This window comes from Cupressus sempervirens, chromosome 8 (genome assembly GCF_028749045.1).
Source record: "Cupressus sempervirens isolate cs-2001-9-10 chromosome 8, ASM2874904v1, whole genome shotgun sequence".
In the NCBI taxonomy this organism is placed as follows: Eukaryota; Viridiplantae; Streptophyta; class Pinopsida; order Cupressales; family Cupressaceae; genus Cupressus; species Cupressus sempervirens.
The window spans coordinates 5,858,152-5,930,240 of record NC_143125.1 but is presented as its reverse complement, the minus strand read 5'-3'; the positions used below and the strand labels follow the sequence as shown (position 1 = coordinate 5,930,240).

At 36.6% G+C, this 72,089-nt stretch overlaps 1 protein-coding gene across 1 annotated transcript; it reads left to right on the top strand.

The window, feature by feature from the left end:
• Window positions 1-27,406: 27,406 nt before the first annotated feature.
• Window positions 27,407-51,256, top strand: LOC149541285 (protein GAMETE CELL DEFECTIVE 1, mitochondrial-like). The gene is made up of 3 exons (XM_089796583.1): window positions 27,407-28,157; window positions 50,424-50,613; window positions 50,774-51,256. Exons 1-3 carry the CDS (start codon window positions 27,427-27,429, stop codon window positions 50,987-50,989), a joined length of 1,137 nt encoding a protein of 378 aa, XP_089652709.1. The 5' UTR covers window positions 27,407-27,426; the 3' UTR covers window positions 50,990-51,256.
• The last annotated feature ends 20,833 nt before the right edge of the window (window positions 51,257-72,089 follow it).

Here is a 72,089-nt window from a genome sequence, read left to right as displayed (position 1 = left end):
ATGATGATGATGATGCAGAGGATGAAGAAGAATCAGAAAAAGAAGTAGATCTAGTGAAGAAGAAAGGCAAGGTGATCATTGTTGACACCTAAAAACCTTTAGAAAATAAAGTATTTTTATTTTCTGAAAAAGTCCTGATGACATCATCATTTATTAATTAATTATTTAATTAATTAATTAATTAATTTTTATGCCATTAAATCCCTTTATCTTAATTAAAAATATTTAATTAAGGAATCCCTCCCAAAAATGTTTAAATCTTATTTAAACATTATTTCCTTATTTATTAATTATTTAATTAATAAATTGACCCAAAAACCCAAAATAAATAAAAATTTATTTTTTGCCCAAAACTTGGCCAATTTCCTTAAGACCACTAACCTCTTCCAAAATCTTCTAATCTTTCTTTAATTTTAATTAAAGGCTAATCCCATCATTTCCTACCCCTAATCCCAACTCAAAATATTTAATTAAGATTAAATATTAATCCTCATGTTTATTAAAAAAGTTTTAATAAATATCTCCTCAACCCAAACCCTTGAAATAAATAAAACTTTATTTATTTCTTAAAAATCTAATTTATCCTCATCCTAAGAAGTTCTAGACTCTTCTAGAAAGTCTTCATCCTCGTCCTAGGAAATTCTAAACTATTCTAGAAAGTCTTTATCCTCATCCAAAGTCTAGACTCTTCTAGAAGATGTCTTTAAACCTAATCCTAATCCCCTCCTAACCTTGTCACATTCCCTAAACATGGGTTAAGAATTACTAACCCAAGCCAAAGTTAACAAATATCTCCTCCTTCACCCACCCTCATTAAATGCCATCCACTTTCCTATCCCTAAGCTAATCCTAATCCATCCTCTAATCATTTGCACAAGCCTAAGCAAGCTTAAAACCCTCCTAATCAAGTCCAAGTCAAAATTGCTCTCATCACCCTCAAAATATCTCAACCATAAAACTTTATGAAGCCCACTAGGCCATAAATGACTCTTCCAAGCCCTTTTATTGCTCTTACAAGTCATTATGAGGGTCTTTATGAAGATTTTATCCCTTGAGCCTCTTTTGTTGACTCATCCTTCCCCTTTCCTCCATCCTCTCACCATGTGACATGTGTCACTCCTTGATTGGCTATAAGGAAGCACAATCCATGTGCTCTCCTCTCATGCAATCTGAGCCTTCTATAAGCTTTTTCACATCCTTGCATCCTAGCCCTTGATCCCTCAAGCCCTTTGCCTATTTAAGGAATCCTCTCCCAAGTCATTTTAACACAATCCATGAAGTAAAGTCATAATGCCATTTTAAGAAGCCATTTTACATCAAAACCATACACTCACACCCAAATTCCAACTCCATTTGAAGCCCTTTTTGAAGCATAAGCTTGAGCATACATCCTATCTATTTAGACAAAGCTACTCAACAAGAGAGCTTCTCATTGAGAGAGCCCATTAATGACTCATATTCTCAATTGAGAGCTCATCTTAGTCTATCTTGAAGTTTATGAATTTTGTTTAGTTTGTAGAAGCTTTATTTAAATTTGGTTTCTATTAGCATACTAACATTGCTCATATACATTTTGGCACGCCCGGTGGGACCCCGCATGGGTCATCTTCATTAGCTTTTTTAGTCAAGTTTTGTATGTCATTTGTTGATTTTGACTAATTTTGCTTGTTTTTGTGATTGGTAAGATTGTATAAATTGGTTTTGTAGGTCCACATGAGCATGGAGAAGACAAAGGAACTCATAGTCTATCTCATAGTATTTGCAGATTTTTCAAGCTTATAGGTGGACAAAGCACTTGGAATTCTTCTTCCTCTTCTTGTCTATATTCTTCTTATTCCATCTACTTCTTCTTCTTCTTCTTGTGGGAGATCTTGGCCATTTTTTTTTTAAGGAAGCAAAATCATACACACTTCTTTTTAGTGCTTAAAATGAACCCCCAAATCATACTTAAATCCATTAAAAAATTAAAAATTTGCAAAAAAGAAAAAATCTTTTAACAAGTGAAACTAAACCAATCTAATCATTTGCATCCTTGCAACATCAAGGTTTTAGATGCATTCATGCAAAGTTAGGAACACTTCATTTTTGAGAATTTAAAAAGAACTTCAAGTTTCCATTTCAAAAGGTTCAAAATCAACACTAAGTGCACACTAAAATCTAAATCAAACTCAAAGCATCAATCAAAGATAAAATGAACCTCATTTGCAAATATGTTAAAGTTCTTTTAAAAATCTCATGAAAACTAAGAGTCCTAAATGGTTGCCAGAATTGTCCTAAAAAGCTTTGTTATTTGTTCCAAACAAATGTCTTGTTGCAAAATCTTGAATGTTTCTTAGGTTTTTCATGCATCAAAACAATCTAGGAATATCATTTTTGGGCTTAAAACATGCAAACTAGAACACAAAATCTTGAACGAAAAGCAAAGTCCAAAGAGTCATTTTAACTTTCGAGTCCAAAACAATCTTGAATGATCTAAGGTTAAAACAAAACACTTCAAAGTTCTTAAAACAACACACAAAATCTCAATCTTGAATGCTCAAAGGAAAAAACTTGAATGTTTAATCACTTGTCTTTGAATGCATGTTGCTAAACACACTCTTGAATGCCATGGATTAAAATCAAATTTTCCTTGAATGCATGATTAAAATAACAAATCCAATCTTGAATGCCAAGGATCAATTAACCATTGCAATATCAAACACTTCATTTGGAGCTTCTAAAATTGAACAAAACAAATCTCTTTTCCACATGCAATTTAGGTAAAGTTTGATTTTTGGATATTTAAGAGACTTTGTTAAGTTAAATACAAATTTGCAAAAATCAATTTGAGTAGTTCCTTGGACTCACCTCTTTTCTAATCACCCATCAATTCAACCATTGGTTGCAATCTCAGCACCATTTATGGGGATGGGTCTACTTGAAAAAGGTGTTAAATGTTCCACAATCTAACTCACTCACTTGGTCTTTGAACGTTTGCTTTAACTTTATCAAAAAATTTAAATGACCAAAACTCTAGATTAAATCAATCACACTTCAAATTTTGGGCACTAAAAATTGAACAAATCTTGACGTGGAGGGTCTCCGGGCGCGCGCTTGAAATCGAATCTCACACACCTTTGTTTTGGGCTTAAAATAAACTCACACTCAATCTTGAATGCCTTAAAGAAAAATCAATCGATACTTGACGTGGAGGGCCTCTGGGCGCACGAGTTTACCTTCTTGTTGACCCTAACTCTTATTCTTGTTCGCATTCTTTGATCAATTTTATTTTTGTCGATGCTTCAAAGTTGGAATAAACATTGTATCTTAAACATGAGTGCTTGCAAAGTCTAGATCAGAAAACTTAAGCGTCAGTTGGTAAAAGAACAAGCGTGTTTTTTAGCCCAAGATCATCCAAGTCTTCTCTCCCCTTGTCATCTTTTAAGGCCATCTTGGGTGCATAAGATTAGGATCCAAAATCTTGTCTTAGCTTTTTAGGAGGCCTGCTTGGGGATTTCATCACCCCTTGGGACGACCTCAACTCCAGCGTTCTGGCAGAGTATAAAGATCGGGAGGTGAATCCAAAGACACCTCTCTTGGGTTACCAAGAAGGAATAGATTGAGGAATTGGTGCTAACCAAGATGGGTAAATGGAAGTATTCCCCTAATCAGATAGCTCCTCAAATCCCTAATGATCTATTAGATAGATTGAAGCCAAGATGGAACTCAGCCATGCAGAAAGCAAGAGATATCTATGAACAAACCCTGAGGCAGTTGTTACCAAGCATTGCCAATGTTGAGATAAAAGAGTCTATGAGGAAAAATGAAGACAAGATGACTCTTAGATTCAATACTTGTTTAATTTTGTTAAAAGATATAGAGCATATAGTCAAGAATGCTACAAGAATGTGGAAGAATGTTTATCACTTGCATAAACAAAGTGACTTTCCAGTAGAAGTCAAGGATGATGACAATGATGATGAGGAACAAGTAACAAACTTTGAGACAATGCAGTTTGACAATGAAGAAATTGAAGAAGATAAAGAGGAAGAAGCTACCAAGGAAGACAAAGAAGACAATGAGGAGACTGATCCTATGAAGATAACAGAAATAGTCATTTCCTCACTTCCTCGTTCTATAAGCAAATTAGTAGCTACATCAAGTTCGGAGATAGCTTCAGCAAGTTTGATTGTGACCACAACATATACATCAAATGTTCGATCACTCTTTTCTCCCTCAGAAGTGTCTACCACTTCATCTACCAAGTTGTAGCCTACCTTGTCTTCAGTTCCTGAGTCAACAACATCAGCAGTGAGTGGAACATGTTCTACAATTTTGTGTTCTTCAATAGTAAGTACAGTTTCAAGTTCTACAATTTTGGATTCTATAGTTTTGTCTTCTACAGCTTTGGATACATCTGTAAGTATATCAGTTTTGGATTTAGTAAGCATTCCAGGCAGTATTCCATCTATTGGTACTATATCAGTTTTTACTGCTAGTCCTGCTATCTCTACTATTGTTTCCATTCTAGATTCTAAGGCAATTGAACCTAAGGCTCAACCATGTATAAGAATTTTGAGTGGAAAGGAGATAGAGGAGGATATTGATCTAGATGAGGAGATTGAGAGTCCAATGTTGGATTTTGATAATGCCACTGCAGATCAAATGCAATTAGCTAGTCAACTCCTCCATAAGAAAGCAAAGCAAAAGAAATTGAGAGAGGAAAGAGATAGAGAATATAAAATCATAGAAAGTGTCAAGAATATCTTGACTGAGGTGATAGGTGTTGAAGTTGATCCTTCTCAACATGTATAGTTTCAATTAGAAGAGGCAATTCAGAAGTTCAATGAGGACTCCAATGGTCAAGAAAAAATGATGGAGAAAGCATAAAAGAAATTTGATAACAAGGTGCTTGAGCACAATGCTCAAAAAATTTCTATTCAACAAGTGGAGCTTTCAATTTTGGCCAATCTTGAAAACTCTTACACAAATGTAACATTACTTTTTGGAAAATTATGCAATGTTACCAAGTTCATGACAATGATGTCGAAAATGTTTTCAAGGTTTATACTAATGCTTTGTATGATGGATATTTTGACGATGATCAACCCATCTTTTGTCAGAATTTTCAAAGAAGATCCTTGCACAAGATTATCAATCCATTGTTTGAAGAGGACATGGAAGTTTCAGATTTAGCTAAACTAGATGCAAATGGTGACACACTGTCATATTGCTATAATAAATCAGATTGTTCTTCTTCCATTTGTGATAGTGAATATTCTAATGGGGTTGCATCTTGTGAGCTCGAAGATGAGATGCTTGATGGAATTGTCTTTGAAAATAGACCATCACTTCATAGTAAGTTTCATGACGATTCATATGAGGTAAGAACTAATCAACATTTTAGTTGTGACAATGATGGTGAGGTGTTAGATGAAATGGTTATTGAAAATCCACCTTCACCTTGCATGGAGTTTTATGACGAATGCTTTAATGTGACTGATCCATTTGTTGATTGTAAAGAATCAATGGAGAGCCCTGGATTATTTTCAGTCATTGACAAGGAGAGTATTGGTGAGTATAAATATGGATACTCATTTGAATGTCAACTAGTTGTACATGGAGGTACACATTTCCAAGGTGTGTCTGATCTTTTTCCCAAATTTGATAGCATGCATAATTCATCTATTGAAGAGAGTTATCAATTTGATCCTGGTTTATTTGAGCATGCTAACCCCTATTTTCATAGTGAACATTAAGTTAAGGATGTCCCTAGTTTGCACTATGAAAGTCAGGAAAGTTATTTTGTTTTACCAGCTAAGCTAATTGAGAATTTCTATGTGTTGGGTGAAACAAGGGATAATGAAACCTTCAATTTACCTCAAGGAGATGTAAATGAAAATCATGTTTTTGATAGAGGTAAGAAGTTCGAAGAAGTTTCAGTGGCTCGGGGTCACCATCTTGTACTTTTAGAATAGGTTTCCTTGTTTTTAGTAGTTGTTTGAGAGATTTTTCTCAGAGTATTCTGCTTCCTCCAGAGATTTGATTTCTTTCCATGCCTGCAAGGGGCATGCATCCCCAGAAAAAGCCACTGATGGCACTCAAAATTGCATTTCCATTTTGAGTGCCCATTCCAAGTTTTGAGCCCTATAAGTGCCTTTCATGCATATGTACTCGGCTGTTGTCTTAAGGCCTATAAGGTGTTTTATGTTTCTAACACCCTTAATTCAGCCTATCTATGTGTTCTATGAAGATAAATTGACATTTTGAGTCATTTGGTGAAGTTTCATTTTGAGAAATCTTCAGTTCTACATTTTTTGCCAATGTGTCAAACAACGACAAAGGGCCTAGTTTGCCTTTGAATATTTTTCATCGAGTTATGTTTCATGATTCACAACTTTGAGGATGTTTAGTATGCATATCAAAACCTATATTCCAAGTTTCAAGTTGTTTCAACATGTTTTGACTATGGTTTGAATGTCTCAAAGTTGGTCAGGTGCCTTTGTTGTAAATCTACATATTGTTCACAATTTCAGGTAGCCCTATTTGACAAGTTATAACTTTTGACTAGTTGACCCAAATAAGAAATTTTCTTTGCATCATATTCTAGGGGTCAAAGACTTTCTATGCTCCTATTTTGAGCTTATGACGAATCCGTTTGATCAATTTTCAAACGTGATTTTGTTTGCAATTTATAAAGTCCCACTGGTAATAAAAAATGTAGATTGATTGGGAGCCCTGTTCAGGATGTCATATTTTTGAGTCTGTGATTGGTGGGACCAAATGGATTGTACCACTGTGTTCTATTATGAAAATACTACAAGTGTGTCCATTTTCAAGTCTTGATGAATCTGTCTACACACTTCACCAGGGTCCTTCCATTTGTAAAAATCATTATCTTGTCAATGTTTCCAGCCCTACAAATCTAGGTAGCCAACTTCAGATGCTCGCCAAATTTTCCTAGTCATTTATCATGAGCCCAAATTGGAGATTTGTACTCTCTATATTAGTGTCTACTAATGCCCTAGTTTTTGGAACCTCAAATGTCTATTTTCCTAGTTTTCAAGGCTCAAACCAAACACACTCCAATTTTATGACATGTTTATTTGCAGATGATTATAAGTGGGCATGTTCGGAGGTTGATATCTTTTGACCCTGATGTCGTCATGCGACAAGATTTTGTAGGCCTGTTGAATGTGTTAAAGAGATAAGATGTTCAAAGTTTCACAGCCAGACCAGGTGTTTTCATCAATTTTTAAAGCTAGGCAATAGGCCTCCTGACACAAATTTCAAGTGATGCAGAAATGATTTAAATTAAGTTTTCAATGGTGAATTCATGGTCAAGTTTGATTCCAGACAGTTCAAGAAGGTCAATGCATCACTTTGCAATATCAATTGTTCAAAAATAATTTTTTTTTAGCAAGACCCATTTTAAGGGTCAAGAATATGTTTTCTTTCACTTTGTTAAAGGTGTGAAATTCCAATGTTGTGTGTGAGTTTCAAGTACCTATTATAAATTCTGGACCAGCTTGTTATTTTATGCAAGTTGGGAAAATATTTCCTCACTTAGTGAGTGGCAACTTGAATTTATATCTCTACACTAGTGCAATTGTGAAGTTGAGGGTATTGTGAAGGTTGCAATAGTTGGAATGTAGATTTGAAAAAGTCATCTTAGGCCTTTGGGAATAGTTGTAAAGAAAGTGGGTGATGCTTTGCAAGAGTTACTAAATCAAGACAAGATTTGAATCTGTTGTTGTTCACAACATTTAAGAGGTTTGCAAGCATCACATTTAAGGTATTTTCCTCTTTCTTGAGATTTCTTTTTAGGAAAGCAAGTTATATGAAAGGTTTCTCCATCAAGTGATATTTTGGCACTAAGTAGGAGAAGTGTTTAATGCATCTCAACATATTCTATGAAAGGTAGTTTCAGAAAATGTATTTACATCTTGGAATATGTTAGAGATTTAAGTTGGCAGATGAGTTTTCAGATCTACTGCAAGTTATAAATTCTAAAAGATATTTTGGTGAGTTGTAAGTTTGCAAGAGATGGCAGATTTCTTTTCACCTAGTATGTAGTTCATTGACCAAAATCATAGATCCTTTTCTACCAAGAGATACATGCCATTATGTTTTAATGGCATCTATGGTTTCCCAAATGTCATTCCTAATGAAATTAGAATTTTTTTGCCTAAATTTAATGGGAACCATACTATTTTAGCTAGTCAACATGTTCAAGTTTTCAATGATTCGATGGGTGACTATGAGATTGCTCGTGAGGATGTGCACGTGAAATTATTTGTTCAAACTTTAGAAGGTGATGCTAGAGACTAGTTTTCATTTTTACCAGCATGTTCTATTTCATCTTGGAGTGAGTTGCATTCACCCTTTATGGAGCAATTTAGAGAAAGGATAAGCATATTTGGTTCATATGGTAAATTTTTAAGGATTCATATTGAGGATGGTGAATTTGTTCCTCAATTTAATATCAGATTTGTAAGAACCTTGAATGAGATACCTGAGAAATGTAGACAGGTTGATCAAGTATGCCTAATAGTTTACCTTGTGCATTTGACAAGAAAATGAGTTATCAGTTAAGGGATAAAGAACCTCAAACTTTATATCAGGCTTTTATGACTACTATGGATATTGAGAATAGTTTGAAGTATAGACTTACTAGGAGTCATTTCTCTAAGGTTGCTTGCTTGCATAATGAAGTCAAAAATAAAGAGCAGTATCATGTTGAGTTTTCAAATACAGATCAATGTATACGTTCCCCTACTATTGTAGATAATCTTATTGAAAATTCATAATTAAAAACATGTGATGTTGAAGTTGAAGTCTCTTTGTTTTGAAGGAGAAATGATCTTGTTCTTGTCGAACAGAGTGCATATGTTTGCAGTACTTTAGCAGTAGATGTTAAGGTTGATTCACATGGTAGGTTATACGTAGAAGATTTAATTTTAGTTATTTCTTCTCCAATTGATGATTGTCTTTGTGTTGAGAATGTAACTAATCGTGAAGTTTCAAGGCATTCATCTCAGTTTTATGTTGGTGAAGAAGCTAAAAGTTGTGTTTCAAGTGATGTGAACAATGTTGCTAATATGGTATATGATCATGAGGTGTCATATGAAGAAGATGATGAGAGTGGTTACTCAAATAAAAGTGAGGAAAATGATATTACATGTTCATCTTCATATGAGGCTGATGTTGATTGGGAGGAAGAAAGCAATGAGGAAAGTAAGTGTCCTTATTTAAGTGAAAGTATAATTTCTTCTTCTAAATTTGAGAATGAAAGTGAAATTCCATCTTTGAGTTGTATAAACCAGCATGTAGTTGAAATTTTTGAAGAGGAATTATTTACACAATATGAGGACAAAGAGATTATTTACAAAGATTAATTACCTAGTTGTGTAGATAAATGCCATGGGGTTGTGTGTAACTGTAATCATCAGCATATAAATAATTCTACAGTTAGTGCAACAACACCTAGTGATAAAATACGAAATGATTGATGGGTAAGTCATTTGAATCATCTTAATGAAGATGATGTGAGTAATATTGATTTATATTCAGCATGCTTCATTGATGAAGTGGATGTTATGTCTTCAAGTAATGATGATGATGATGATGATTTTTCCTCTTCACATGCTGAAAGTTTTCATGACAATGATGTTGGAAATGTTTTCAAGGTTTATACTAATGCTTTATATGATGGAGATTTTGATGATGATCAACCCATCTTTTGTCAGAATGTTCAAAGGGATCCTCACATGGGATTATCAATCCATTGTTTGAAGAGGACATGGAAGTTTCATATTTAGTTGAGTTAGATGAAAATGGTGACACACTATCATATTGCTATAACAAATCAGATTATTCTTCTTCCATTTGTGATAGTGAATATTCTAATGATGTTGCATCTTGTGAGCTCGAAGATGAGATGCTTGATGGAGTTGTCTTTGAAAATAAACAAGCACTTCATAGTAAGTTTCATGATGATTCATATGAGGTAAGAACTAATCCGCATTTTAGTTGTGATGATAATGGCGAGGTGTTAGATGAAATGGTTATTGAAAATCTGCCTGCAACTTGCATGGACTTTTATGATGAATGCTTTAATGTGACTGACCCATTTGCTGATTGTGAAGAATCAGTAGATAGCCCTGGATTATTTTTAGTCATTGACAAGGATAGTATTGATGAGTATAAATATGAATACTCATTTGAATGTCAACTCGTTGTACATGGAGGTACACATTTCCAAGGTGTGTCTGATCTTTTTCCCAAATTTGATAGCATGCACAATTCATCTGTTGAAGAGAGTTATGAGTTTAATCTTGGTATATTTGAGCATGTTGACCCCTATTTTCATAGTGAATATTATGTTAAGGATGTCCCTAGTTTGCACTATGAAAGTCAAGAAAGTTATTTTGTTTTGCCAGCTGAGCTAATTGAGAATTTCTATGTGTTGGGTGAAACAAAGGATAATGAAACTTCCAGTTTACCTCAAGGAGATGTGAATGAAAATCATGTTTTTAATAGAGGTAAGAAGTTTGAAGAAGTTTCAGGGCATGGGGTCACCATCTTGTACTTTTAGAATAGGTTTCCTTGTTTTCAGTAGTTGTTTGAGATATTTTTGTTGGAGTGGTTTGCTTCCTCCAGAGATCTGATTTCTTGCCATAGTTACAAGGGGCATGCATCCCTAAACAAAGCCACTGATGGCACTCAAAATTACATTTCCATTTTGAGTGTCCATTCCAAGTTTTGAGCCCTATAAGTGCCTTTCATGCATATGTACCTAGCTATTGTCTTAAGGCCTATAAGGTGTTTTATGTTTCTAACACCCTTCATTCAACCTGGCTATGTGTTCTATGAAGATAAATTGACATTCTAAGTCATTCGGTGAAGTTTCATTTTGAGCAGTCTTTGTATATGCTACTTTAGTATGTTAGAAACACCAAATTAAAACAATCAAAAGCATTTGCATACTAATTTAACATAACTTCATGAGAGATAAAGTGAAGTCCTCAAATGAGAATATGAGCCATGGATAGGCTCTCTCAATGAGGATGATCACTTGATGTAGAGGTGTGTCTAATAGCTAAGATGGCTTGATTATGTATGTATGCTCAAATGCTCAAATGGGCTTCAATGGAGGATTTTTGATAGATTTTGGTGAATGGATTTGATGTAAAAATGGCTTCTCAAAATGGCATTATGGCTTTACTTTTTAGATTGTTAAAATGGCTTGGGAGAGGATTCCTTAAATAGGCAAAGGGCTTGAGGGATCAAGGGCTAGGATGCAAGGATGGGAGAAAGCTTATGGAAGGTTTAGATTGAATGAGAGGAGAGCACATGGATTGTGCTTCCTTATAGCCAATCAGGGAGTGACACATGTCACAGGGTCATTGGTTAGAGCAAGAGGGGTTGAGGGGTCAACAAAGGAGGCTCAAAGCTCATAAAGACCCTCATAATGGCTTGTAAAAGAAATGAATGGGCTTGTAAGAGTCATTTATGGCTTTGTGGGCTTTATATAGTTTTATGGTTGGGATATTTGTGAGAGAGTTGAGATATTTTGACTTGGGTTGGATTAAGAAAGTCTTAAGCTTGACTTAGGAATGTGCAAATGATTAAGGCTTGGATTAGGCTTGGGTTAAGATTAGATTAGGCTTGTTAGAGATGGGCAAGTGGATGGCATTTAATGAGGGTGGGTGAAGGAGGAGATATTTGTTGGCTTTGGCTTGGGTTAGCAAGTCTTAACCCATGTTTAGGGAATGTGACAAGGTTGGGGGGGGGGATTAGGATTAGGGTCAAAGATAAGGATTGACATCTTCTAGAAGAGTCTAGGCTTTGGATGAGGATGAAGACTTTCTAGAAGAGTCTAGAACTTCCTAGGATAAGGATAAATAAGGTTTTTAGGAAATAAATAAAGTTCTATTTATTTCAAGGGTTTGGGTTGAAGAGATATTTATTAAAATATTTTTAATAAACATGAGGATTAATATTTAATCTTAATTAAATATTTTGAGTTGGGATTAGGGGTAGGAAATGATGGGATTAGCCTTTAATCAAAATTAAAGAAGGATTAGAAGATTTTGGAAGAGGTTAGTGGTCTTAAGGAAATTAGCCAAGTTTTGGGCAAAAAATAAATAAATAAATAATTTTGAGATTTTTGGTCAATTTATTAATTAAATAATTAATAAATAAGGAAATAATGTTTAAATAAGATTTAAACATTTTTGGGAGGGATTCCTTAATTAAATATTTTTAATTAAGATAAAGGGATTTAATGGCATAAAAATAAATAAATTAATTAAATAATTAATTAATTAATTAATGATGATGTCATCAGAGATTTTTTTAGAAAATAAAAATACTTTATTTTCTGAAAGATTTTTAGGTGTCTACAGTCTTTAGTTGTGCATTTTTTGCCTAGGTGTCAAACAATGATAGAGGGCCCAGTTTGCCTTCCAATATATTTCACTTGGTTATGTTTCATGATTCACCACTTTGAGGATGTTTACTATCATATCAAATAACCTATATTCCAAGTTTCAAGTCATTTTGACATGTTTTGACTAGGTTTTGTATGTCTCAAAGTTGGTTAGTTGCCTTCGTTATAAATCTACATATTGTTCATACTTTTGGGTAGCCCTCTAAGTTATAACTTTTGACCAGTTGACCCATATAAGAATTTTTTTTTTCCATCATATTCTAGGGGTCGAAGAATTTCTATGCTCCTATTTTGAGCTTATGACGAATCCATTTGATCATTTTTCAAACGTGATTCCGTTTGTAATTTATAAAGTTTCATTGGTAATCAAAAGTGCAGATTGATCGGGTGCCTTGTTCGGGATGTCATATCTTTGAGTCTATGATTGGTGGGACCAAATGGATTATATCACTGTGTTCTATACTAAAAATACTACAAGTCTACCAGTTTTCAAGTCTTGATGAATCCATCTGCACACTTTACCAAGGTCATTCCATTTGTAAAAATCGTTATCTTGTCAATGTTTCCAGTCCTGCAAATCTAGGTAGCTAACTTCAGATGCTCACCAAATTTTCTTAGCCATTCATCATGAGCCCAAATTGGAGATTTGTACTCTCTATATCAGTGTCTACCAATGCCCTAGTTTTTGGAATCTCAAATGTCTGTTTGCCCAGTTTTCAAGGTTCAAACCAAACGCACTTTCCAATTTTCTGACATGTTTATTTGCAAATGATTATAGGTGGGCATGTTCAGAGGTTAATATCTTTTGACCCTAATGTCATCATGCGATGATATTTTTCAAGCCTATTGAATGTCTCAGAGAGATAAGATGTTCAAAGTTTCACAGCCCGACCAGGTGTTTCATCAATTTTTAAAGCTAGGCAACATGCCTCCTAACACAAATTTCAAGTGATGTGGAAATGATTTAAATTAAGTTTTTAGTGGTGAATTCATGGTCAAGTTTGATTCCAGACAGTTCAAGAAGGTCAATGAATCACTTTGCAATATTAGTTGTTCAAAAATGAATTATTTTTTAGCCGGACCCATTTTGGGCCCAGTTGATTATCATCAAATTACTGAGACAATATTATGGGAATAATGTGCTGACAAGATGAAATGGGTAGGAAATATGATTTTTTAGACTGGGGAATTTCAATTTTTTTAAATTCATTACCGAACGTGTGAAGAAGAATTAATCAAAGTTGGGGTTTTTTCTTTACATCTTGGTTATAACCAATTGAGGTTTAAATGTACTTACAACCCAATTTCTTTTAAAAAAATTCTTTTCACAATTGATTGTGCACATTTAATAGGAAGATATTTCCATGAGGAAGCTCGCTGCAAGGAAACATGAGTATTAATACGAACAACCTACAGTAAGGGAAAAAGGCACTGCTTGTAGAGGAAGTAGCATCCTACGTTTTGAGGATCATCCACACAAAGAAATAGGGAAGAGAGATGACATAGAGGCCCATGTCCAAAGATAGAGGGAGTTGTAGCATTTTTTAGTGCTATGGCTTGCAAGTCCATGAACAAAGAATGAGCTTGTAGCAGGGGACAACATAGAAGAAAGAGCACAAAGTTTTATAACATAAAAGGGGAACTAGGCACCCACATTTTGAATTGGAGGTCCACGTAGGAAAAGCCATCTTTTCAAAAATGGTCCATTTCCCAAAATGAAAAGGGGGGTCTACAAATCACAATATTATGAAGATGCTAAAGAGAGAGAGGCAGACCATGCCATGTGAGGAATTTCTCCTGGCTGAAGATGTCATTTTTCCATAGCCCACGACAAAAGAGGGCAAAGACAAGGTCCATGCAAATGGAAGAATGTGGAGAGTGCTCCACCAGAGAAGCGAGGAGTGACTTTCATTATTTCATGAAAGAGGCAATCCATGATGAAGTTGGATTTGCATCTCACAATGAGAGGAGGTAAAGGAAGCAATCGACAGGGGCATCCAAGAGCAGACAAAGGGGTAGCGTCTACAATCTTCACACTATGCGGAGAATGTGGTGCCCACGGTGGGGAAGGCACTGCATTAAGAGGAAGACAACATCAAGGAAGGAGGCCTCACCATCAGAGCTCTGTGGTTGAAGGAAAGAGCTTGTAGCAGGCGACAGGTCAAGTATTAATCCCACATTGGGAACTTGGAAAAATGTTTAACTAACCTGTCCTACAGGGGCTAAGTGTCTTAAAGACACGTTGCATATGATAGCCGCAACTTGTACATGGAGGGGCCTGCTATGGCCACGGTCAACCAAATTTTGAAAGTGTCATGTGGCACAGTCTCACCGTCTATCGCATGATCAGAGAACAAGTTTTGAAGATGTGTGACCCTACAATGACTTTGTGAGATCGCAGAAGATAAAATGGGAGGCCCCAATGTTAGCGATGGATTACCTTGACATTGTAGGATCGCAAGGTAATTTCAAAATGTCTACAATGCTCTGAAATGTGAAGTTTTTCATATGGTTGGAGCACCAAGATCGAGGTGTAAGATAATACGATGGGGCCCATGTCGTAGGGTTGTGAAACAAAATTTTTAGCCATGAGATGTTACGAATTTGCCTTTGTCATAAGGTTAGGAGGTCATTTTCATTAGTCTACAATGCTACGGGAAGTTTGGATTAATATGTTAATAAATATTAATAATGCCAATCATGGGATCGAAGAAAGAAAATTTAAATGGTAAGATAATACGATGAATTCGTAATTTTCAAATGTTATAAAGATAAATGTGGGGCTTGCCGAATATGATGGCTAATAGAAATTTGACAAGTGGCACTATGGCAAGGGGAGTAAGTAAATATAATATAAAAACAAAAAATAGACATGTTTCAAATGCACAGAGATTTGAATGTATTTAAATTTTCATATAGTTCAACTATATGAAACTTTTAAATCTTTCAAATTTTAAAGCTCAGTTCATGGCATGGGAGCCTAAATTTTTGATTGGTCATAGGGGCATGTTTTGTATCCGAAATGTATAGTGTAATATACAATTGGAATCGGAAAAGAGTGAATTTTCCATTTTCGCTATTAGATTTTGTGCAGGTGTCAACTAGTAGTAGCTACAGGCAAATTTGTGATTTTGGGGGCTTCATAGTAAAAATTGCATATTTAAAGTTATAGATGAAATTGCAATCAGATATAGCTTGAATTTCATCATTTTTTATGTCATTAGCAATTTTGAGGATGATTTGATTGTTTTTTATGTAGTTGGGAGCAATTATGTTTTTTGGCAACAACACAATTGAATTGCCTGGAAAAAGCAGAAGTGACAAGCAAAGATTAGATATTCAAGATTCAATATAGTTTGTGATGAATTCTTCATATTTCTCCATAGGATATTTTGCAGATTATGTAGGTGAGATATATCAGATATTTTGGCATCATTTATGATTTTAATTGCAGGTAGTTGAAGGAAGTTCAATTTTAGCAATTTCAGATTGAAGATCATTTCTAGGGAGACAGATGTCAATTTCAGATTATAGACCAAGAAATATCTTCTCCTATATATCTTCTTTCTCTACTCTTTGTAAGGGTTCTAATTCTTTGGAAAATTTTCTGAGGATTGTGAGACTAGTCTGGTTCTAATTTCCTAAGATTTTTCTCATAGCTGTGATACCATTTTCTCAGTGTTCTATTATGAACAATATATTGTATTTCTTTTGAAGCATTTCATATTATACAGTCATTCATTTTGTATTTTCTGAATGTTAATGTACAAATGGTGTATTGGTTTCAAAGAAATTAATGCAAGAGTTTAACCTTCTTAGTTTTATTCTAATTCTCATCTCCTTCTTCTATTATCTATAATGTTTTGTGTTTGAGAACGAATAGCTTGAACTCAGTTGCAATCCCTTAAGGTTGTATGTCAGGATAAATTTGCTATTGGAACAAAGATCCATGTAAATGCTTGTTTACATTGATAGGGTTGTAGGTTACACCAGAAGGATTTTATCATAAGTATGAGTCAAATAGATAGATCAAATGTCTAAATATATGAGTATACTTCAGGTATCCATCTATATGTGAATTTTTAGTTGATGCCCAATGGATAAGGGACTGGTCAGCTTGAAGGTTACATGTTCTTTGTTGTTGCATACCCAAGTTATGCTGAGATACATATCTTAATTGAATATCTTTCCCTTTATGTTTAAGAATTAAAAGAGTTTCCCTCACTTGGTTTATCAGATTCATGTGCTCTGTCATTAGCTATTTCACCCATGATGATTGCATAAACATAGAAGATTGAGGGATTTTATCTATTTTCCAGATTCAGTAGTATGCCTTTACACTGGTACCATATAAAGAATCTGAGGTCCACCCACCTAGGTCTTACATAGCCTAAAGAAGAAGAAGGAATTATCCTTATAGTTGGCCCAAGGCTGCATTCAAGTGCATCCATCATAGGAATTTGCTAACCTTAGATGTATTGGTCTGGTTTCTCGGTTATTTTCAAAACTGTCAAATCATGAGCCAACAGACACAATGCAAAAGTACATTGTTTACTTAGAAACATTGATCCAGGATAGCAACTTCTCAATTGCAGATCACATGATAGAACTCTCTGCAAAAGTCCAAATTGCTCTACACGTGAAAAGTTTTCCAAGAAAATTGGAATAAGACTCTAGCACTAATACTTAAGGTACATTTTGAGTTTCTTTCTTACATTGGTGTCTCTATGTAAATAAGTTTTGAATAAATCTTTGCAATTATTGTCAAAAAGGGGGAGAAGCATAATATACATGATGGAGAAACATAATGTATATAGACTATGCAGGAAATGGAGAAGATAATTGAAGACTAGTTTTCTTGTCTTTTGTCTTTTTGTCTTCCTAGCTTTTGGATTTTGGACAGGCTTTCTGTAGTCTGTTTTAGTTTGTTTGTTTTCTGGCCTTTCTGTGGGCCTTTGTTTTGGGCTGGGCCTTTGAGCTTTTTTTCAGTTGTTGGACCTCTGTTTTGGCTGGGCTTCTTTTGCTTATTATCAGCCTTATTTTTGTAAAACTTATGGGTTTCAGGATCCCTTAAAACCTGTTTATCTTATCAAAAACATAATGTATATAGACAACAAGTATATATACTTAGTATGTATATTGTATGGGGTAGAATCATGCAAAGAAAAGGAAAGGAAAGTATATACTTACAAAGACAAGTTTTGAAAAATCTCAAAAACACTATACCAGTACCGAGCCAATATCACAGTACAATGTATATAAGTTTTAGCTAATAAGTGTTTTTGTCACTAATGCCAAAGGGGGAGATTGTTGACATTGAGATTCTATATGGTTACTGAGCTCATTGAATAGACTACAATGTTTTCCATGTAATTTAGTAGCCACCAAGCTTTATAGTTCCTACCAAACATTTTAGTGGTTATCGAGTAAATTCAAGTAGTGTGAAGTATTATAGTTCTTACTGAGCAGTTCAGTGGTTACCAAGCTTCGTAGTTTCTACCAAGCTATCAGTTCATGTGAAGCAAAGTTAACCAAGTGATGAGATGATTAGTGTTTACCAAGTGCAGTCATGGTAAATGAGTAACTCAGTTTCTACCAAGTTACACAGTATCTACCGAGTCACCAGTGGAGACCAAGTTCGACACTACTTTGAGATGATTAGTATGGACCAAGCCTCCACTCCTACTGAATGCATGATGATGTTGAGTAATGATAGTGGACATCGTGTATCAGAACTTCACCAAGTCAGTCTTCAAAACCCAAGTGTCTTCATTTGAGCCGACTTTGTAATATTGGTGTTAACTTGTATATTGGCTGACTTTGTATTTTTGTAAATTGGATTGATATATATATATATATATATATATATATATATATATATATATATATGTATATATGTATATGTATATGTATATGTATATGTATATGTATATGTATATGTATGTATGTATGTATGTATGTATGTATGCATGTATGTATGTATGTATGTATGTATATATATGTGTGTATATATATATATTGATTGTATCATATCCATATGAATGAACATATGCATACATATGAATATATAGATATATAGAGAGAGAGTTATGAGAAGCATGCAAATGTGAATCAACAACTAGTGTATTGTGAGGCCATATCAACAAAGGAGCAGCAAAGTCATGTCTATCACATAAAGGTGATCAGTACTTCAAATAATCTCTATTAGCAAATCAGTTGTGAGTCAAAGATCCACTATTTCATCATAATAGGTGAATCAACATTCAAAATCCTCTAACAAGGTAGACTTAATAGTCTTTTGTTAAATCTCTTCACCGAGTGCATACTTCATTGTATGTTTGTAAAACCTCTAACAAGGTGGACCTAGTAGTCCTAATTGCTCCTAACATGAAATATCATCATAAGTGATCATTGTAAGCCTTAACAGGCCAACTTTATGCTGCAATATTGAAGTTTTGTGGGTATCATCCCCACCCCAGTTTTACTTTCTATTTAAAAGGTTTCTGGGTCACCAAATTATTGTGTTCATGTGCCATGAATGTTTATATTTTCAGTCTCTCATGCATGCAGTTAGATTTGATTTCATTAATTAAATGATTACTAGATTATTGCAGTTATATATGAATAGGATAAAGTTTTATGGTTACTAATTCACCCTTCCCCTCTCAGTAACTTGGCATAGTCTTGAATATTTCCAACAGTTGAGACTACATCTAGGCATATAGTTGAACTATGCTCCTATGTCAAAGTTTAAGTGACCCAAGATCTTGGGGAGTCTAATTGAGTGTATCTTGTCTCCTCTTTGTTTCATGACATGAAATTCTTTCTTTATGTTTTGTCTGGTCATTGCATTGTTGACTGGTAGGTGAAGAGTAGTGGGATGAAGTGGCTTTGTATGTGGACCTTGGCTCATAAGTGGTCGACATAGGAAACATCAAGGTGTTACTTAACAAGTGATAACTTAATAAAATAAAATGAAACATAATACAAGACTTATTAAGATCACTTTATTGTTTGCAGATGTTGAGATAGTATGTCCTTGTCTTATAATTTGAGGATGTTGATATAACACAACACCTTTCCATTTATATATGTTAACATAGTACAATACATTGTCATCTACAAATGTGAATATAGTACCTTTTATCCTTGTCATCTATTGACATTTATATGACTCAGTAGAGCATCCTTGATGAGTGAAGGATCACTCAAAACTATGTGAGATGCTACAAGATGTAATGACACTCCATCCTTGAGCCTTGATTCCTTACCTTGTCTTGTTCTAAATAGTGATCTTTACCTACTTGTATATTGTTATTTGCATTGTGATTGCATTCAAATCAATATAATAATCCCTAAATTTTGTATATGTTTGGCATGTGCATTATCCATTGTGTGTGTGTGTGTGTGTGTGTGTTTTCCTTATCTTAATGGTGAAGTGACTATCTCCATTGATACAATGGGATGGGCCTAAGGGTACCATGTATTTGGGTGACATTGAAATTCACCTTTGGGGACTAATGTAACATTTCTTAATTTCAAAGACAAAGCAAAGCATAACATGTTGATTCTTTTCCCTTTGTTCTCATGCTTTTAGCAATTTTGGTTATGCAATGATATGATTGGTAGATTATACTATATTTTGATGTTTATAGATGTATCAAGTGTGTACAACTTTGAAATATATTATCTTGTACTCCCCAATGTGGATCTAGTTGGCTATCTACCATACATTAGTATCATTATACTATATTTTGATGTTTATAGATGTATCAAGTGTGTACAAATTTGAAATATATTATCTTGTACTCCCCAATGTGGATCTAGTTGGCTATCTACCATACATTAGTATCAACTTAGACATTTGATTAGTTTTATTTAAATTCTAGCAAGAAGTTATGTATCAACATCTTTACTTGTATATACACCTACACTAATTTCCACTTGTAGATTTAGCAAACATGACCCACTATTTTGAGACATTTTGTCTCAAAAGTTTATCATTCACTAATCAACATTTATGCTTACCAATTGACACATGTACAAATAAATACCTTTTTCTACTTTCAAATTTGCACATAGTTTGGTTTTCCAATTAGACTTGAATGTATAGTGATTTGCTGATGTTTATCTAGGATGGATCTTTGATAATTCTCTACTATTTTATTGATGGTTAGAAGGTAATTGACTTGTATGTATAATCATCCACTTGTATGTATAATCATCTAGGAACATTTACCTTAGGTTTAAAATGGATCTTTGTTAGATGGATTATGAGTATGGGTTAGTCTCCTCTATGTTTACCCATGGGTTATTGTGACACAAGGAGGGTTGAAATCCAAGGCCAAATGAACACCTAACTATCCAATCACTTTGTTGAGTAAACACAGTAGATAAACACCTAACTATATAATTACCTTGCTGAGTAAACACAATAGAAGCAAACAATAAAGAGAACAACATCAAGGAGATATTGAACAACAAATACTTTATTGATTCATCAAGTTATCAACATACATGCCCAATTGTAAGGCCTTCTAGGTTATTACTAGATATAAAGATACAACTTCAAAATACACGATCCAACTCTTAACTCGCTGTTTCCAAAAACATATGCTATGAACTCTCTAAATTATCTCATAACCTAAACCTAACATCCCTATCTAATCTTGCCAAAAAGAATTACAAAAGTTTCGGGATCATTACATAATAGAAGGCCGACCTTAAAATGGGTTGCACTCATCCTAGGACACAATCCCTATAATAAATCTACAGTCCAAATTAGATACACAAGTTGGGTCAATCTAGGAACCAATCATAGACAAACTCAGTAAAAAAAGGAACTAAGCATCAAAAAACATTAGCTTCACTTGATGCACAAAGGAATGCTCGACCAACACTAGATAGCTCGACACATACAAGAACGCTCAATGACCACTAAATAGCTTGACACATACATTAACTCGAAAATGACTACAACTTGACAATCATTGGAACTCGGCATTAATTGGCATCATGAATAAAGATGAGTACGATTACAAGGAAAACCAACATGCTCCTACATCATATTGTCAACTTAGCTTCTTGTGATTCATGTATGTTTTCTGAATCCATATGAGGAAGTCTCATGAATGTGTGTATTCCATTCCAAGTGTGTTTTTGGATTGTTATGAAACTCTTGTGAGTGATTAAATCTTCCAATTATGCACAATTGTAAGATGATCATTGTTTGTCTTTATCTTGCTTATTCATTTTGGTTATTGGAAGCACTTATGTATGTGCTGCTAATTACATGTTTAAAAAATAATTGTCTATTGCATATTTGACCCTATCTTTTGAGGGTACTTTGGCAAGGCATTAGATTGTTTTCCTTAATAGTAGGATACGTGGCTCATTTTTCCCTTTTAAATTCATATATTTGTTCATCTTCCTCTTCAAGATTATTGTTACATCTTTTCCTAACATTTGGATTCAAAATGCATATATATATTTTTCCCCATTCTTTTATCATTTAGCCCATTATCTGTATTTTTGGATTCAAAATGCATACTCTTAAATTGTTCCTCATTCTTTTATCATTGTGGACCATTGTCTATATTTTTGGATTCTACAACTCATATTCTTTCACGTTATCACTGCAATCAATGAAGATAATATTCTTTATAGTACAATCTTAGTCATGTGTCTTCTCCTTTGAGATATCCTCATAAGAACCATGACAGAATACACTAATGTTAAGTAATAAATAAAAAGAGTCAACATATAAGATTTGTTAGTTAAATGATAAACAATGTCCATTGCTTCTACCAAAAAGTTCTAATCTAAACAAAGACCTTTATGGATATTGCTTTACTTTTACACACATTTTTCCCTTGTACATTAGTATTATTGTAATTTTTTACGTTACTTAATTTGGTCATGGGGTGTATGGAGTTATCTTTTATTTTACTATATTCCAATCTACTTGTAAATATTTTCATATTTTATTGAGAAAAAATACCTATCATTCTTTATTCTCATTACTTTAATGCTCTTTTTGGTTTAGTTATCAACATGAGCCTTAGCTTCTTAAATACATTGAAAACATCACATTTTTTTGTCTAATAAAGAACACCCATGTTTTAATAGAGAAAATATAAATTAAACATGATACAAAGATTTTTAAAATAAGAAAATAATATTGATAAACAAATCATCATGAATTAAATGCAAATTCTTTTCAACATTAATAATACAAGTTAGAAAGCCCATTCCATGTATGATAAATGTTGGCATATAACAATCCAAGAGAAATAAAAAATCATGCAACCACACCTTTGTTCGCAAACTTATTTTCCTAAGTAAATCATCGTTATTTGTCTCAAGAGCCATGAAAGTATTTTGCCATCATTCATGGTTCTAACATCTAGCTTGAAAATTGTCCCATTATGGACTTCTCTTTCCCTGCTCCTCAAATTAGCTAACAAATATCTTTGCTTAACACAATCTTCATGCTTATGTCATTCTTCCAATAAAAAGAGCTCTAGCTAAATTGAGAATATGCATGACTCTAAATAGACACAACCTTACCATCTCTAAACATCAATTTACCTTTTCATGACCATAATTGTATCCAATAAATGTACCATTTCCATTATAAACTAATGATACATATATAAAGAACTACTTCTTCCGAGGGTCATATAAAATTCAACTCCTAAATCAATTATTCATGCAACACATTGACTTATCAAAAATGACAATAAAATTTGTGTTTGATTATTGAGACAAAATCATGCCATGTGGACTATATTGTAGATGTAATATTGTACTATGCTCTAATATTATCTTTTATTTTAGATCTAATAAAAGATTCTGAAATACAAATATTTGTTATAAAATTGAAATGATAATAAAATAAATTACAAAAATTTCAATGTAATCCTTAATCTCCTGCTCTCATGTATATTATTTTTATTTATAATTTCAATATGTCACATTATATTTATTAAATTAACTTTAAATCTAATTGTACACCACACTATAAATATCTATCTTTCTATACTTTCTATATCTCTCTCATACAAAACTCAACTAATCTAATATTATATTCTTTTTGGCTTTCTTGCATCGTGACTATTTGATCCAAAATGTTGATGATAAAAAACTATTACACAATCATACCTGAAAGAAAGAATTCATTGATATGGATTATGAAAACCTAATATTGCTAATGTTGTATTCTTTTAAACTTATCAATTTTTCACAACCATTAGCCTGTCCCTTAATCACGCTTAAAATTTAACGAGATCTCTAATTTTTTCATCTAGACCAATGTGACCTATCAATGAAAATTTAATAGAGTACCAATAGATAGATTATGGTGAATATAGCTACATGGTATATAATATAATTCTATAGAGTAGGAAATATTCTAGCAAACCCTCTTAATTACACTAATCTAAAGCATTATGAAACCCTATTAACAAGATTTTTTTGCGAGCTGGAGTTCCTGCCTTTTGGAATCCAAAAATGTTTATGTGGATTCAAGATGATAGTAACATAACATGAGTTTAGCATAGTTGTTGCAAACATACAAAGATATCTTTCTTCTTTGTTGCTTTGAAGTGCACTATGCATATAGTTTCCCCTTACTCACTGAGTTTGCAATTTGAAGAACACTATTGAATATTGTATAGTGAAATATTTGTAAGAGGTGTGATGGAGTTGCAAATGTTTAAAACATAGCCTCATTATCATGATAGATGTTTTTCATGGATTTAAGCAACATTAAAAAGTGAAAACATAAGCAAAATATGAAATCCATGAAAGAGTTATAATAAGTCCAACAATTTAAAAGGATATTATCTAAATTATGAAATTTAATATTAGAAAGAAATAATGATATATCTAGAATATATTACAAAACAATGTTTAAGAAAGATAAATTAAATATTAAATTTTATAAATATTTCAACATAAATAAAATTATAATATATAAAATTGTAATAAAATAGAATGTCAAATAGTAAATTATAAAAAAAACCATTAAAAGTAAAATACTTTTTTATATTTAAAGTAAAATCAAATTGAAATTGCAAAAAGAAAATTTATCTTTTATTTTGATTATGTCATTTACTAATAAATGATAAAATCTTATCAATCAAAACAAGAGAAAAAATTGCTAAATCCCCTTCCACAAAATCTTATTGCTCATACTCATAAGATTCCAATTCCTCTCTTAGATTATTCTCACATCTAGTGCTCGTCATAAATTAGCCAATGAGCGACCGAGAATGATGTCAAATTAAAAATATGGCATGAGAAATCCTACATTTTTATTAGTCCACATTGCAATCACTCCTTGCATTATTTCTCTAATTGAAAGGAAATACACTATCTCAAATTTATCTTAACAAAGGCAACAATAGAATGGAGTTAAATTTGTTTGTATTAATGATGAACGAACACCCTTTCTTAATGTCTAAATGGAGGATGCATTTATTTATATTTTAATTATTGGATAACTAACCTTTCTTTGGTGTAGTGTGAGTTGTCCCATCATGCATTTATTTATATAATTAATTCAATGTTATCCACATCTTTTTCTTGCTTTTTCTAATTTGAAAAATAGAATTTAAACCTACAAAATTAGCTAGCCACCAATCAAAAATGGAAATTTCTTTGTTCTAATTGTTTAATATTTGCTTTAAACTTTAGCTTTTGAAAATTAGATATGTCCTTCCAAATTAATAGGGATCAAATGAAAACATTAGTTCTGTCTTAACAAAAGAGACGCAATGCATCATAGTTCCTGCCTAACGCATAATGGTTGTAGAGGTGTAGATGAGTGAGAATCTAAATTAACATTATGAATGCATTAATTTTTGCCTAGAAATGCACTTGTGATTTGATAGGATTGCTCATATTTTGTTGTTAAATTCTCGTCCTAGAAATGCACTTGTGATCTGATAGGATGACTCATATTTTGTTGTTAAGTTCTCATGTTATATTATTATATCTTTAGGCATTTAAGCCCAAGAATAAGAGGCCAAACTCCCCAATATGGCACCAATAACTTAATATCATACTACAATCAATACATATGCTTTAGACAAATTTGCACCTTCTAAGTTGACAAGTTAAATTATGTGCAATGAGGAAAGATATCCATACCAATATTTGAATTATAGAACTTGAAGAAGTGATGAAGCATTTGAAGTATCACATTCTATGTTTAAACATACCATGCATGCTACTAGACAACCATAAGTAGTTGGAATAACTCCCCAACTATGTATTATTCTCATCTTGATTATCAAATGGAACTCACACTATTTTTAATCATTAGCACTGAACAAAAACTAGGATAGAGATATAGATAGAGATAAATAACAGTATACAACAATAACAACATAAACATATATGCAGAGGAAAAAAGGATAGATAATATAGAGGAGGAAGAGGAAGAGAGAAAATAGTAAGATAGAGTGATACCAACATAAGTTGTGTGTGTGAGAGAGAATTAAATATAATTATTTTTCGTAATAAAACAAATGTTTAAATAAAATCATGGTTATAATAAATAATTAAAATATATTATATTTTAATTAATGAAACTAAGAATTTAATTTTTATATTAAAACTCACATTTCTATAAGAAAAAATGAAATGTATTGAAATAAAAAAATATTTTATAAGTAAAACTAATTGTTTAATTTTAGACAATTAGAGAAGGTTTACTATTTAATGTTTTGTATTTCCAAAATTTTCATAAAATTAAGTAATTTTTAATTATGAAATAATATCTATATAATTTGATATATACATTTATAAATAATAAATAGATGTAATACATATAAATTTGATGTAATAAATAAGAAATAAAATATAACTATTTAATTTTAATACATAGTTTATAAAAACTTAATAATAATTTATATATATTTTAAAATTGAATTATTTCTATTTTGGGGTTATTTCTTTAGTATTTTTTTGATATAAAATATAATTATTAATTTAATATTAAAATATATATTTAAGTTTTAAATGTATTTAAACTAAGTGATAAATTGTTTAAATAAAAAATATTATTAATAAAAGAAAAATTTAAAAATTGTAACACTTATCAATTATACATATTACAAACACTCTTATAAAATATAATTAAAAAATAATATTGTTTAATTAATTTTTATAAAAGTAAAATAATAGTAATAATTTAATCACTTTTATTAAAAAAAAAAGTTAATTTTTTTTTAGAAATTTAAATAAAAAGATATAACATATTGAAATTATATTAAAAAGACATATTTATTAGTTATATATACATAGAAGTATAATTTGAACTTATGCATTACATGAAGTTTTAGAAAACAAGTTATATCAAATAATAAAAAATAAACATTAATGTAAAATTAATAATAAATATATTTAAAATAAAAAATAAAAAATATTTAATAGATTGTGATAATTAATATTGATTAGACATGTTGTGTGAGGGTGAAAGATAAAATGATTTGAAAAAATAAAATCTTATCAACTTGTCACAAATGTAGAAAAGATAAAGTTATAATTAATACATTCATTAATGCAAAATGAAGTTGTTAGAAAATATTTGTATTTTTTGTTGAAGAAAATTAATTTTCTGCCGCACCAAAAATAGTATGGATGAAAAATGTGATTTATAAAATAATAAAAAATTTGAAAAAGATATAAACATTTGAAATCTGTACAATCTTTTAAATTCTTAGATTTGATTGATTAGTGTTAATGTCATATTTGAATTAATATTGACATAGATTCCTGCGTTGGGAGAAACTAATAAACCGATGACACTCTTGCTGGCCTGAAGTTCTTCAAGCCCATCAACATTAACCGAATAATCAAAATACAACTCCACTGAAAACCGAATAATCAATTTGTTTTCCAAATCTGTGTCACCATTTCGAGAAAAATGATCTTTAAAACATAAACATAAATTCACAACGAAGGAGGAGAACTTCTTCCAAACAATGCAGAGATTACTTCCATTGGTCCGCAAAACCCTCCTGAGTAAAGCCCTAGTTCTATACAACTGCCCATTAACAAATCCTTCTGGCAGAATCCTCCTTACAGACCTGGCGCCTAGAAATTTCTGCAATGGCAATGGTTCAGGAAAAGACCCAGATTGGAATCTGCCAGATCCATGGAAAGAGCTCTGGGAAAAGAGACAACAAAACATAGATTCCGATTCCTCCTTCGAATCTCCAGATTCATCATGGTCTCCACGGATAACAGAAGAAGAATCCGAAGAAGTAGAAGAAGTCGTGGGTCGTCCTGTGGAAAGCATCGACCAGGGTTTAAATTCATTGGAGCCCAAAAAAGAAGAGGGTGCCAAAGAAGAAGGATTTTTTGATGATAGCGAAGTATGGACCAAGATAGAGCAGCAATACAGCGAAAACGTAGAGGCTATGGGCAGTATGGATGATAGGGTTGAGGAGATGGACGTTTTGTTGAGCCAGGTGAGGGAGCCCGGGCTGAGGGGAACTTATTTGATGGATTCAGAGAAGCAGGAAATGTACAGGCTGCACAAAGAGAATCCCGAGGTTTATACTGTGGCGAGGCTGGCTAAGGATTTTAGAGTCTTAAGGCAGAGGGTTGAAGCGATTCTTTGGTTGAAGGAGGACCAGGAGGAGATCGAGAAAAAGACGGGGCCCTTGGATGATTCTGTGGAGCAGCTGCTTGATATGATAGCGGTTCCAGAGTAAGCTTTTCAAATTCTTTTTTACGAAACGTTTAGTTTTTACCAGGAAAGTCCAGTCTAGAATGTAAAGTTGAACCCACGATCCTTGGTCACCACATTTATTTATAATATGACAATCTCCTTATTTATGTACTGCAATACCCAAATTTTAATGGCGGTTCCTGGTAACTATGGTTTTTAATTTTTGAAAATTTGTTTGCTTGTTAAATTTTGAGTTTGGGTTTAAGCTAGGATAGCAGACTTAGTATGGTTCAGGTTGGGATGTATCTTTGATTGTTATTCAAAATCTGCTTTGACTGTTTGGTACAAATTGTATTCCATTCAACGCTGAACTTGATATTTGACATCAAACCTTGCTTGTGACTTGGAAATTAATGATGGGTAAAGATATTTAGTGTCATGTTTGATTGAATTTGATCGCTAGAACAATTCTTAATGTCATTTGGATCAGTTGAACAAGGAACAAGATTCATTTGACGGCAATCAGTTGTTATAGAGGGAAACATGGCAACAGGATCGTGCAACGGGTTGATATAAATCCCTCTGAGACACGGGAGAGCCAATTCTGCACTTTGCAAATCTATTATTTTTCCTTATATGATTTGTAAACGTTGAGGCATGCAATAATACACCTGGCCATTGTTGAAAAATAAACACAGCACATCTGCTGGATAAATCAATCGCCTCATTACAAGGTGGGCAGGGATGACACTCTTGCTGGCCTGAAGTTCTTAAAAGATTTGGCCTTTAAATTGCATTTTTTGGCTTGGAAAATCTTGTGCTAAAAGCATAGAATAATAGTCTTAGGACAACATAATAGCTTCGCTAGACTGCTAAAAGTTGCAGTATTCAAATTTAGCACACAGTAGTATAAGAGGTGTCTGTTTGGCCTTGACACCTTAATTACGAGTATTAGCCAACCGTCTAGAACGGGGATCCAAAATTCTTTATTTCTTATCATCCATAACAAATCTATCGATGACCAGCAGAGCATTTTTTCTTGGATAAGAATTAGAGTTGACAATTTCACACAATGAGATATGCACATTGGAGTAAACAAATTTCAATTCGATTAAGTAGCTTCTGGTTTTGATTGTGCATATTTTTTTAGGATCAACATTTCTGGTCACAGTCCATGATCCATCATTAGGATGTGAGAGTGCAAGAGATGTGAATTTATCAAAACCAGAAACGACTAAATCGGAAACAACTGAACTGTGGAAATCTGATAACTTCGATATGAATTTCTGCTTATGCAATAATGAAGAACATATATTTCCATATTCATGTTGCATGTGTGTATGCTCACACACATAATGTATGTATGTTAATGATGGACACTATTTTTTCTTATACGGGAGTTAAGAGGTAACAATTTTAAGAAGACTAGAGAAATAATAACAACCTTTAATTTGGTGCTGAGTATAAACACACCATCCAACCTTGGAGAAGTTCAATGATTTGATTTACAGATCTTAACACTGCAAGCATAATCTAAATGAGGATTACAAAGTGTGCAACAATTATTACACAATTATATATTATTTAAGTAGTCCGCAGCTAACAGACTGGCTAGTTGTTGCCGAGCTTGTAATGGTTGCCAAACGAATGAAAAGACTAGTGGATGCCGAGTGAGCCGGAAATTAGTTGATGCCGAGCTTACAGCTGTGTAAGCACTCAACATTAATTGCAGTATTTCAAAGGGGTATCTGATCGATTTCTGCTCATTTAACATCATTCAAAATCGAGAGAGAGGAAGAAGAGCTAGAGGTGATTTGGAAATTCATCCGAAGCGATTGTAGGAGACTTGAACAGCTATTCAACATCATTTCATCAGATTTTGCAATGTATTTATCGTGTGCCGAGCTACGCTGTTTATAATTTTGTAAACCCTAGTTTTGTAAAATGGCATCTAGTTCTTCAAAGGCAAAAGATGTAGAGGGAAAGGAGGTTTTGAATGTTCAGTTGGTTAGCAACAAAGTAAAACAATCTATTTTCAAAGCCGTACCAGACATAGCATACAAACAAGACCCCTCTGGTGCGTTATCTATGATATCACCGAAAGTTTTAATGATTTAGGATGTCAGAAAATGCTATAATTGTAAAATTGGGAGTATTGGTGACATGGAAATCGGAGAAGCATATGATAAACTATGTGAAAATGGTGTGTTAAGGGAAGAATTCAAGATCGTAGAAAAGAAAGGGTTAACTCGTGCCCTAGATTTCCCTAACATTTTCAAAATTGAATGAATAAGGATTGTTTTGAGTAGGATTCATGATAGTTCACTGTGGTTAGATAATGGGCCAATCAAAATCACAAAAAGAATAATCCATAGGGTAACAGGGTATCCAACCCTAGACCGGCCAAAGACTATGAGGAGTGAGTGCAAAGAAGTTATTGAAAAGAATATAGGGCTGTGTGGAATAAGAGGGGAATGACCTTAGACACCATCACAGATCTTCTGATAGATTTTGCACTAAGAGTAATTGCACATAAGTTTTATCAATCAAGCAGATTGAACAGTATACCCTGTATTGCAGTGGATGTGGGTTACAAGATTGTGAAGAAGGATCATACATATGATCTTGCCGAGCTGCAACTACAACAATTGATTGAAAACCTAGGAGCAATAAGGAAAACAAAGAGTGCTCAATGTAAATTTGGATCTATTTTGATATGTATCGTCTTTTATGTTTAGAACATATTTCCTACATTTGGTACTATGGCATGGAAGACAAATAGGTCTATTGTAGTTCAAATAGGAGAATTCATTGAATAGTTAGGTGAAAAATTTGAGGCAGTAATGACCAGTGTCTTTGAAGACTTCAAGCAATCCATGAAGAAGAGATTGAGAATTCTAGTATCATTAGTGGAAAACATTATGATGATGTTTGTTTCCTAGTTTATGCTGATTATACATTTGTTCAAGCAACAACTCCAAGAGTAAGATGGCTAAGGCCATTAGGCTTTGAAATTAATGTAGATGAGGCCTCTGCAGCAATAACAACATTACTTGCAGAAGAAATAGACAAAGATGCTAAAGCATTTGGTAATTATGAGATGGCCAAATCTAAGATTTCTATGGAATTAAAGATTGCCTCTATCATAAAAAAGGAGGAGAAATTGGTAAAGAAATTGAAAGCAAAATTCGGCAAAGGTGCCTAGTAGGAAGAGGATGAAGAGGAAGAAGATACTCAGATTCAAGCACCACTTGCATTGGCACAAGGAAAGGGTGAAGATCAGCAAGAGGAAGAAACAGAAACTACAGAAGGTGCCGAGGAAGAAGCCGAGGAAGCACCTATTCCTATTGATCAAAAGAAGAGAAAGGCTAAGGTATACATAGTGACAAGACCCAAGAAGGTTGCTAAACCAAGCCAGCTCAAACCTACAACACCTACCACAAGGGCTAGTGCACGTGTCACTGCACAAAAGGCTAAAGAGAAAGCCAAACCTACAGAGCAGGAAGGTGGAGCACAGAAAAGACCAAGGAGAAAATACATTGCTCAGGCTGAATTTGACGAGGAAAGAACTGAATCTGATGACAACAGCCAATTCCAAGTGGTGAGTCATAATCCATCTTCAGATCTAGACAATCTATGTGAGAATCTTAGAAATAATGATTTGTCAAGGTTTTCTCACATTGATTTTGAAAATCTTGGAAAAGTTGAAAAGAATCAAGTGGAGGAGGCAATATATGCCATGATGGCCAATTTAAAGAAAGCTCCTCTAGAGATTGCCAACTCTATACCTAAAAGTTTATATGAAAGAGTTGAGCAAAAATGGCATTATTCTTTGAACTTAGAAAGGCAAATTAGGGAGACGTCCCTTGCTCAAGTTATGCCTGAACTTAGCAAGGCACAAATTGTTAAAGCCATAAAGAAATATGGTGTTAGATTCATTCCTAAATATAGAGCCTTCAACATATTACAGAATAACATAGAAGATGTTGTAAAGAAGACTACATAGATGTGGAAAGTTACATATGGGTTAGCTAAAGTCAAAGTAGGAGAACAAGAGCCTATTGAGGTTACGGATGATGAAGAAGATGAAAATAATGAAGACATAGTTGAGGGAGGTACTAAAATGAATGTACACGGTCAGGAAACAACTAAGAAAGAGCAGCAACAAGAGCAGAGTGTACAAGATACACAATTGCCAAATGTTAGTCCTCAACAAATAACAAGTGTGAGTACTAAAACTGTCACAGTAAAGGATGTTTTTGATCTCACTGCTCAGAACATCAATCTCCTAACAGAGGAAGACTTGATAAAGATACTTGATCAATCTATACTACAGGCTAAATTATGTGACAACCCTGTATTGGTAAGTGTAGATGAAATTTAGAAATCAGTGACTAACACTAAAAGGGAAGAGGTGAAAACACAAGAACCACCTACAATTACCCTTCAAGTCACTAATGCACTATCTTCAAATAAAGTACCATAAATTACACCAGAAAGGGTTGATACAATTGGAGAGGATAAAGTGGAAACTCAAGCCACTATTGAAACACAGAGTCAAACAGGCCAGATAGATTCATCTGCACCTCTAGCACAATTTCAAGGTGCAAATCAAAGCAATGTAGCAGAAAAGGACAAGCTTGAAGAGATTGAGTTGACACCCAAGCCGAAGGAGCTAGCAGTAATTCAAGCACTAGTAACTTTACCAGAATTTGGCACTCCTTCTAGTCACGCTCTTCAGAGGCGAAGCACAGATATAACACTTTGCAATTCTCAGTGCCGAGTCCAAGTTCATCAAAGGCAGAAGAGGTAATAACATATGAAGATGTAAGCCTGGATAAAGAAATAGTTTTGCCAAAATATGATTGTCACAATGACAATAGAGCAGATGGGTATACTTCAAGAAGCCCTAGCTAGAAAGAAACATCAAGAATTGCTCAGAAGGCAGCATAGGTAGAAGCAAACTTTGCTTGATATTAAAGACATCTTCCTAGATGCATTTAGTTTGCCTACTCCAGATGAAACAAAGCCACTTATTAAACAATTGACAAATATAGTGGAAAAGGTATGTGATGCAGACCTTGATACTAACGCAAAATTGTTAGAATGGTCTGAAAAGAAATTTCAAAGTAAAGTGAATGAGAAAATATCCAGTGATATAGCACTTACACAAGGAGTTAGGTTATGCAGAAACTCTTATGAAGAAAGACCCCAATCTTTCTACATTAGATGGCCTAGTTTACCTTGCTATCGAGCTGGCCATCCAAATTAAGTCTTTGGAGGTGGCTTGTGACAATTGGGATGCCATTCTTAAGATTATCCTTGAGGTCCATAATGTTAGAAACAATAGTCCACCAAGATAATTGGTGGGGGGGGGGGTGTGTATTAGTTTTCAACAATTAAAACACTTATCTTCTTTAAACAAACTTAACCATTCAACCAAAGTAAACAACAATCATGCAAAGATGCACATAGACAATTACACCAGATATGTTGACTAGGGAAACCCTTGATCAAAGGGAAAACCCCAGTGGGAATGATGTACACAAGATGATGTACTAATATAAATATTCCATGTTAGAGGATTGACCATGTTAGGAGTCTATTACAACATTTAGTACAATGAGTCCTTGTTAGGAGACTTTGAATCCTTGTTAGGAGATTCCAACCTTGTTAGGAGTTGTAGTACAATGTATTCAAGAAGAGCCCACTGCCCAAACATGCAATTTTAAGTACAAGAAGAGCTCACTGCTCAAACAAATAGTTTACTTGTTATTTTCCTCTTTCCTTGTTCTTTTCTCTATCCTGTCAACGAGACCAATCACTATCAGACCTTGGAGACCAGGTCACGAATCTCGGATCCAAATACCAAACCTTGGATCACTCGAGAAAACCTCAGTAATGAAGTTTCCTTCACTTCCGCATTGCTCTGCTCAACTTTGCATTCCGCACTCTGCTGCTTTTCGAACACACTTTGCATATATCCATGCCATGCTAAAGGGAAATATCCTTCCTTTATACCAAGTCCATTAAACAATTCCTTGAGTTGGCTGTTAGTCCTTCTCAATTAATTATTATAGGACCACATTAAGAACACGTTACACTTAGTGATAACACAAATCTTTCGCCTTGCAATTTGAATAACTTTCTATACACGCAATATTATGATGAGCGAGCTTAGCCACGTCATCCTCAACATGTCTTCTCCATGCCCTCATCCTCGATCCTCAAGATATCAACTCTGCTAAGAGATATAACAAGTTTACCAGAACATGCCTCTGTAAACTCTATCTCAGAATAGATATCACCAAAACTTACATAACATCTTCTAGACTTATCCTTTCTGCTTCTGACGTTAAATGCATATGCCAGATACTCAGACGTATCTCTCATAACCTCGGGTGGTTATCATGCTCAATTAGTCGTCCGAATCAGCTTGATCTATTTGTTGTTCTTCTGTCAGATACCACAGAAGACATCAAACATGCTATGTTGACATCAATGACAAACTCAGTCATGAATGTAACATGTCATCATCAAACCAATCTTCCAACAATCTCCTCCTTTAGCATTGATGGCAACATAGATGAAAAACATCTAGTTCCAAGAATACCAACAAAAGATAAACAATCTTCAAATCCTCTTCATCAATCAAATCTTGCTTCATGCTTCATTTATCTTACCTCAATGGTTCTCCCCCATTGATGTACCTCGATGCTCAATATTGCTATCAGGATTTAACTGTGTGATTTTGAGTCAAACTCATTGACCCATGTTTCATGGGTAGTGATTCAACATGAATCCATCTCCCACGAGAATAAATGGAACACTTAGCACTCATTGGATCTAGGTGATGCTCATAGGGGTGAAGCACCGAGACTTCTCGAGAGGTCACCCATCCAAGTACTACTCCAGCGTGAGCGCACTTAACTACGGAGTTTCCTCCATGGTTAAACCCAAAGCTTGCAACTCCATTTGCAAAACCTTCACCAAGTGTTGTGCCTTATGAACCATTCACTAGAAAGCCCCTTAAGCTCATCAATTGATAAGTAGGAGATAATTTCCACAGCAAGTCAAATTGTGATATTGCTAACAGGATTTAACTGTGTGATTTTGAGTCAAACTCATTGACCCATGTTTCATGAGTAGTGATTCAATATGAATCCATCTCTCATGAGAATAAATGGAACACTTGGTGAAGGTTTTGCAAACAGGGTTGCAAGCTTTGGGTTTAACCATGGAGGAAACTCTGTCGTTAAGCGTGCTCAGGCTAGAGTAGTATTGGGATGGGTGACCTCCGGGGAAGTCTCGATGCTTCTCCCTTGTGAGCATCACCTAGATCCAATGAGTGCTAAGTGTTCCATTTATTCTCATGAGAGATGGATTCATGTTGAATCCCTACTCATGAAACATGGGTCAATGAGTTTGACTCAAAATCACATAGTTAAATCCTGATAGTAATATCACAATTTGACTTGTTGTGGAAATTATCTCCTACTTATCAGTTGATGAGCTTAAGGGGCTTTCTAATGAATGGTTCATAAGGCACAACACTTGGTGACGGTTTTGCAAATGGGGTTGCAAGCTTTGGGTTTAACCATGAGGAAACTCCGTAGTTAAGTGCGCTCAGGCTGGAGTAGTACTGGGATGGGTGAGCTCCCAGGAAGTCCCGGTGCTTGACCCTTGTGAGCATCACCTAGATCCAATGAGTGCTAAGTGTTCCATTTATTCTCATGAGATATGGATTCACGTTGAATCACTATTCATGAAACATGGGTCAATGAGTTTGACTCAAAATCACACAGTTAAATTCTGATAGCAATATCACTATATGTTGATTGTCCATGCATTGTATAGATGGAAGAAAATAGGATCTTCTCTTAGACTATCCAATAAACCCAACAATCATGAACTAAGCTTTTTAGTTCTATGAGACATGTTCAAATATGCATTGTCAATTACTGGTTCAAGAATGTGAATAGATTAATAGCTTCTTGATTTTTCTTTTGTCATAATGTTGGCACAGAGTTCCCTTGTCAATGTGGTAATGGATTTTTTCAATTTTAGCTCATTCTATTTGGAAATCAGAACTGTGGAACTCGAAGCAACCATGTTGCTATTTTCTCGCGTGCCAAATCCTTGTTAGGCTTACCCTTTAACAAATTTGTCATGGTTTAGATCTTTGTTCTATTTGTCAAGGGCTTTGGATTTAAAAAAGAAACTTTGTTATGCCTCTTTCGACTGTTAATAGTTCCTTTTTATATGTGGTTCCTTGATTCTGTTTTTATTAATGTTTATAATTGGCATCTGCATATGCCCTTACTTGCCATCCAAAGACTCCTGTGTTAAGACAACGAACCAAGTGTTGTCAGTTGTCTTATGAAATATCCCCTCTACTATATGGGTTAAAGGAGAGCAATACTGGATTGGGACGATTGTTAAATACTTATCAAGAAACCTTCAGATTGTATTATGAAAAGCGCCAAAATGATATAAATAAATCTACTAGCAATATTCATGGAAGAATCTTATTGCAACAATATTCATTACTGATTCAATAACTGAACATCAGAGCCTAAATGGAATATAGATAAACAATATCTAAAGAACCTGGTTTTGCATTGGCAATACATTTAGCTTCCTTCAATGTTCTTTATCCATAATGCGAAGTGATCCCTTTGACAACTGGTGGCAGATCAGAAAAAATTGCAGAGACGCCCCTCTTCCAAATCACACCTGTGGGACGAACCTGTTGTTTGCTGTCTCCACGGGTTTATTAAATTTGTCCCGAAGAAAATTGTTGCTGCCGCCAATCCCTGAGTAATCTGCTATTCAAGTCTGTGTGCACTAGTTCCCCTTAGTTGATTTCGTAGTCGCTTCAGACAATCGGATTGCGGTTGGATTAATAATCACTTTCATCTCCAGCGGCGAGCTATACTGGTCTGCGATTAATTTCCCAAACTCCCAATGCAATGGCGAATGTTGGTCATGTTTGAGTATTCAACCTTCGATGGGTCCTGCTCAGATACTCCTGAACCGTTGCATTTGGCACTTCCTCCTTGACTAGATGATTTGCCCTGACCCACGATTATATATTTTCCATATGATTGCTTGCTGGAACGGAAGACGGAGTTTGGATTGGTTATTTTTCCACGCGATCTGTCCTCCTTTCCAATTCTATCACCAAAATTGCCCAATCCTGGTGCGGTCTGAGACGTTTGGGGTTCGGGTAAGACCAAGGAGTAAATTTGATACTTCCTCCGCAAACTGGCTGCTTTTATCGCCGGGCCATAACAATTCACCCTCCCCTTTGCTGAATCTGTTTGAGAACGGTAAGCGTGCAATGATTTTCGGCCCTGCCTAGTGAGTTGTTTGATTAGTGTTGCGCTTCCACTAATTCCTCCAGACCTGCCACGGACATCACCTCCTACCTGATCCCTTAGTGGTCATAAATTGGCCTTAGGCCGCAGATCTCTGTCCAGATGAAGTAACTGTGTTATCACTTCCAAATTTGCAATAATTCGGATGATATCTCACACCCTCAAAACTGCTTATCAATGGGAGTTATCGTTCCCAAAGATAGTCTGAGAATTTGCAGATCAATCGCTACAAATCGCTCCCAAATGGAATAGAAATCGAATCCACAACATCGCTTGTTTCAAATGGGAGCCCTATGTCCTCTATTTATCTCCTTTGCTGAGAAGTTTCTGGTAATTATCCGGAATCATCTTGCACTATAAATATTAACTTTATAAAATTAAATAATTAACTTTATAAAGTTAGAATACAACCTTTATTTAATATTGGAATGAGTAGGCCTCGCTTACTTAATTGGAAGACAAAATCGACCCTCTTCCCATAATCATTTGCCTACGAGAGTCAATGATAGGCAAATCCCCTGTTATAATTATGTTGCTAAGAGAGGGACATGACAGTCCGCCCTTCCAGATATTGCTTGCCCTCAAGCAATCTCAGAGCTGGATGCTGCAAAATGGTCTCATTCTCCCAAGTAGCATCTTCGACTGGTAGATCCTTCCATTTAACCAAATATTCTCTGATTACTCTTCGGCGGAGCTGTTTTTCTCTGCTTCCTAAAATGAATTCCGGTACTATGATCAATTTCCCTTCATCATCCAAAGGCGGCAATATGGCAGAAGGTATCACATTCTGTCCCAATGCCTTTTTGAGACGTGATACATGAAACACATTATATACTTTGCTGTCTGTTGGAAGCTCAAGTTCATAAGCCAATTCCCCTATTCGCCTAATGATCCTGAAAGGTCCATAATATCTGGGTTTAAGCTTCTCTGACCCACTCTTTTTGAGAGTAGATTGTCGAAATGGTTGAAGCATTAAGTAAACCATGTCGCCCACCTCAAAGCTTCTCTCCGTCCTCTTTTGATCTGCGTATTGCTTATACTGATTCTGTGCTCAAGCGATGTTATCACGTAGAGAGCTAATGATATCTTTACTTTCTTGCAGTAAATCCCCAGCACGTGGAACCCGAACATCACTCATCAATAAGTCAATGAAACTGGGTGTATCATAGCCGTATAATGCTCGAAAAGGTGTCATTTGGATAGACATGTGGAAAGTGGTGTTATAGCAATACTCACACAAATAAATCCATCTTACCCAAGCCTTCTGCTGATCAGCTACGTAATTCCTCCAGTAGCCTTCCACCCATTTGTTTACTATTTCCGTCTGACCATCGGTTTGCGGGTGATAACTAGTACTAGGTGTGAGCTCAGTGCCGCATAATCGAAACACCTCTTGCCAGAAATGACTCAAGAATCTACTATCCCTGTCACTGACAATACTGCGGGGTACCCCGTGTAATCTGAAAACCTCCCTGAAGAATACTTCAGCTACCTGTGCTGCAGTATTAGTAGTGGTGATGGGAAAGAAATGAGCATATTTTGTTAGCCTATCCACCACCACATAAATGCAATCACGTCCTTGAGCCTTGGGCAACCCGGTAATGAAGTCCATGGATATGCATTCCCACTTCTGACACGGAATGGGAAGTGGCTGTAGCAGCCCCGTTGGAAAAGTGTGCTCCTGTTTATTCTGTTGGCAAACGGAACACTCACGAACATACTGCAAAACATCCTTCTTAAGTCCTTTCCATGTAAACCGTTCTCGCACCTGTCTATATGTTTTAAAGAATCCGGGGTGACCAGCTATAGGTGAATCATGAAGAGCTCGCATAATGAACTGCCTCACCTTCGATCCTGGGACTAAAAATACCCTGCTCTTGTAAATAATCAATTCATCCACAAGTGTATACCTGATATCAACAAGTGTCCCATCAACTATCCTAGATGCCCATGAATCTTTGGCATATTCTGCAATAATCAGATGCTTCCAATCCTCAGAGATCTCAATCATTGAACTAAGATGTGGTCTGCGTGACAAGGCATCTGCTACCACATTCTGTGTGCCCTTAACATAAGATATATCGAAGTCGTATGCCTGTAACTTACTGACCCATTTCTGCTGCCTATCATTGAGATCCCTTTGCCCAAGGAAATGTCTTAAACTGTTGTGGTCAGTTTTTATGCAAAATTTGCCACCTACTAAGTACTGCCTGAACTTAGCTAGTGCATGCATGATAGCTAACATCTCCTTATCGTAAATGCTGAATGATCTCTCTGGCCCACGGAGTTTCCTGCTTTCATATGCAATTGGGTGTTTATCCTGCATTAAAACAGCCCCAATACCATCTCCTGAGGCATCACACTGGAGCTCAAATGGTTTCGAGAAATCAGGCAATGCTAGTACCGGACATGAAGTCATGATCTCCTTGAATCTGTCAAAACAAGCCTGTGCCTTTGCTGTCCAAACGAAAGCTCCCCTTTTAAGCAAATCTGTTATAGGGGCCGCGTGTCGTGAATACCCGCAAACAAATCTGCGGTAGAAGCCACATAACCCAAGGAATCCTCTTAAATGAGTTAGGTTCTCAGGAGTAGGTCACTCCACAATGGCACGAATTTTATCAGGATCCATCCGTACACCTTCTCGACTGATAATATGACCTAAGTATAACAACTCAATCATTCCCAAATCGCATTTGGACTCTTTGGCATACAAGGATTCTTCTTGCAAGGTCTTCAATATTGTTTCTAGATGCGCCATGTGCTCCTGCCATGTTCGACTGTATACCAAGATATCATCAAAAAATACCAACACGAATTTTCTCAGCTGATGATGGAAGACCTTATTCATGGTAGACTGGAAAGTAGCTGGTGCATTGGTCAATCCAAATGGCATCACTACAAACTCAAAATGCCCACAATGGCACCTGAATGCCGTCTTCTCAATGTCCTGTTCTCTGACTCTAATCTGGTGGTAACCTGATCTCAAATCAATCTTACTAAAGTAGCATGCCCCATGCAGTTCATCTATTAGCTCATCAATCCGTGGAATAGGATATCTATTTTTAATGGTTTTCTTATTCAGCATCCTGTAATCTATACACATCCGTAATGAACCATCTTTCTTCTTAACCAAAACTACTGAAGAAGCAAAAGGAGACTTACTAGGTCTGATGTGTCCCATCGCGAGAAGCTCCTTGATGGTTTTTTCTATCTCATCTTTAAGCCTTTTGGGATGCTTGTATGGAGTGATCATGATTGGTTTAGCGCCTTCTTCTAATTCGATGATGTGCTCGATCCCTCTATCAGGTGGTGTACCAGGTGGAATATCGCTGAATACCTTACTATACTTTTCCCTCAATATCTGTATGTCGGAATGATATTCTGTCTTTGGTTGTTCCTTCTGTGTAGGCATGAGAGTACACATGGCTGCCCATTCAAGATCTTCATGTCTCACCAATCTTTCCAATCGTCTAAGAGAGATCGTTCGGATATCACTATTCCGAATAGCTCTCAATACATGCTGCCTCCCATCTACTTCGAACTTAATTTCCATGTCCCTGAGTCGGAAGGTAACCTCACCTAATAAACGTAACCATGTCATTCCCAAAACGATATCCAAATCACCCATATTGACCACGTGGTAATCCGCTCTGAACTCATAATTATTCAGGCGTAAAGGCATGTCTCTGACTATCTTGTTACACTTAAGAGTGTATCCGTCAGCAACCTGTACTTGAAGACCTTCGAATTCTTCTGTCTTAATACCACGATGCTCAACCAATCTTGCATCAATGAAGTTATGTGTAGCTCCGGTATCAACTAATGTAATCACCTTCTGTCCTGCTAGGACACCACGTAATCTGAAAGATCCTTCCTGTTGAATACTAGACAAACGCCCTTGCTGTAGATGCAATTCAGGTTCTTCTTTCTGTTCTGACTTTCCCGTCTCTTCCTTAGATTCTGAACCAGTGTGTTCATCCTCTTTTGCCGTACTGTCGGAATCTGATCCTTCGTAATATGCCCACATAACTCTATTGGCTTTTCCTTTTGGTCGCAAGGGACAATCATGATCCCTGTCATATGGACCTTTGCAATAGAAGCATAATTTCTTCCTTCGCAAGTCATTTAATGCCTCTGTATCTAGGGGTGTGGTAGATTTCCCTTTGGTTTCAATGCTCTTCCCTTTATTTTTATCAAACTTCCTGTTGTCTTTGAAAGAGGTAGTACTCCTGGGAGTGAACCGGCTAGAAGGGGTGGTAAGTTCCATACTTCGTGCTTTCCTCATGGCTTCTTGCAGTGTTGGTGGGTCAAATGCCTTAATCCATCCCTTGAGGGGTTCAGACAATCCTTCTGTAAATAAGATAACTAACCTCCTTTCCGATACATTTGGTACCATGACTGACAACCTTTGAAATTCACTAATATAAACCTCTAAATTGCCAAATTGTTTTAACTGAGCAAGGTCGCGAAAATAAATTTCTGGATCCTTCTTATCAAAACGTTCAACCAATCTATCCACAAAGTCCTGGTATGATGTTACCTGATTGTGCTGTAAAGTAACCATTCCATGTGACCACCAATCATGAGCTGCGCCTTCCAGATGCAAGGTGGCATACCTGATGGCATCTATTTCTAACATAGGCCTTAATGCTAGAAAGGTGTCCAACTTATGAATCCAAGCTTGTGCTGTCATCTGACCACTCCCATCGAAAAAGGGCAAAGTAAGTTTACTGACAGCTCGTTGTAACTCACTTTCATGACCTCCTCTAGGTCTCCTATTCTGGCGGCTATTCCTCATATGTTCTCTTCTTTGGTTTAGATATCGATCAAAGTTCAATAATTCACGCACATGCGGGGGTAATGCTTGCCATTCTGTCGTAGCAACCCTAAGATCATCCTGGAAATCTTCTGGTGCATCGTCTTCTCCCATCTCCTGAGCCTCTTCCCTTAGGAAGGTGGGACGAGTAGGCCTATTTGCTGTACATGATCTGCGCCTAGGAGCACCTTGTGATCCTGCCACACTCCTATCATCGTGATCAGATGTGCCTCTTCCTCGATCCTGAATCCTGGGCTGAATAACTCTTTCCATTATGGTAGTCAAAGCCTGTAGTGTCTGAGTTATTTCTTGTTGTCCGGTAGTCATGGTTCTGTAAAATTCTCTGGTTTCATCATCATCGACTCTGGGAAATCTTGGCGGACTTTGTCTTTCACCCATATCCCTGTTCTTGAATGTGGTTCTCGAGTACAACTCCGGAAATTAAAGTACTTTTACCCAATCAGGATGGCAGGACTACGGCTCTGATACCACTGAAATATCCCCTCTACTATATGGGTTAAAGGAGAGCAATACTGGATTGGGACGATTGTTAAATACTTATCAAGAAACCTTCAGATTGTATTATGAAAAGCGCCAAAATGATATAAATAAATCTACTAGCAATATTCATGGAAGAATCTTATTGCAACAATATTCATTACCGATTCAATAACTGAACATCAGAGCCTAAATGGAATATAGATAAACAATATCTAAAGAACCTGGTTTTGCATTGGCAATACATTTAGCTTCCTTCAATGTTCTTTATCCATAATGCGAAGTGATCCCTTTGACAACTGGTGGCAGATCAGAAAAAATTGCAGAGACGCCCCTCTTCCAAATCACACCTGTGGGACGAACCTGTTGTTTGCTGTCTCCACGAGTTTATTAAATTTGTCCCGAAGAAAATTGTTGCTGCCGCCAATCCTTGAGTAATTTGCTATTCAAGTCTGTGTGCACTAGTTCCCCTTAGTTGATTCCGCAGTCGCTTCAGACAATCGGATTGCGGTTGGATTAATAATCACTTTCATCTCCAGCGGCGAGCTATACTGGTCTGCGATTAATTTCCCAAACTCCCAATGCAATGGCGAATGTTGGTCATGTTTGAGTATTCAACCTTCGATGGGTCCTGCTCAGATACTCCTGAACCGTTGCATTTGGCACTTCCTCCTTGACTAGATGATTTGCCCTGACCCACGATTATATATTTTCCATATGATTGCTTGCTGGAACGGAAGACGGAGTTTGGATTGGTTATTTTTCCACGCGATCTGTCCTCCTTTCCAATTCTATCACCAAAATTGCCCAATCCTGGTGCGGTCTGAGACGTTTGGGGTTCGGGTAAGACCAAGGAGTAAATTCGATACTTCCTCCGCAAACTGGCTGCTTTTATCGCCGGGCCATAACAATTCACCCTCCTCTTTGCTGAATCTGTTTGAGAACGGTAAGCGGGCAATGACTTTCGGCCCTGCCTAGGGAGTTGTTTGATTAGTGTTGCGCTTCCACTAATTCCTCCAGACCTGCCACGGACATCACCTCCTACCTGATCCCTTAGTGGTCATAAATCGGCCTTAGGCCACAGATCTCTGTCCAGATGAAGTAACTGTGTTATCACTTCCAAATTTGCAATAATTCGGATGATATCTCACACCCTCAAAACTGCTTATCAATGGGAGTTATCGTTCCCAAAGATAGTCTGAGAATTTGCAGATCAATCGCTACAAATCGCTCCCAAATGGAATAGAAATCGAATCCACAACATCGCTTGTTTCAAATGGGAGCCCTATGTCCTCTATTTATCTCCTTTGCTGAGAAGTTTCTGGTAATTATCCGGAATCATCTTGCACTACAAATATTAACTTTATAAAATTAAATAATTAACTTTATAAAGTTAGAATACAACCTTTATTTAATATTGGAATGAGTAGGCCCCGCTTACTTAATTGGAAGACAAAATCGACCCTCTTCCCATAATCATTTGCCTACGAGAGTCAATGATAGGCAAATCCCCTGTTATAATTATGTTGCTAAGAGAGGGACATGACATCTTAGCATATAGAATCAAAGGAATGCCTTCCTATGGTGTTTGGGTTGTAGGCAAATTTAAACATTTGGCAGATTGCTTCAATAGCCTCTTCATCCCAATCTTTGCTTTTAGCTTCCCTATGATTTTTTTTGTTTTGCATTAGCCATGTCTTCATAAAATTGTGAAACATAATTCAAACGTTCAAGAAAGTTTTGAATTTGTTTTGTCTTTGACAATATCTATGAATTCTTGAATTCCTATCAGAATGTGAGGTTTGAGCCTTGTTTTTACTCAGCTCTAGATGTAAACCTAAGTTACTGATATTGGTTCTGATGCTGATGTGGGTGCGGGGTGCTGATGCGTCGATTTTTCTTTTTGGGGATTTTGGATGCATTTGGGTGCATTTGTACATAAGTGTATATATTTTAAAAAAACAATTTAAAAAAAAAAAAATATATATATATATATATATATATATATATATATATATATTAATACATATATATTTATGCAAAGTTGTCAACTATAATTTATGACAAGTATGCAAAGAAATACAAGATATCGAATATACAAAATAAAACCATTCATTGAATCATGATCATAATCAAATTGAAATAACAGTAATCAAAACATCAAGATTCCAATGCAATTTGAATAACAAAATCAAAACATATTTCATGGTTCTTAAGATTCACAAGTCACATTCAGTCATTTAGGATCATAAGGATTCTAAAAAAAATCCACATTCTCATCATTTCCTCCTACTGCAACACTTGCAAATTCATTTGAACCATGCATGGTTCCAATTGTGTTAGATGTACGTGCTATGATGTTATCAACATCATCATCTGTCATCATAGTAAGATCCTGAAGTGTTGCATCCAAGTCTACAGATTTAGGGGCTACATCCCAATGCTTGGTTGATCCTTCCTTGTATCCATCCTCCGTACGTGACAAAAGATGCAAGTTGGTATGTATATAAACCAAGTCCTCAACTTTCTTTGAGCCCAACCGGTTGTGCTTTACTGAATGGATATAGGATTATGTACTCCAATTCTGTTTAGTAGAAGAAGAACTTGCAACCTGAATAGTGTTCATAAAAATTTAAAATTTTAAAATTAAACATACAAATGAAAAGCAAATTAGAGAATGATAAACACTAGAGTGTAGAATACAATTGCTAAATAAATAAATAAATGAAAACTTACTTGTGAGAGGATCTTGATTGCAAGAGGTTGTAGATGCTTGAATGGTTGACCATACATGTACTACCATGTGATAGCTTCCATGTCATTTTGGTCCTTTATTGCATATGGAGTAAGTTTTGATCCTGAAGCAAATAAGCCAAATTCTTGCCTCACCTTTTTGTGTATTTCATCATTTGGGAAGAGTCTTGCAAATGCAGTGTAGCACCCAGTAGCAACTTCTTCATCCACATATGGTGCAATTCTATCCAACATAGCAAGTATTTCCTGGCTATAGGACCTTGGAGATAAGGCATATGCAAGGAGGTACAATGGGGTAGTCATCCTCTCCCAACAATGATGAATGATATCCTCCACCTTTTTGCACAAGGCTTCTCATTCTGTGGGGTTAGTCTTATGTGCGTGTATGGAAAGCTTTACCTTTTCTACCATGGTGTCCATGCCATCGTACACATCCCCCAAGCAAGGTGCATCTGTATCGACAAAGCGTAGCATAGTCATGCTCATCCAAGATCATACCCTTGACCTTCAAGGTTCTCTCTGAATTTGAAGCCTTCCATATAGCCCATTGGTTACAAATAACCATTTGGCCCAATGCTACTTTCACCTTGAGGAGTTGTTTCAGAATAACAATATAAGATGCAAATCTAGTCTCAGCTACCTATAAGCAAGTTGACAATATGACATCAAATATAAACCAAAGTTATAAACAAGAAATTTGATATTGAACATGAATATAAAACTTATTCAAAATAAATAAATAAATGAAACTAGATAATTACAATTTTAAATCTACCTTCAACAACTCCAACTTGGAGAATGATTTGAATATAGATTGCGGCATGTGGTGGTTTGTTACAAACATTTGTATGTCCTCTCCCTCTTGGTATTTTGCTTCACCCAATCTCTTTGGGTGCCAATTTGTTGCATGACCAAGTTGAGAGAGTGTACGATGCATGGTGTCCAAAAAATATGGTCATATTGAGACTCAACCAAAGGAGACTCAACCAAAGCACCTGCATCCCTACAATTCGTGGCATTATTTGTGACCACCTGGACCACATTCTCACTACCCACCATCTCTATTGCCTCGATGAGAATTCTAGAAATGAATTGTGAATTCTTGACTTGTCCTTCACAATCAGTAGCCCTTAAAAACATTGCCCCTTTGGGGGACATTGCAATCACATTTATCAATGATTGGTTTCTTGTGTCTTTCCATCCATCAGCTACAATAGTTATGCCAGAAGTTTTCCAAGATGTCCTAATTGGTTGAAGAGCTTTGTCTATAGAAATCTTTTCTTTTCGCAAAAGAGTAGTATGCACCTTTTCATACCCGAGGCTAATGTAATCAGCGGATGCTCTAAGGATGGCTGCAACCATTTCCCTTTAATATGACGATCCTACCAAATTGAAAGGAAGACCATTGGCATAAAGGCAACGTGCAATTGCTTCATCAACAATCTCTCTTGCCTTCATTTTGAATGCTTGATCCAATGGACCTCTTTTGCGGGTAATAACTTCTACTTTATCAACCTCCTCTCCCACTTCCAAGAATGGATGTGTGGAGGATGCAACATGATCAATGGGCACATTCACTTTGCTCTTTGTAGATAAAAGTTTGTACAAACTTGTTGTTGAGTTGCTCACTAAACGATCAACAACCTCTTGTTCTTTTATGAATCCGGCTAATTGTGCATTGTTCAACCTTTTTCCATCTTTACTTCCTTTGCACAATGCTATTTCTTTACCAGTAGGGCCCATAAAATGAGCTTTGACCCGAGAATATGAGCTATTGAATGATTTACTATGACATATATTGCATCTCCACATGTATGACCCACCTCCAAAAACCTGTGATGATCTTGTGGTGTGTCTCCATAATGGAGATGCCGCATCAATATTGAAGTTATCACTTCGTTCTTGCCCTGCTGCTGAACTTTGACTATCAGTAGTGGCCATTCTTGCACAATGGAAACTATGAATCTAATAACAAAATAGAAAAAAATAACTTTGAAATGTTTATAAAAACTTTCCTTCATTTCTTTACAATATATATATATATATATATATATATATATATCTTGAAAACTTTCTTCTAAAACATGAAAAATTCAAAAATCCATGAAGAATTAAAAAAATTCACTAAAAAAACTCATGAAATGGATTGAATGCTTACCTTAGATGCTTATTTGTCCTTTGTGGAAGCTCAATAGACACCCTACAAATGATCCTCTTCAAAACTAATGACCTTGCTTTAAGAATTTCACAATGGAGACCAAATGAGAAGAGAGCCTAGCTGAAAACAAAATGGGAAGAATGGGCAACAAATGGCCTCTTTTAGGGCCGTTTTAGGGTTGTGAGGCAAATAGAAGAAAAATAAAAAATTAAATATCATTTAGAACACATGTTTTTTAAGTCACTTAAGTGACTGGACGCTGGAAACAGTCGGATGTGCCTTGATGCTCTCCGGAGCACCCCACGCGCATCTGCAGGTGACAAAGCAGCTTCCTGGCAGCATCCACCACACCTCCTCCCGCATCCAAGCACTTGTCTGCATCTGCATCTGCACCCCCTCCTGGGCCCACGCATCGGTAACTTAGATGTAAACCAAGAAAATCACCATCATTTTTTCCTATAGCCATTTTATCCATTTTCTTTGATGGTTATATTGCTTTAGAAGCTATACATTTCCATCATTGTCGTAAACAAGCCAATTATGTTGTTCATACGCATTGCACAAAATTCCTTTCAGATGCTTGAGGGCTTAATCTATCATGTTTTTAAAATAAGTCAGCATCATATAGAAACCAATGGGCATGACATTCCACCCGTACAAGCCCCAAGGAATGGGAAATTCCATTTTATACCATATTTCTCATTTAGTTTTACCTTTGTTAACTTTTAGTATCAAATTTGTAGTTGAACTTGGAGAATATCTTCTTTGAAGCAATCCTCCTTGATGAATCCGAACTGGATGGAATGAGATAATTTGAAGGAAGAATGGTCTTACAAAACCTTCTCTTCTCTGGCTTATTTCACATGTTTCTTTACCAAGATTGATGGGCTTGGCAATGGACTCTTGTTTTCTCTAATGAAGCCTCCTAATTATTCACTTGGATGTTGATCCATCTCTTTCACTTTACTTGGATAGAGGAGACAGGTAGGTTCATGTGAAATAATATGCGTGCATTCTTTTTGCTATCTTTTCTAGAACTTTAAAGGACTCATACTGCAATCTTCATTTTTAAATCTTTCTTTGTTTGAAGAGTCTATCTTTCATTATTTGCCCTATTATTTGCCCTATCTTTCTTTTCTTCTATCCTTTTTCTGCTGAAGAATTTAATGTTGCTCTTGGACTTCTTTTCTCCATTCCTTTTGTTCAAGTCTTTAGTTAGCAAATACCATAACTGTAATCTTAGCTTGCCATTGTTCCTTAAATATATCTTTGGGTTTTTCAAAATAAAAGTTTTGTCAAAAATATGTCTCTAAGTAAAATACTATTGTCCATATCATTGAGCTCTAAAGGATCTGTAATGAATGTTTTATCATTAATGGCGACATGGACATTTTGTGCACACCTCCCAATGTTTAGTGGTTGTTAAAATTTAGTGTCCTATAGGCAGATCTATTTTTTACCTTGTAGTAAAATTTTGGTTTTGCTTTGGCCTTAGCAAATGATCTCGCCAAACCAGAATCCACAAAAACATCAGATTCTAATAATGTATAACATAGTAATGTCCCCTTCTAGGACTTAATCTGCCCTAACCTTCTCCTTTAGGATCTGTCCTGGTATAGGTCCTGCAACCAGGTTAGTATCACAAGACAATTAAGCATAAAAGCCAACATTAGACAAATAAAATTCCAATTCACTGCTATAATATTCAACATATGGGATTCCCTTGAGGTTCTATCTATCCAACTTATCGTTATTATGGAGCACTAGTTGGGAGTTGGCACTTTAGTATCCTGTTCTAGCTCCTGCAACCAGGTTAGTATCACAAGACCATTAAGCATAAAACTTTTGTGCAATAACAAATATCCTGAAGGAAGGATTGCAATTGCTATCATGTAGAATGGATTCAAATTAGCTATTACAGATCCTTGTCTTCTCTACCATATCTGTATTTAGAATTGATGTTTTGGTTATGTTCTTTTTTTCGCTAGGCAGTTTATCTCTTTTCGTACCGATTCCATGTTTTTTAGAAGCAGATAATACCAGATGTGGTCACATACACAGTTCTATATCTCTATACCATTGTTGTATTTGGAATGGTTCTTTTGGTTGGTTATATTTGTTGTTGGTCTTGATGTTTCTTACTTTATTTCTTTCTATGTCTATTTTGTGTATTTTTAGAAGCATTTGATTACCAGGTGTTCCCACATACTTACATATTTGGTTTCGCTCTTGGTCAGGCTTGCATGAATCAAACCACCCAGACATTATTAAGTCATAATTTTCATAAATGCCTTTAGCAGCACACATTCCATTTCATTGTATTGGGTCTTTTTAAGTAGATAAGAAATTTGTTTCTGTGTAGACTGTATAGCTTGCAAAGCGGGAAATGCCTATTGTAATTCTTACATTATTTGTGAGATTTTTTAACATAAAAGTGGATATGAACTTACATCCTAGGCAGTTCTACTATTGGTGTGAGATTTTTCAACTTAAAGTGGATAAGAACTTACATCCTAGGAAGTTCCACTATTGGTGATTATAGTAATTTCCTTTGTGCTTGTTTATGTTACACTATGTAGACGTTATGCATGGAAACTTGGGTCCACCTACTGTAGATTAACATAGTTCAGCATAAAATGGAGATATTATTGGCTTTTCAATTAGTGTACAAACCTTTTATGTTATTCTGTGCTGTGTAGATTTGCAGATTTTGCAGATCGTGAATTTCATGTGGCACAACTTCCAAACAATCCTGATTTCAAAGTTATGCCTGAGGATTGGGATGGCACTGCAAAAGATCCAGATGAAATGTTGTGGGAAATATCTCAGAAAGAAGATGAAATGCTTTATCAGGAATTTGTGCAACGCATGAATTATAACAAAGCAAAGGTATTTGAAGCTTGCACTTAACGATGATTGATAATCTTTATTTTTATAGAATGAATGCCAATATATATGAACTGTTGTTAATCTGTATTGGAGCATCAATATTCACATATATTTGGAGCAAATATGCATGTAAACAAAAAATTTAATTACTTTTGTACAGATTGCTGGTAAGATCAAATGTCATCCATACAGCAGAAGACGGCCTAATGAAGGATGGAAATTCACAGTTGAGGAACTAGGTCAAAAAGGTAAACGTGGAAGAGGTGGCGGGAGGAAGTTTGTTAGTTTGCCAGATGGATCCACAAGACCTCTTGATGAATTGGAAAAGATGTTTTTGAAAAGGGAGACAAACCGGACTAGACGCAAAATTATCTAAGATAATGTGCATCCAAGTTCTCATGTGAGACCATTCATTGAGCACTATAATGTGGCTGCATGTTGTAAAAAATAACTGAGCGAGTCTGATTTTTTGATCATGTATTTGTTAACATTGCTTTCAAACTAGTAAATGAATTGATTTCAAATCTTTGTAGGTGCTCAACAGTAATAGACATTATTTAACAGCTAGTTTGTTTTGCATTGTAGCACAATGTAGTTTTTCAAAGACCTTACTTCTGTAATGAAGTTTGTATGACTTAATTTAGATTTGTTTATTATTTTTAGATTATTTATCATGCATTGTTTTTATCTTCAAACTCAAAATAAAAGTGTTCACCAATGTAATTGTAGATTGGATAATATAGATTTGTTCTAAGAGGTCATATGAAAAGGTTTGCAAACCAAAAATCACAGGTGTATTCTTCTTATTGTTGTTGTTGTTAAACATTGCATTCACTTTATGTGAAAAATTGGGGGTCTATTTATGTCTATGAAATACTATCACCTGGTCATCAGTCAATAGTGTATAGACACATTAATAATTGCTCTTTTTTTTTTTTTGTTTTTTAAAAACTATAGCAGCAAGTTTTCCTTCAACTGTTAGGGTTTTCTGGCATTTTAAAAAAATCTGTTTGTGGAAGTTTTTTTAAACGTGACACAAGTTTATCGTTGCAAATTGCTACCATCCTTAAGAATTTATCGATTTTTGAATGATCTATGGTTGGTAGGGGCAAATTGATACTATGTTTTTGTTTACCGCATAGGTTAATTAAGAAATGCACACAAACAATGAACACGAACAGCAAAACTCCTTAGATTATTCGCATATGCTAGAACATTACATTATGCTTCATAAGATAAATCATGATTTACAATGATCCCAGATGGGATATAAATACTATCTATCGAAACTTTCCGAAGGAGTCCGTCAGCCACAAACATTATGTCCGCTACAAATTATTTACCCATCGGCTACAGAATACAAAAACACCGGCGGCAATCAAGTCGGCTGACATCATCCCCCTCAAAAAGAAAAGTTCTAACAAAATTAGGAGACAACCCACAGACAACAAAAGAAATACTAGAGAGAAGGAGGAGGCGTCTTAGAAGAGTGCTATTGGCGATGCAACTCATACCTCTGCTTTGTCTTGATGCGCAGATCTGTCTGAATCTGTGAATTAACCTCTATGGCCTCCTTTAGAAGAAGCGCAACATCCATAGCCTGTCTCTTGGCTAACTGCAACTCGTGCTCAGCCGCATCCTTATCCCGTACAGCCGCTTCCACATCTTGGATAGTCGAGTCCTTATCCTGCACAACTGCTGCCATATCCCTCAATAGTGCTGCTTGCTTCGCTGCCCATGCTGCTTGCTGGTCGGCCAAGTCCTCGACTAACTTCTCTCTTGCCGCTCTCTCAACTGCTAAAGATCTTTGAGCTGCAACATTGCTCGTTGCCCTGTCTGCCTCCGCGCGTCGACGAGCATAATAAACCTCCTTATATAGTTCGACGATCTCATGTGCCAGCTTCATCAGTGGAGTGTCACTCGGACCCAACTCCGACTCAGTAGCCCAATTTGCCAACATCTCAGGTGTCTCAACTGTCGGCCAACCTTTGTCCATGAAACAAGACTGAAATCGTTGCGGACAAACCCCACGAATATATGTTCAGACCAAATGCCACTCCCTTCGCCGAGTCCTAGCCTGGATTGCCACATCGTGTCCCTTCTTCAATGCAGACTTCATAGTCTTGAGGTAATCTCTGCACCTATTCTTGTTCGACCCGTAATCTTCTTTGGCAAAGCCCTTCGGTGACCATTTCGCATCACTAATCTCATCCTCCTCCGCGGGAATGATGTCCACATCCGGTGCCACCTGCTCCGCTGTCGGCGCAATCACGGCCTGTAGCACTACCTCCTCTTGAGGGTGAGGCTCTGGTACTGCAAGTGATGCTCCTAAATGCCTGGGAGACTAAATGGACGAACCACGCTTGGTAGGAGTGAGTTGGAACTGCTGCCTCAAAAACATACTGGCTCTATCCATCACCTCTGGTCGCTCTAACTGTGCGGGCTCCATGCTCTCCTCCTGCAATACTAGTTGCTGTACTGGTTGGGCTGACTCGGTTGGCTCGACCTCTGCTAATAAAGATGACGAAACAGTGACAACTGCATTGCAATCCATCACATCTAAACGAATCTCAGGCTCAGGCTCCGGCGTTGGCAACTGTGCTCTCTGTGAGACTGCCACTGTAACGACATCTGCTTGTGCAACTTGCTCTGTTGGTACAACTGGAATCACCTCCGCTACAGCCGTCAGCAATATATCGACGACTGTCCGCGGGACATCTGTCACTGTCTGTGGGAGAGCCTTTGTCACTGTTCGTGGGACCATCTTCGTCACTGCTTGTGGGACAACCTCTGCCATCGTCGGAGGGGTCATCACGATCGGGGCATGGTGCTGGCCAAACGGGGGAATGATTGACGTGCAGGTAGTCAAGTGTGCCGAAGTTGACAATTGAGGGGGGATAAAGAATGTGGACCCACTACCCGCTGCCTCACCGCTAACTTCCGCTGAAGTGCTCTCCTCCTCTTCCTCGGACTCAGCCCCGTCATTCTCCGAAGTGTCCTCCTGTCCGCTATCTATATCTCTGGAAGTGTCCAGTCCTCGGAATACTCTCTTCTGGCCCGCTGTTGTTCGCCCTGTATCCAAGTGGTGCTAATAGAATATGGGAGGCTCTCTGTCTACCAACTTGCCCCTCGGAGGAGCCTCAAAATCATCCAGTGGTATCTAGCTAGTTGCAGCCTCCAGGAATAGCCCAATGGCATGGTGCGGCATGAAAAATGTACAGTGCTGAAGCGTCATGAATTCTTCCATCTTGTCGGCGAGGACTGAAGCCCAATTATATACCATCCCCTGCATGATGCCATTCATGAATACAACTTGTGGCAATGCTATATCTGAAGCCCGAGTGGCACCAATCAACCTGCTCTTGATGACGTCCATGACGCACCTCCAGTGACCCTCCCGAATGAAATCTCTGCGAAACCCTCTGCATTTTGACCCATTAACCCCTGCGTCCCTCTCCCTGGGTGTAAGATCACGACACACTAGATCTATCCAATGCTCCTTCCGTTCCCATGAGAGTTTGTGATTCTTGATTTCCACTTTCTTACCATCGAGGCCAGGAATGCCGAAAATCCTAGTGAAATCCCTAGGTTTAAACGACACCATCATCTGATGCTTTTTGTACATGAATGTGCTTGTTCTGTTTTGTTGACTATATGTTTTTATCATGGTGCGCAATACTGATTCGAACAATCGGATGGAGAAGATGGGAAGTTGGATGGCCCAATGTACCTGTGCTTATATCAGAATCTGCTTAATCTGGTCTGCCTCCGGGGTCTCCTGCCACCACCTCCAGCATTCGCTCCCATTAAGGCCCTCGAACTGGACGATGAGATAAGTGAGTTCCTCCTTGATCTTCTGCATCTTGCTATTGGAACTCGATGGGCCCGCAACTTGAATCCCTGATGCCAAAACCCTTGAATTCTTTTCCATATTTGCCGTTAGCTGACTCTTCCACGACTTCTGTTTGCCTGTCGATTCCATGCAAAAATGGCTTATTTCTCCTTATATAAGTTTCCTTCGTCCGTTACAAGCAAAATCTCACCCCGCTGAAGAGGCAAGATCACTCCTCCGAAAGCCCAAGGTTAAGCACATAAGCTCTGGACGTGGCGAAGAGAATAATGACGCCAATTGCAGTCGAAAGTGAGATTATTGATGCACAACCAACAATAGTCAGGGAGTCTCATCTGCCGAAGGGGAAAGTTAATACAATGGAAAAGAAAGTTATCACTGGAAAGCATATAGCAGAGTGGAACGACAATGTTTCATAGCCTGCGGAAGGGTGACGTTTGGCGAATATCAAGAACTCCGCGGCCAGTTAAAGGACTCTGCAGAAAGACTTTTGACATCCATCGACTGGAAAGAAACCCCCGATTCTCACGTCTTCATTGTCGATTTGCCTGGGTTTCGAGGGTTTGAAGGTTGATTTAGCAATACCACACAAAAGTTCCACTCCAAAATACAATGATGACCTGCATATTACACGTCGCCATAGCTTTGTGAAATTTTAAAAGGACAAAAATGTAGATCTGGTGCTCCCTTCCGAATAAGAAAACACAGAATTGCTGCAATAGAATCCGAAGACAAGGCCTCTTCCCCGACAATTTGCGTGTGCAGATCGATGAGAAATCGCCGACCTTTACTTTCCAATGACAAAGTGTTCTTCTTTTCGCTACTGCCCGACGGGGAAGCCTCCTACGTAAGAAGCACCTGCGAAGATCCTCTTGTCTTCATGTTAAAGGGGCACTCCTTTGTCGAATGGCCCATGATCTGACAAATGTCACAGAATTGGTTCTTTGGACAGGATCCTTTAGTGTGACTGTCAGTCTTATAGTTTGTGCACCATAGCTCACTACCTTTTGGCTCCTTCTGCATGTTTTTAAACTCCTTTATCATGCGGATCATGTCCTTCTGTAGGGCACAAACCTTCTTGCTACTGCCTTCATCGTCGCTGCTATCTTCTCCGGAGGGCTCGTCGTCATCAAAATTAGAGGAGCTAGTCTTCTTTTTCTTCTTTGTCTTTTGCTCGCTTTCCAAGTTCAATGCTTTGTTATAAGCTTCTGTGTATGACGACGGCGACACGATTTTCATTTTCTTCCGCAACTTTGGGCCTAGACCGTCCACAGACCATCTTTTTTGAAGTCCGTCCGTCGGCTTATTTTCCATTTTGTTTATCAAGTCTTTTAATCTCTTGGTGTAGACACGGACAATTTCATTCTTCCCTTGCTTAATATTGAAGATCTCGCCAACAATTTCATTATCATCGCGCAATAGCTGAAATTCTGCGAGAAACTCTTTTTTAATGTTATTCCAACTGTCTAGCTTCTGTGGATCTGTACTAGTAAACCAGTCAATTGCCACCCCTCATAGGGTGGCCGAAAATTGCCTCATCCAGTCGTCTTCATCAGTTATGCCATTATCCCTCCAGATCATTTCACATGTTTTGCAGTGTTGAATGGGATCGGCCGTACCATCGCCATCGAACTTTGAAAGTTTTTCTTTTGGTCTCGCCATCACAAATGGTTTTTGTAAACAGGCGTTGCTCGGTCCTACAACACTGGCGTGGCATTGTTCACTCCCACATTGGCGATTTGCAATCTCACACCGGCAGACTGTTTTCCCACACCGGTAGATTGTTCTCCCACACCGGCGATCTCAACAACTACGAACCTTGGTGAAGAAGAAGGATCTTATGAAGTTGTCTCTTTCCGAAGTGTATCCCGGATGAAGAGGTCACTCCATGCTTGTGCTCCGTCGGCACTCCGAGCCGTGCGAGTTGATGCTTTTCCGTCTGAATTCTCTTCCCTCGGCGAACACAAATTCAAAAACTCCTCTCGTGCTTCGTCCACCAATTCCACCTACTGTCGAGTTTCCTCCAACAATTCTTCCATGCTCCGGTTTCTGTCGGCAATCTTCTGAAATCTCCGTCGGCGTTCGGCTTGTTGTGCTAGAATTAAATTCTCTTGCGCAGTACAGATTTTATCTTTTCCCTTGGCCTTATTTCGATCCTTGTTAAGCTGATTTGGCATTAATCTTCATTCCTCCCACCTTCCAGGTTCATAGGGCAACGACGCCAAATGTTTACCACATAGGTTAATTAAGAAATGCACACAGACAATGAACATGAACAATAGAACTCCTTAGATTATTCGCATATGCCAAAACATTACATTATGCTTCATAAGATAAATCATGATTTACAATGATCCAATACGGGATATAAATCCTATCCACCGAACCGTTTCGAAGGAGTCCGTCGGCCACAAACATTATGTTCGCTACAAACTATTTACCCGTCGGCTACAAAATACAAAAACACTGACGACAATCAAGTCGGTTGACAGTTTTCCTTGATTTTTTTGAAAAAAATCATGGACTTATTCACAAATGTGAGTGGCTATGGTTCGTAGATGGCAAGGAACCCACAAGTAGGGTACATTTCAAACTTGTGACCAAGGAGATTGAAAGTTGGAAATATAGTTTTTTTTGATGATTTTTGGTTGTAGTTGGAAATAGAGTTTTTTTGATGATTTTTGTTGACTAGAGTTAGAACTTGAATACATAGGTACTGTTCTCAAAGTTCATTGTTGAGGGGTGCTAGGGTTGACTTTTTGGAAAAAAATAATAACTTGATTTAATTTTGTTTTTGAAAAGGAACATTTTATTGGATAAATATCTTAGCTTGAACTTCTACACCTAAAAATCTAGATGTCATGGATGTGTGCAAAAGCATGTGGAGAATAGTAAGTGGAAATAAAAAACTCCGCAACTTGTGAAAAAAGTAATGAAATGACAATAAAAATCAAGGATAGTAAATGGAAATGAAAATTACCTATGTGGCAAATAGTAAAAGGAAATGGAAAACCATATTTTTAATGAATAAAGTATTAGAATGGATATCAATTGTTTATTTATGCTTTCGTAAAACATTGAATCTAGGTAGAAGGCTTATAAATGCTATAGATGGTAGAAAAGAAAAAAGATTTAAGTAGTAATTAACTAAAAATTTTTGTCAAAGGTGGGATGCTATTTATTTTATGTTTTTGATTAAAACCAATAGCATAACAAGGGTGTTCACCCTTACACAACCACAACCTAAAGGTGTTAAAAGAGATCAAAACTGTATCAATGTTACAAAATTAAATGTCACACTAATAAAAAAAGTTAGTAACTCACCTTAGGAGTGGGTAGACACTCACACAGAACATGGGGAGGCAAATGAGAAGTTGAATAGTTATTTTTTCTACATCATTAGAAAATTGTCTAGGCGATAGCAAACGAAGAAGGGTCCACATTGCCAAAGAGGATTGCACTAGTACTAGGAAGAATAAGGGTTGTAGAGGTCAAATTTGCAGCATTAGCATTATCCAGATATTAGTAGGAGTATTAAGGGGAGTCATCACCTGTATATGATGTGTTGTCAGAGGAAGAATCAATAGCCCAAATACTTAAATGCTCATCAATAGAAAAATTTAACCAAGTGGTAATGCCCTTTTGCTACAAGAGAGATCAATCAACCAAGGGACTAATAAAGAGCATCAAAATGGGAGGCTCGAATAATCCACCAATTGAGTCTATGCTTATTTACCCACCATGAAATCAACATCTCCTGTGAGAGGTGTGGGGATATCAATGTCAACTAGAAGGCGCACAAAGGTGGAAATACCAATTGCAACTGTGATATCCTTCACCTTCAGAAAATGACCAATAGAGCTGTTGATTGTAGTGCCTCTCGTGATTATAGTTTTGTGTGTTTTATTTTGGTCCAAGTTAGACTCTTCTCATCTTGTGACTATTAGTATGATGTGATAAGATATTTGCATTGTGTGATGCATTTGATTTTGATACATTATTTTGGTTATTAGTAATATAATTGCTGATATAGATGCTAGATTATACTATTTCTTACTGATTTGGTAATATCTACATGATGATTCTACTAGGATGTGACATGACGCTTTGTGGTGATATCTGAGTATTTTGTATTCGAGAACATTGGATTGTGTTTTTGAAAAAAGTAGCAAGAGGGTGTTGGCCTGTGGAACAAAGCACATATAAATATAAGGCCCAACAAATAGGCCAATGATAACGCAAAGGCCTCACAAAGCCAACACAAGGGGTGCTAACAAAAAATAGAACTAAAGAAGAAGTCAAAGAGGCCATTGCCTGAATAGAGTGGGTCAAAACTCACACTACAAGGGATGGCGGGTGAGAAATAACAAAAACCCACATACAATAGAGAAAACACAAAGGGAATGCCCACAAAAGAGGACCAAAGTCACACCACAAAAGATGGAGGATGTGAGTTCCTTCTTTGCCTTTGAACAACTATCCAAGCGATACAATCCTTAGGTTCCCCAACAAAGGAAACATTGATAGGGAAGTCAACAACACAATCCCCAAAGTGCTAAAAAGTTGAGGCACATCAACAGAATCGTGATGCAAGGCCACAAAAGAAGAGGGAGCATAAGTGCCCACTTGGCCAAAGGGTCGAGCACTAGCTGAGTAGATGGCAACTATAGGAAGACTTGGAAGAGAAGTAGAGACCAGTTCATGAATGATAATTGTGGCTAGGTCATGAACAAGCACAAGTGCCTCAACAATAATTTTGTTAGCAGTTTGGGAGCTATTAGAGGACTTTGAGAGGGAGTCATCAACATGAACAATCAAATGGTCGAAACAAGCAACCTTCCACCAAGTAGCAACACCTTTGCGACACGAACGAGCACAATTTGAAGCCAAGTGATCAATAGGAAAATAACATTGACAATGGAAAGGGAGGTCCTCATAGTCCAACCGTTATGTCCGTGGCCGGTTCCCAACCATTAGCACCACGTCACCAAGGAATGGTTGAGACAAGTCCAAGTCAACCAAAATACGAGCGAAAGTATCATGACGCTTACTACTGATTCCCATGTTATTGTGCCTCCTATGTTGATGGATATTCCATTAAGGTTTTCACTCATATGCTCGTCTTATCATAAATCATTATTTAATGTTTAATTAAAATGAGATGTACATTAAGGATTAAATATGAAATGACCAATGTCATGACATTGTAATACATATGAATGATCACGTCACTGGATCTCACTATTCCATTAGGTGTACTTTGATTACTTATGTTTATGCTTTAGCTATTTATAATCCAAGCAAGTTTACTTGATATGTGCACATTTTGTTGATCAAGTACTAGACATCATCTTATCTTGAGGTACAAGTTGAGCGTGTCTTACCACCGACAATGTTACAAGTGACAATCACATTGGTCGATTTGCATACTGAGCCAATATTGTTCTTGGATGGAACGATGTATTTGATTCACACCTAGCATCTATTTGCGCATTTAGGCATTTTTTTAAATCTCAATTATATTATATTGTAATATAGGGTGAGTAATATTACTTAAATGTTAATTAATTAGTCACCAACTTTTCAAGTAGTCCTATCACTTTAATTTGATTTAAATAGATTATTTCCCAACTTTTGGGAGTTAAAGTGATTTGTTCTTTTAATTGATTTAATTATTTGGGGAAATTGCCTTTTTGAAAGGTAATTTGAAAATGAAGTCTTTTATTCACTTTTGGTTTTGTGAATGTGCTTGCTCCTTTATGGAGAAATTTAACTTCTACTCATTGAGGGCAACTCATACATCCAATTTTTGTTGGCATTGGCTTGTTGCAATCTTTGTGGGACAATTACGATTTGTTGAGAATTTCATTCACATGTGTTGATCATTTATTTTTATTCTCTCAATTTCTATTTTTCACCTATTTGTGAGGTAGGGCTTCCCACATTTTACTCATTTCTTAGTATATTTAGTTGTTTCTTTCTTTTAATGCAATATCATGAGGTATATCTATGTTTTGCATTCTTTTGTGATTGAATTTGAAGCCTAGTTGGGTTTGTGAGTTTTATTTTTTTTTAAATAGTAACTTACCACTATTATGATGTCCCTTTTCTCCCACGATTATAAATTTCTTGTTTTATATAATATTTTGGTTAGTGGGACTTTAAGAGACACTAGATTTTAATTTCGTCCCAAGATTTTGAGTTTCATTTTAAGGCATTTTTGTGGGTGCATCAATTTGTGTGAGCCCCAATCTCTTGTGTCACTGTGCTTAGCATGTTTTTAATTTTTTCCTTGTATCCCTTGATTGTGATAGGGTTGTGCAATCAAAATGATTGAGGATATTGCGAATACTAGTTATCACAATTTGAATTCACCCATTTATCTAAATCAATGATTTTTAACCTTGGTTATTATTGAAATTTGGGATTTTGATGCTTTTGAGACGTTTTGAGCCTTTGTGTTCCAACAAGATGTGTGATGGATTTTGCTAGAATCCATACTCTTGGAAAAGTGGCTAATCAACTAATTTGCTATGTTCTTTTTGTGTGTAATTTTCAATTTCATGCCTTAAACATGTTTAAGAGTTGAATTGCATCTTGTTATTGCTTGATTGCTTGTTGGTACTTTGTCACTTGTGTCCTTGGTGGAGACCAAGTAAGATGGTGTATATCATCTATGTCCTTAGTGTAGACCAAGTAGATACAACATTAATACCCATGTCCTCAGTGTAGATCAAATGAACTTGTCAATGAGAACTATGTCCTTGGTATGAACCAAGTGGACAAGCTTGTTACTCTCATCCTCGGTGTAGATCGAGTAGATGAATCTTGTTGCTCTTATCTCTTCCATTGTGCATTTAAGTAGTAGGTCTTAATGTTTTGAGTAGGTATTGAGCATAGATTCTCACATGTGTCTCGACCCACTAGTGGTTGTACCAGACAACTAGAATTTCTTTAAAAAGTGATAATGTAATGCATTGAAGTGGGCACTAGAGCACTGAATCCTTAGATGTCATGAGTGACTTGTGCAAGTGGTAGATAACACTTGATCCTCAAGCTTGCTTGGAATGCCTTCTGTGGGTGACTTGCAATCCCTAGTTGTCATGATACTCACTATGATTAGTACTCTCATTTAGGTATAGTAGCAGTGAAGAGTAGCTTGGTGTTTTTGTGGTTGTGTTGCATAGATGTTGTATTTTGAGCTTTTAGTCCATATGTTGAGTGTTCTTCGAGTTCAAATTTTTGCAAAGTTCTATCCTTGTTCAATTTCAATGAGTTAAATTTGTTAAGTCTTCAAATTGGTCATATTTTTAAACTAGTTTATGAACCCTTACAAGATGTTGTTTCTTAGGTAAATATTTATTTTATTAAAGCTTGCTTCAAGTTCAATCCTATGTTAGACCCCAACAAGATTTTTGGAACTCATTTATACCTTTTTTCCATTTGAAAATCTCTAAGTACATATGAGATCCACTTTGTTGTTCACTCCCCTACATGCTTCTTGGAATTGCGTAGAAGAAGAAATGAAGGCTAAATGAAATATAGATTGGTTTGCGACCAAATAGTTCAAGTTCCATAATGGTCTTTGATAAAGCAAGATGAAATATTGAAGACAAAACATTCTAGCTGGTTCCTTTTTGAACATTAGCCTCCATTATTTCTTCTCGAACTCATTCTTGTTCAACTTTGAACAACTAAAGTTAGTTTGATTTCTAATATCGAGCTCTAAAACTCTTTTTTGAACTTTCCAATAAAGGAAAAAGTTAAGGTTGGTTAAAGTTCCAGCTCTAATGGCTGATGCCTCGAGGGCAACTTCTAGTCAAAGGAAAATTTTAAGTTAAACAACAATTTGATTAGTTTCATTTCTTATCTTAGACTCCAACAACCTTGGTAGAAATTTCTTTTACAAGGAAGAATAAAAACAACGTAAGAGAGAAGCTCAAAAGTGAAAAGACAAATAAGAAAAGGGACTGATAAAATGAACAACATTTTGTTTTGGTTTGGAACTTGAAAGGAGTTCTAGAAACCCTTCGTTTCCCTGATGATCTTGATAACACACATCAATCAATTGATTCTTTTGGCCCATGTAATCATGCATCACTTAAAATTGGATAAATAAAGAAAATGAATGAATTTGACCATAGCTATGACTACATCTCTTAAGCATTCATTTTAAAAATTAAACTCATTAATAAGTTAAAAATTTTATCTTTGAGAAATTAAAAGATGTAATCCCATATTTGATTCCCAAATAGGCAGTTATAGAAAATGAGAAAGGACAAAAGTTGAAAGAGTTAAAAGAAGTAGTTACCGCATGTGAAGGTTTACCAATTTGATCTATAAATATGTAATGAAAAGGTATATGAAAGAGCTTGAGTTTCCCGACCCCCCTTGTCCTTTGATGCATGAGTGAGACTTGATCAAAATCCAAGGCATTTTGGTTTTGTTTTGTTTTGTTAGGAAGAGGGTGTTTTCTTTGTTTTGCATTTAAAGAAAGAAAGGGATATATTCTAAATCTTTGAGTTTAAATTTTCTTTTCTGATTATGGTTAATTTTTGAGTTATCATAGTCATTCTTAAATTCTTTCCTATCCAATTTAATTATGCATATGTTTTCCTCAAAATATTTTAAGTTTTGGTAATTCATATATTTGAAAGGGATTATATCAAATCTTCCTCTTATTTGTTTGTAGTAGAGGCTAAGTAAATGGTCTTTGTGCTATTTATTTTTCTTTTCTTTTGTCTCTCAATCCTAAATCGTATATCTATCATGGTGATGTGCAAATATTAGTTGGCCTTTTTTGCTTTCTAGCTAAAAGTGTACCTCTGAAAAACAAAACTAGATCTTACGAGCAGTCGTTAGGATTAAAGGGACAAAAACAATAGTTACATGCAAATATAACCAATATTAGAAATTAATAAACCACAGAAAAGAGAACACAAGGCACAAAGATTTAATGTGGGTCACCCAATCCCTAGGAATCTAATTGGGCTCCACATCACAACAAGAGTTGCATCTCTAAAATTCATAGGGAGATTGTTAATCCAAAAAACAATCTCGTTGATTGTTAGTTGCAACTGGTTTTCACATTTGGGATAAAGTGAATCATTATAATTAATATGTCCAAAAGGATAATTTGTTAAGTAACAAACATGAGTCTATACTTGCAATTCCTTGTATGCTTGATTCCTTGTTTGGGTCACACGACTACCTTTGTGAGCACATTGGGGTATGGTTTAGGGTCCCACAAGGTCAGGTGGCATGGCCATTCATTTTCGAGTATCAACATATAGGTGATGAACTCGATCAAGATACTCAGTACAATGTGGATCACACTTTTTTTTGGTCCACACACATGTGAATATATAGAGTAGGGGGTGGTGGGGGGGGGGGGGGGGGGGGAGGGGACGCAGGGGTGTTGTGGTGGTGGTTGAATCAATATATTGTAGATAACTTCAAATTCTTTCACCTTTCTTTTGTTCACACAAGTTTGTTGTTAGCGATGATTATAACTCAGCTAGTTAGGATTAGGAAAAAAAAATTAAGACAAAGATACCATCACATAACACAAGTATTTATTTTGTGGAAACCCAACTAGGGTGAAAACCACATGGTGTGTGAGACGATCCTCACAAATTTTGCACTCTCCTGAAGTGTGCCTTGTCAAGAGCTTATATCTATTAAAAGATTACAAAGATACTATCAAGTGCCAACCGATCAAGGGATTTAGTAAATACCTATGAGGGTCTTTCTCGATTAAGAGAAGCAAAAGTACTTTGGAACACAAACTAATGTCTCACTTTGTTTAGGGATTCTCTATTGTGTTGGTTAGAGAAAAATAGAAGGATTGACCTAATGTAATTAGCTTAATATAAATCACTTTAATGCTCCTCAAACCTGTCTGCAACTTGCTTTGCTTATTCTTAGCTCTGCTTAGACACGATCACTATGTGCTTGACTTTGCTAGCTACAACACACTTTGTCACTATGTTTCTTAGTACACTGGCTCTCATCAACACACTTCACCATCACCCTTTTCACTTCTCTCTTCTTCTTCTCCTTGTCTTTGAGATTATACTTATCTCAGCTCATTGACATCTTGCTTATGAATTTGCAATCTAGTCGATCTTTCAAAAATTATATGATCCTTATATGCTCTGTTGTAAACTCTACTATGAGAATTCAAAATTTGAATTCTCCAACCTATGTCTAGCTTGTACTCCTATAATTGTCTTGCACCATTCTTGTTAGATGTACCTTAAATGAACATAAATCATGGATGTTCTATGACTTCAATAGCTTTCTCTATTGGAAAGAATTAAAATTTCAATTCTTTCATCTATCCTCAATTGTACATTTACCAATTCTATTAAATGCACTGTTAGGTGCGATCCACTTGCTTCATGACATGGCAGTCATCGATAACTTGCCTTTACACTTCAACCTATCAGTGTGGCTCAACCTTTCTTTGGCTCGACTAGTCACACCAACCTGTCTGCTTGCTTGACAACATCCTTCATATCCATATGCATTTAGCATAATCTTGACTAAGTATGATTGCTCTTTTCATTGCCTCATCTTGGTTTGTCCTTATTTCTGTAGTCAGACCTGTGAACTGAAGTCACACTCATGTGCTTACAAAGCTTCACCGATCATGATTACATATTGGTCAATGTTTTTTCTTGACCTTGACATCAATGACAACTGGGTCATATCTAGTCACATTGATATCTTTATCAATCCAGTCCTTAGACTTTTGACTGTTATGCCAACAATCTCCCTCTTTGGAATTAAAGGAAACACTTGACCATATCACTTGGTCACTTGTTATCTTCTTATTCAACATTTGCCCCTAAGACGATGCCTCACGTTTCAATTTTAATGCTTGTTCCTTCTTCCTTTGATTGCTTTAATTATTCTTGTCCTCACTTGTCTTTCTTGCTTTCTCTCTCTCTCCCTTTATTTCTTTTTCTTAACTTCTCCCTTTTTCTTTGCTTAGATTCTCCATCTTCCTCCTTCCCCTTTTTTGTGTCTCTGGAGTGTGTAACACTTGTTTGCTTCTCTTACTTAACTTCTCCCCCTTTGACAACAATGCAAAAGGTGTGCATCATGTTGTTGTGGCTAATTGCCCTCTGAAACAATCCCACTTATTCATCAATCCACATTATGATGAGTCATTTATAAATCATGGATTGATGCATTCCCCTTTATCTCTATTTTAGGTTTGATAGGGGTAGTACCCCTAACTTTCCTCTAAGCTACTCAAAGGTATCCTTCTAAAGAGGTTTTGTGAATATATCAACAAATTGTTCTTTGGTTGGTACATATTTCAACCTTACCTTTTTCTCTTACACTTTCTCCCTAAAGAAATGATACTTTATTGATATGTGCTTTGTCTTCGAGTGCATAACTATGTTTTTTGATATGTGCTTTGTTTTCAAGTGCATAATTAGGTTCTTTGATATGTTTATTGCACTTGTGTGGTCACAGTTGATAACCAACGGTTCTTTTACCTTCTCTCAAATTCCTTTAAGCAATTGTTTAATCCAAACAACTTGCACATAGTTCACTATTGCTGTTACATACTCTACTTTTGTTGTTGCAGTTTTGCTTCTTGTTGACCCATGCCACCAATCTTCTGTAATGTCCCCACTATTAGGGTTAATTGGGGACCATATTAACTACAAAGAGATTGGCAAGTTCATAACAAGTCTAATAAAATATTTCATATCTTTAATAAGATGAATGGTTTGAAATGATTAAAACTCATAATGAATGTCCTCCACCAAGTTGTACTTGAATCATTCTCGATCAAGTGCACTTGGATCATATCACAACATTCATAACGAACGTCCTCAGCCAAGGTATGCTTGGATCATATCTTGACATTCACAATGAATGCTCTCCACCAATATTATACTTGGATCAAAGATATTATATTTCTACAATCTTTTGTTATTTTTGATTATCAAGTAACACTTCCAATCCCTCATGTTCCCTTTCTTTAGTCAAACCAAATTCATAGCCATTAGACAAGATAATATTGATGTCCAAGAAGAGACCACAACATGGGTCTATGGGACTGGGAGCTTACAACCAAGAAGATAGCACCAAGCAGAACACGAACTGGTGCCGACAAAAGAGAAAGCACAAACCTAAAATAGAAGATGAAGAAGAGAGAAAGAGTCACCCCGAACATGATTAGAGTTTAGGGATCCTTCTTCAAAGGGAAGAAGGACAACAATGAATGAGATGGAAAACCAAGGACTCTGTTCTGTCGCTGAGTATTGTAGGAGGATTGTCATTGACGAAGAGGAACACCATGGGGTTTCACTGATCTAGAGTGGCCATTGTCAGGGACACTATATGGTCGCTTCCTACCCTGGGCAGGAGACAAAGGTGAGAAGAAGGTCATGATAAGTTGTACCTGGGTTTGGCCCATGGGGAAAGATAGTTGCAAAGTGTGGTTGTGAAGCTTTATGGATTCACGAAGATAGAGCACAAGGAAATGCTGATCTGTGAACCTGAAGAAGTCTGAGAGGTATCTGCACTCTCTAAACAAACAATAGAATCTTCCTCTGATCTCATAGCATATGGGGCATCTGAAAAGGAAATGAGTCTTAGATTCTGTCAACACCATGGTACAAGTCTACAAACCCAATCCTCTCTATCAATGTGGTGGTCAATCTGAATCCGAAGTTGATGGGAGCCCACCTTGAACGAGCCAAGAGAGATACATAGGGCATGGGTCCACTGTCTATGTAAGTAGTCCAAATGCCAAATGATCCCATCTCGAATATCCAAGAAGTGTTTGGCATACAATGCCATCCTTAGGCGTAAACCCCCAGAGGATCAACCTAGGTTCAGACAATATACTGTCTATAGATGTTAATTCTGACATATCTATTCAACTCCTACCAAGAGGGGAGGAGGTGAGCTGGAGCATCTTGTGAGAACTAGTAGGGAGGGAGATGGTTGATGTCTATACCAACCAATCTTAGTAGGATAGTAGCCTTAGTGTACCAACAACAGGCCCTAGAGGTGGGATCAGATTCTATAATAGAAACTGAAGAGAAGTATGCCAAGAGAGGGCATTTGTGTCAACCTTCAGCAGAGTTTGCAAAGTCATGAAGGCGGTGGAGGAACTAGATCAAGTAAAAATTGACCGCCAATTTGAAAGGGTGGGCAAAAAACTTAGCCAAAATAACACTGTTAGGGGGGGGGGGTGTGTGGATCTCTGGCATCTAATATTTTGAGGGAGCAGCAAAATATAGATACAATCAATCGAGGCCCAATCTGAGTCTAAAAGGGAAGGCTCCTATACCATTGAACCATAGAGCACCGTGGGACTGACTAAGGAATCTAGGTGGGATAACTTAGTCAAGGTGTCTTGGAAGTGATGTGTAAAGCATTGTCTCTTAGGCATGGCAAGGGAAACTTACACTTTTCAAATCCAAGGCTGAATGGCTGGTCACAAGCTAAAATGGGGCCTAGAAAACTTAACCCCAAGGTATGTGTAAGATGAAGCAATCTCAACTTCCCAAACTTGGAAGTGAAAATGGAGATGTAAGGTCTTTAGACTGTTGAAGACCATAACACAGGTCTTCTCAAGGTTCACAACCAACTGTCTCAAGTCACAAAAAGATGCAAGTCTATCAAGGAGCCTTTGAAGCCCCTCAGGAGAAGTGAAAAGAGCTACATCATTAGCAAAAAGGAGGATGAAAATTAGTACTCGATGTACATGGCAGCCGTCCCCTAAGGAAGAGGAGTCATTGAGAAAGGTTCGAGCTCATCAATGTAGATCCCAAACAAGGCGGGTGTGAGTGGGCAACCTTGTTTCACCTCAATGGTGCTCTGGATAGGATCGGAGAGGACCTCGGGGGTCATGAGTCTACAAACCATCTTCTCATATAACCTCATGATCGCTGTCAATAAGATCTCAGAAATACCAATATCTCTAAGCCTCTGAAAAAGGGCCACATGAAAAATGGAGTCAAAAGCCTTATGAAAGTCCACAAAAAAATAGTAGACTTTCGTCTTGTAGTGGTGGGCCTCCTTGATAATAGCTCGCAGTGTGAAAATATGGTCCATGGTGTAGTGGTATGCTCGAAAGCCTAGCTAGCCCTTGGCCCTGTACCCTCTCATGTCAAGCTCTCTAGATAAGATGGTAGTCAAAGCTTTGGCATAGAGTTTGGAAAAGGTATGCCCGATCATTGTGGTCATATAGTTGTCATCTAAAACCAATCTGGAATTATGGATCGGGTGGATAGTGTGCATTGAATTGAGGAAAGGACCCAAGATCAAGGCACCAAGCTTGATGAGCTCAGCTTGAAAACCCTCCTCGTCAACCGCCTTGTTGCATCTCATAAGTGTGATGACCTCATAAATGTTGGAGGTAGAGAATAGGTGACAATGGGGAGGTGACATGGGATGGGGAGAAAGCTGGCCATGGATGTCATAACACATGGAAATGTGGGAGGTGAGGGAGCAAAGGTCTGGGGTGGATGGGGGAACATGATGCGCCAAAACAACTTGGGAAAATGAGTAAGTGTGTCGCAGAGGGACCTACACTATGAGGAAATGAATACCACTTCTTATGGAAAAGAAAGCGATAGTAAGAGAGCCATAAGTCCATGAAAGCGGAGGAATGAGCATCAAAGGCATAGCGTAAGGAGAGGTGGAAAATTTTATAGGTATCATCATACCATTGGTTCATGGGACAAGTATTCCGCCGTGTAGATCTGGGGGTGCGGGGACAAGGGTAGTGGGGGATGGAGAGGAGAGTAGACTCCCATATCGCGGAGGCAAGTAGATGGAACATGGTGGATACTTGGTTGTGATCAGTGAAGCTATCAGAGTAGAGCAATCTTCTCAGATGGAGGATGAAAATGTCTTGGTCACTCTCATAGAAGCACAAACAAGTAGGGGGGTGGAGCAAAGCATTGGGGGGGTGGGTTTGAGAGATGAGAGGTAGAGGGTGGGAAGAAGAAAAGACATGAATTGAAAGGCTAAGGAGAGTGTGATCAGCCAAGGAGAGGGGGGAAATGGTAAAGATGTGGATGAGGGGGATGAAAGAAGCAAAACTAAGGATGTAGTCAACCACGTTCGCACCCCCACTGTGAGGCCAACAGATAAAAGTCTCAGAACTTGGGAAACATGAGAGATTGTTCAAGATCTTCGGATTATAGGACTATAGTAGGAAACAAGCCCTCTGTGATCTTCAGATAAGCGCTGAAGCCCCATATTGGTAAGATCTCTCTTTGAAGTACAAGTCAAGTCAAAACTGCAATCGTGCTAAGGAGTCTAAAGATCTCTAGTCAACATGTTGAAGTCCCTTAAGATGGTGATGTCACCTAGAGCCCCAAATTGGAGATGTAGTCATATAAGTCAGTAAAAGGGTTCCCATCTACTACATTATGCAAGGCATAAGGCAAGGAAACCAACGGAAAGTAACAAGTAGCAATGAAGATATCTCTCTGATGATGACTAGTGTGACCAATGCAGATCCATATAAATCTAGCATAAATGTCAGAATGAACCACCAACGTAGTGCTAAACAAATAATCTCTAATCAAACATGCAATGCCACCAGAGCCACATACACCCCTAGAAGCTCAGATGTCCTCTCTACAAATTGAAAGCCATTGATATCCAATGTAACTTGGGAGAGGATGAACATGACTCTCATGTGTCTTGGTGACTACCAGGATGTCCATAGAACCAACAACATCACAGAGGAGACACAAGAGGGAACACAAAGAGCCATTACCATTCCAGCAGTTGATAAGAAGAGAGTCAAAGGAGGGTCCATCCTTGACCAACTGCTTTCGAGAGCGTCATGCAGCCTTGGGAGCTTGTCTCGATACTCGCTGCTAGGAGAAGAATCCTCAATAACTAAATCTGAGGTTATAGATAACTGCCCACTTACCACTATGCCTCGCCTCAGTCACAAGGCTCCTAGAATACTTCAGCTCTATCACCTAGGATTTTGTGAGATCCTCATCTAATTAAATCATAGGGGAAAGAGGGAATGACTTCCTCTTCACCCTAAGAGCCCGCAACCTATCAAAGAGGGAGAGAAATAAACAAAAGAGCTACTTGCAATATCCTTTCCATTTCTTGTAGGAGAAAGAGTCAAATATGACTTGAATGCAACTTCAATCCCATGCATACTATTATCAAAGTTAATTCAAAAGAAGTTAACTTGCCTATTAATGCATCTAGAGTGACAACTCTTGTACCTAAAGATCTAACTTCTTGAATAGCTAAAACCTTAATAGCATAATGAGATAGTAAAGTTCTAAGTATTTTACTCACCACATCCTCTTCCTCAAGAGTTACACCAGCACATCTGATAGAAGACACCATATCTTTGATCCTTTGACTATATTGTTCAATGTTCTCATTCTCCATCATTCTCATCTCATCGAACTTTCTTTTCATGCTATCCACCTTGGCCTTCTTCACACATGAGTCTCCACCATAGACTCTCATAAATTTCTCCCGCATGCCATAAGCAGTCTCTAGATCTTGGACATTCATGTATCCTACATCTAAAAGAGTGCTAGTTATAGCCTCCATAGTAGTTGTATGCTCCCGTTGAGCCTTCAACTAATCTACATCAAGGGTTCCTATATGAGAAACATATCTTGTAACTAAATGATTTTAATACTTCTCACCAATACCTTTGAGATAAACATTCATCCTGCTATACCAAACTATGTAGTTCTCCCTTGTGAGGACCTTCCTCTTCATAAGAAGTCTAGATCTTTGGCATTGGTGTATTCTACATTTGAAAGAGTGCTATTTAAAGCCTTCATAGTAGTTGTACGCTCCTATCGAGCCTTCAGCTGATCTACATCAAGAGTTCCTATATGAGCAACATATCTTGTGACTACATGATTTTGATACTTCTCACGCATACCTTTGAGATGAACCTTCATCCTACTACACCACACTAGGTAGTTCTCCCTTGTGAGGACCTTCCTCATCATCTTTGGATGTTTGATAGAAGACACCACATCTTTGATCCTTTGACTATATTGTTCAATGTTCTCACTCTCCATCATTCTCATTTCATCGAACTTTCTTTCATGCTATCCACCTTGGCCTTCTTCACATGTGAGTCTCCACCATAGACTCTCATAAATTTCTCCCGCATGTCATAAGAAGTCTCTAGATCTTGGATATTCATGTATTCTACATCTGAAAGAGTGCTAGTTGTAGCCTCCATAGTAGTTGTATGCTCCCGTTGAGCCTTCAGCTGATCTACATCAAGAGTTCCTATATGAGCAACATATCTTGTAACTAAATAATTTTAATACTTCTCACCCATACCTTTGAGATAAACATTCATCCTGCTACACAACATTGTGTAGTTCTCCCTTGTGAGGACCTTCCTCTTTATGAGAAGTCTCTAGATCTTTGGCATTGGTGTATTCTACATTTGAAAGAGTGCTAGTTATAGCCTCCATAGTAGTTGTATGCTCCTGTTGAGCCTTCAGCTGATCTACATCAAGAGTTCCTATATGAGCAACATATCTTGTGACTACATAATTTTGATACTTCTCACAGATACCTTTGAGATGAACCTTCATCCTGCTACACCACACTAGGTAGTTCTCCC

What these genes read in the sequence shown, in the direction of transcription:
- LOC149541285 (XM_089796583.1), top strand. Translation starts at nt 27,427, where the DNA reads ATGCAGAGATTACTTCCATTGGTCCGCAAAACCCTCCTGAGTAAAGCC. An exon ending in GATATGATAGCGGTTCCAGA is followed by an intron (nt 28,158 to 50,423) that starts GTAAGCTTTTCA and finishes TGTGCTGTGTAG; the next exon opens with ATTTGCAGATTTTGCAGATC. An exon ending in TGAATTATAACAAAGCAAAG is followed by an intron (nt 50,614 to 50,773) that starts GTATTTGAAGCT and finishes ACTTTTGTACAG; the next exon opens with ATTGCTGGTAAGATCAAATG.